This window comes from Nannobrachium achirus, assembly GCF_963921795.1.
Source record: "Nannobrachium achirus genome assembly, chromosome: 7".
In the NCBI taxonomy this organism is placed as follows: domain Eukaryota; kingdom Metazoa; phylum Chordata; class Actinopteri; order Myctophiformes; family Myctophidae; genus Nannobrachium; species Nannobrachium achirus.
In genome coordinates, this window is record NC_137816.1 from 8,558,040 (window position 1) to 8,630,128 (window position 72,089).

General features: G+C 42.4%; 1 protein-coding gene across 1 annotated transcript; it reads right to left on the reverse strand.

Annotated features, from left to right (window-relative positions):
• Positions 1–8,071: 8,071 nt before the first annotated feature.
• minar1 (membrane integral NOTCH2 associated receptor 1) lies at positions 8,072–50,184 on the reverse strand (the record flags this gene model as incomplete). The annotated part of the gene is made up of 4 exons (XM_080730004.1): positions 8,072–8,269; positions 31,930–32,199; positions 46,885–48,396; positions 49,327–50,184. The coding sequence occupies 4 exons, from the start codon at positions 50,182–50,184 to the stop codon at positions 8,072–8,074; spliced, it is 2,838 nt and encodes a 945-aa protein (XP_080586130.1).
• Positions 50,185–72,089: the final 21,905 nt, after the last annotated feature.

A 72,089-nucleotide genomic window follows, 5' to 3' on the forward strand; every position in this document is an offset into this window, starting at 1 on the left:
TAGGAACATTTGGCAGCCAGTGTGTGAGGTATATTTCAGGCAGCAAACCTAAAGTAGACATGACTTGCCCGGAAAGCAATGCATTTAGCCTATTTTCCAGTCTATTTTAAGGCAATCACACCACCTTTTAGACTAAAGAATCAACCTTGCACAGACAGTACAGCAGAAGATTTCATGACTTCCTTAATGAGTAACTTATAAGATCCCAATAATCCCATTCATGAAAACCGCGACAGAGACATTAATTAAATAATTAGCTGATAGTGTCTGTGGCTGTCAGGTGGAAACTTTGTATGTCCAAATTAAACCATAATACCCACACCCACTGACAAGACTAAACTGCTTTCAACCTGCTGTCCCTATTTTGGGGCATTATAGGTGAAAAATATGCAAAAATCTTAAATGCGGGCGCTCGGGTGGCGCAGTAAAAAGTCCCTGTCCCTGAGGTTGTGGGTTCGAAATTAGGCTCTATGCATATACGCCATTTTGTTCTACTTCCGGGTGTCTTTCGACTTCCTTCACAGGTGTTACTGATGATACTAATGAAGGCTCTGTTTGATTTATTGTACAGTGGTTCTTTAATTTCAAGGACCCCCATAACTCTAGACAAATGGAATCAACAAATGGAATCAAATGGACCCTTGCGGGTCCATTTGCTTCCATTTGTACACTCTCAGAGTTACACACCTGTATGGGGACATTTGGAACCCACTTAAGGACACTTTGAGACCCACTGGTGTAGCAGAGTGTTTCCAGTGAGCCAACATGCACAATATCAGCACCCTGACTCTGTTTGACCAGAATGGAACAGACCCTTAATTAGTATCATCAGAAACACCCGTGAAGGAAGTCGAAAGACACCCGGAAGTAGAACAAAATGGCGTATGTGCATATACCCTATTGGCCCATGTTCGGGAGAGGGAAGCCGGGCGGGGAGGGTGATACTGGTCATTGCACATACTCCTACGGGCTGGGCGGCACCTGTCAGCAAGGAGTGCTGGGCGGGGGGGGAGTAAGGACGAAGGCCCTATGTCATACATGGGCAACTGGCGGCCCGGGGGCCACATGCGGCCCCCACCTACACTTAATGCGGAATCCGGAATACTGATATATTATTGATTTCAGCTGTTACAATTCCAAACATGACCTGCTTTAATTCCGTCAGTCTATATTGGTAGCTTAGTGACTAGTATAGTAGTATTAAAATGTATTTTCTTTATGTCCAATGTATTTGTATTTAGGTTCATAAAGTTAACATGAGTATATAACTAAATGCGTTTGAAATTACATCAAAATGTTACATTTCAGGATTCCAATTAAGAAATAACAAAAAAGAATTCAAGATTCCAATTCAAAAGAAGCAAAAATAGCAGATCTACAAGCTCAAAACGCATCGCAGCGCGATGCGTTTTGAGCTTGTAGATCTGCTATCTTTGCTTCTATTGTATGCAATACTAGAATGATAAATGTGGCCCTCTTAGGTAAACATTTTCACTTCCGTGACCACGTGAGCAAAGGTCCGTTTCTCAATGGATTTGTCATCTAGGAGGGTTATTAAACAAATTTGGCCGGGGTGTATTTTTTAAAATGGCTGGGAAAATGTTTGACAGCTAGGGTAATTTTCCGTCTCATTCACTTACTATACGCTCTATAGTATAAAGGAAAAAAATACTCCCAAAAAATCTGCTTTAAGTGGGATGTGAGGGGTCAAACTAGGGTTTTTTAATTATTCTGAATCCATTGCAAGCATTTGTTTTGCATGGAAAACATTCCTTGGGCTAAAAAACGGCCAACAAAACTATGGTTTAGTGATGAGTCATCAATTTTCACAGTCTTGTCTGTTTTTAGCCCAAGGAATGTTTTTCATGCAAAACAAATGCTTGCAATGGATTCAGAACAATTAAAAACCCCTAGTTTGACCCCTCACATCCCACTTAAGGCAGTTTTTTTGGGAGTAATTTTTTCCTGTATAGTAAGTGAATGAGAATGAAAATTACCCTAGCTGTCAAACATTTTCCCGGCCATTTAAAAGAAAGACACCCCGGCCAAATTTGTTTAATAACCCTCCTAGATGACAAATCCATTGAGAAACGGACCTTTGCTTCCACGGTCACGGAACTGCCATTTTTGACTCTACTATCTGGAGGGAAGGTGGAAATATAGTGGCCCTCACCATCATCAAAGTTGCCCACCCCTGTCCTACGTCCTCATGGTGGAGGCCGGAGGCAGGTGAGTCAGTAGGATACAACCAGGGGCATCACAAGGGGTAGGAAAGTGGGACTGAGTTACTAGGGCCCAAGGTGGTGGAGGGGCCTTAATTATTTTACACTTTAGCTATTGAAAAATAGCAGATATACAAGCTCACAGCGCGGCACCGAGTGCCGCGCAGCGAGCTTGTAGATCTGCTATTTTTGAAAAGTCGTGAAAATGTGTGCAAATGTTTGAATATATGTATTTTTTAAGCGAACATTTGTAACTCAAATTTTGCTTCTGGGGGGGTCCCTGGACCTCAATATTTTGAGATGGTGTTCCGTGGCCAAATACATATCATTTTGGGGGGTCCTTCACATGAAAAGGTTTGAGCTCCACTGACATAGAAACATAGGTTTTTCGAAAAACCTCAGAAGGATTTGAAATATTCAAAGATTTTCATGATTTTTCAAAAATAGCAGATCTACAAGCTCGCAGCTGTGAGCTTGTATATCTGCTATTTTTCAATAGTTAACACCTTCTAAGCCACGGGGAGCCCCTTAATGTTAAAACCGTACTATATCGCACATCCCCCCAGGGACTCTCAGCCACGTCGTACATTCCCGGACTTTGTCTTTAAAACCTGAATAAAAGCTTTTGATCCGAAAATCGGCGATCGTCTAACCTTCCCTAGTCACCACTCGTGCACTGATAGCTCATGCAGACCGTGCATGAAGCAGAGGTGACGTCAGCGCCTCTCCTTCTCCAAGGCTACTCCCAGCCATCCGTTTGCTGTCTGCACACTCGAGCTCCTACAGCAGCCATGCTTGGGGCTATGCTAGCGAAACTTTTCAGTTCTGTTCTTCAGTCACCCATGGACTATTTGCGGGGACATTTACGTGAAAGGATCGCGCACGCGAAACGCACGGGGACATCGACGATCGGCCAAAACCCCCATTCTATCCCAACGGAAATCGAGAAAATCATGGTGAGTTACTGGCCTGGGGAAAAAAAAAAAGAAAAAACAGCGGCGCTGTTCAAGATGGAGGGGCTGCGGGGTCATGTTTATAAACATAATATTATGTCTCAGATCACAATACAATAATAGAAATTTCACGGCTAATCTACCAACCACCATTCTATTTCGGACTGCAAGGTGTTAACATTCATGGGGGGCCCGCAGTGAATCCTTGTACCCAGGGCCCAGAATTTGGTGTGACGCCCCTGGATACAACAACAGTGACAACACAGAAATGTGTGTGGGGAGGAATGAATTGGCATAACGACTAAATTGGGGAGAAAAAGGGGGTAAATGTATTATTATAAAACAGGGGTCTTCAACGTTTTCAGTCCAAGAAGGACCCCTTAGTTGAGAGAGAGATGAAGCAGCGACCCCCACAACCTTTTCATAGATTCCCATATAGTTTCATTGTTTGACAGCACAGTCAATCGGTTTCAATTTTGGATTTGTGTCAATTTGCGTTTTCAGATATTTAACCACTTGAACAGTCAATACTTAATAAACCTGACCTTTCACTCTGTACTTAGTCTGCTCTTTTCCCCCTCTACACCAAAGCTCTTTGCTAAAAATAGCCGACCTACAAGCTCACAACGCCTCGCAGCGCGAGGCGTTGTGAGCTTGTAGATCTGCTATTTTTGGCTAAAGTTCTCAGAATATGGACACTATAGGGTTCAAGTGGTTAATGTAAATCACTCAAAGATTTGGAGGACCCCCTAGGGGTCCCAGACCCCCTGTTGAAGACCCATGTTATAACATAAAAAAAAAGGAAGTGAATGTGAAAACAGGTGTGACCAGGATGTGATGAATGATTGATGTGCTGTGAGCTTAAGTGGTTAAAGGATAACCAATAGCATACATCCTTGAAAAAACATGAAATATGGAGAAGGTTTTTGCCCGACAAATTCAGCAATATAAAATACGTGAGATGAAAAATGCAACGCAATGCAAATGTTATGATTCTCCCATTCAAGGAACATCTGTGCTGGCAGAGAGGAACCCAGCAACCCATACCCATTAACATTCAAAACAATAAGCTTTTATTATAGTAATATTCCAGTTAACACCTGCTCAGTCACACGACGTGTCTTGAGCCTGAAATTATATTTACAGACTACTACAGTGTGCTGTGCAGCTCACAGTTCCCGTGTTGAAGGCATGTCCACTGGATGGGATAGAAACCATGACCTTTGACAACCTCTGTGAAGTTGGCACCCCATATGATGAAAAAATATATAAAAATGGTGTCATTCTTTTGTGCTGAATTGTGCCGTAGATTTTATAATTTGTGCTGGTATCACTTTTTAGTTATTCTACATAACACCACTGTTCTGCTCCTATGTTCTACCATTATCTCCATCACCCTCTGCTGGCCACACCCCTGTAATGCTGCTAAATCTGCTAATTCATAACCATATAAATATTTATATATATAAATATATATAAAAGCACAATTGATGATTTCAACGGCACAAATTAGAGCACATCCAGCACTAAAGAATGAGACCATTTTTTATATATGCTTTCATCATATGGGGTGCCAACTTCACGCAGGTCCTTTGACAGTGATACTAACACCAACTCACTGGCTACAACAGGTTATTTCGGCCACCAAGGACAGGAGATGGAACATGGTTTTGATTTACAGTATAATTCATACTTTACAGTATAATTCATACTTTACAGTATAATTCATACTTTGCCGTACAACCATGGCGTATGCCGTTATTTTCTGTGAGCGACACTGATGTACAGGGTTCCCACACATTTTTACCAATTAATTTCCAAAACATTTCCAAAACTTTTCCAGAATATTTAACCCAATTTCCAGGACTATATAACAATAATTCAGCTCAATAACAGGTCGCTTACTCCTATGCACAATGCCCAAAGACAGGCAGTGTATGCCAGTGGTTCTCAACCTTTTCAGGCCGTGACCCCCGAAATAATAATGTTTTAACTGGGGACCCGGCACCCTGACGAGCACTAAGAGTTGAGGAATTTTGTACAACACGGTTCTATTGTGAAAATAGCTGATCTACATGCTCACAACGCCTCGCAACGCGAGGCGTTGTGAGCATGTAGATCGGCTATTTTCACAATTTCTGCCTCTAATATTTGACAATTTGGCCCATGTTTAATTTGTCATTTCAGAGGTATTAACAAAATCAATAACCAAAGACAATGCATAGCTATTTCTTCCAGGACCTTCCAGGACCCTTGATAAATTCCAAAACCTTTCCAGTACTGGAAAAAATAATTTTCCAATTTCAAAATATTTCCAGGAATTTCATGACCGTGGGAACCCTGGATGTATGACATAGTATAAATTAGGCTTAAACCTAACCTGTTGGTTTGACAGAGTTGGGTACACATACTGTATGTATGCTGAGCAATGGCATAGAGTCAATCATTGTCATCGTTCAATGGAGAGGTGAACCCGACACGGGGAGCAGGTGTTGACGTCTGAAAGTTCTGTTGTGAGCTCATCCATGTCATTCCACATCGTTCCCACTGACTTCCTCCGCACACCCATTCTTCTAAGCATCACTCGTGCTTCTCGCATGAGCAGCAATGGTCTGATTGGGGTAAAGGTGAGAGCACTGTGTATTTCCATCCACTCTGCATTCACAGAGAAACCATCCAGGTCTCTTGCTGTAGCATTCAGAAGACAAGGACAGAGCTAAAAGGAAGCAGGCCTTCAGGCCTGGACTGTGTCCCAGTCAGAACCCTGGCATGGCTTAACTCACCATGGCTCTTTCTTTCTACTGCGGCTGGACATTTGTACTTTTATGAACAGGCTCTTGGCAGGATTGGCAGCATCACCTGCCTCTTGGCATCCTGTCTCTTGGAAGAGACATTCAAACCGGGGCTCATTGGAGTGACATTGGACAATAAATCTGGCCTACTGTAATTACGGAATGTATAAATAGTTAAATACTAGATCATTTTGTGTATACGAATCTGAGAGATCACGGTCAAATCCTAAATGTTTGTTTATTCAAGTGTATGGCGCAAATACAAATACAGTACACCAAATGGACCTGTATTTGGTTACATTTGTACACTCTCTGAATCAGGGACGTGCTGGCCATTGGGAAAAGCGGGACAACTCCCGAACGGCCGGTTCATTTCCGGCCGGTCCAGGCCGGCCATTAGGAAAGAAATTAAAATAAAATGTCGGCCTTCGTGCCATTTTGGGGGCTGGGCGGCTAACAAAGTAAATCGTCACTGAAACCTCGTATCTCCAAGTTTCAAATGTATAATTGTTTTCGCAAAGCAAAGCCCTGCTTCATCATACAAGGCTGTTGCACAAAAGTAGTGAAAACAGCAGATCTAGAAGCACACAACGCCTCGCGGTGCGAGGCGTTGTGTGCTGACAAGTAACAGCAGCGCAATAGAGGGAGATGTCTCTCTATAGCGCGCAATGAGGGCCTCTCCAACTCTTTTTCCCGGGCTGAATCAGGGGCCCAGCACGTCCCTGCTCTGAATGATATTTCACTGAGGACTTTGTTGTGTACCCTTTCGGATCGTGGAGCGTGCTTGGAAGGGAGATAAGGAAGCTATACGGCTGCCCATGGGAAAGCATTCTTTCTATATTGGCAGGCGGTTTGCATTCTGTGCATCTCTAAGGCCTCTGAACGTAGCAACGGCTGGACGGGTGGAAGCTTCAGACTGACCCAATCAATAGTGCTGAGTCCACGCAACAATCACTGCCTCCCCAGTGAACTCTCGGTATAATGGGAAACTTCAAGTATTTGCCAATCAAACACACAAGGCAAAAGATCACAGCCTCTATTCCAGGGGAAAGCAGCAGGTATGTGCTGTCGGCTGGTTCAGGAAAAATGGGAGGACAGTAACATTCAAGTCAGTGCTACACAAAAAAAATCATATGTCGTCATTGTCGGGTGAAAACCTTGTACGTCCAAAACCGTTCGTTTTGCATTTATCATTTGAAAATGATTCAAGCTAGTGAAAACAGCCGATCTACAAGCACACAACGCCTCGCACCGCGAGGCGTTGTGTGCTTGTAGATCTGCTGTTTTCACTGCTTTTGTGCGACGGCCTTGTATGATGAAGCAGGGCATTACTTTGCGAAAGAACGTACAAATTTGAAACTTGGAGATACGAGGTTTCCACCAGACAACAACGATATGTTTTCCTTTCTTGGGGAGTAGTAGGCTAACATCAGTACATTCAGGTTGGCTGTGTATTTTTTGTTCTACTGGTATTGAACCATTTCAACTAAAGTTCAATATATATCTATTTAGAAAAATGCACAAATCCCTTTACTTAAAACATTTGATAATGATAAAGATAAATCCCAGTTTTGACTGACATTCGACCAGATAATTCATAAAAAATAACTTTCATCAAAATACATTGTACAGTAATTATACTAAAAAATATAATAAACTGTCTACAAAAAACAAATCCAGTTGTCAACCATTTACTTTTACGTTATCATCTGCTGCAGTTAACAGTTAAGAAAATCAAATGATTGAACGTCTCGGTACATTTTATAACAATACAATAGACTAGAATTTTAAAACAATAGATATACATTATGTACCTTCTGAATCCATTTCTATTGTACACTCGCCACCCTAACCATGAAAACATCCAACAAAACCACCAGAAGTATATTATAGACCCCACCGAAAAAAAAAGAAGATGAAAATAAATTACTTCTGAATGGCACATTCAACTCCTCAATACCTAAAAGTTGTCAGAAACTCTCCGCCTTGGGGAAAGATGGAGCCACACCGACAACAATTGCACATGTATCCAAGCCAGATAATTGAGTAAAGCTGTGAGATCACTTATCCGTGTGGAATCTTGCTCCTCCACCCTAGTATGCACTCATGACTTCATGGTGCATATCGGCACGACAATGACCAGTATCACAGTGCAGGTCGCAGCCGCAATCAGCGCTCCGATCTTACACACTTTTGCCCTGCGGAACTCCGCCTCTTTCCTCTTAAGCAGCGAATCATAGCCTGGCGTGTAGATGTCTTCCATCCAATACTCCAGGTTGTTGGGGTTCAGAGACTCTGAGGTCTGAGGAGAGAAAATGGTTGAAAATAATTTACGATGATGAAAGAATGATGGTTTGTTTTGCGATAAGATACAAATGTCCTATATATTGTCTGTGACGTAAAAAAATAATAATTTCCATTTGCTTCTAGAGCAGTGGTTCTCAAAGTGGGGTCCAGGGACCCTCAGGTTTCCTTGAGGGGGTTCTTCTAAAAGGACCGTTACACAAGTCATCTGTCACCCTTGAGAGAAATGTACAAACTTACAAACATAGTAGTTAATTAAAACAACAGAGTGGCTATTCACAGCTTGCTATAATAGTTATTTCAGAACCTTACTCTCGGGCCTATGACATTTTTAATTAAGCCATGTGCTTTCTAACCTTGCTCCATATAGAAGGAGAAGACCAGTGGAAAAAGCTCTGCAATTTAAAAAGAAAATAAATCAGGATTCATTGATTACAGCGAGGAGCTGGCTGAAATATTGCAACAGCAAGATTGATTCTGTTTTCAGCGTGTTCTATAACCGCTTTGGTAGGTACAAGTCTGCACGGGAGTAATAGTGTATTGATATTTTAACTGATTCACACATTTCAAAGACACCGAAAAGGTGGAGAGAAACAGTCAGAGAGACCGATTCAAACGAAGAAAAAGCCCCAAATAAATAAATAAAAACACGAACATGAAGTAGCTTTTTCAGCTTGAAACCCTACAGCCCGGCCAGCTTGTATTGGGTTTGAGCCTTTTTGTTACTTGGTGGTTACAAATGGTACTCTATGCCAGAACTAATATCTGATGTGTTTTCCCCCTCAATATTTCCCCCCTTTATCTCCCAATTTAGTAGACAGAAATTAGAATATGGAAGCAGATCAGACAGCATTATTGGTGGCATGCACTCTCAATCAAGTCTCCAGTACATGCATGCAAATCATATTTGATCCCTATTTACAGGAAGTAGCTTTTTTAGATGGGCATTAAAACACTTTCAGGTTTATTTATAGATGGTCAGCTTGCTTCTGTCCAACAATAGGTTACAAAATGTCACATTTAGCTAATGTCACATTTCGCTGAAACAAATATGTTTGCAAATACGTGGACTTTGTCCATAAAAGTAAAACTCCAAATTCTGAAATCAACTCAATACTGGCAGCCTACTTGTTCCGTCATTCAAGGGCATGATATCTGATAGCTATGGGAACTGTTTACACCAGTGGTTCCCAAACCTTTTCACTCAAGACCACAGGTGTAACTAGAAGCAGTGCTCTTCCGAGCACAGGTCTCCACCAGGTCAGGTATTAATTATTGTGGCCTCCTGGTGGCGCTACATGTGAAAAGGGTGCCATGTCTTCTTTGGCCTTTAACGGTGACGATCACATGACTGTTGAGATACTGCCAATTTCATTACAATTGCACGCTGTGTTCATGATTTGAGGCATTTTGTTCGAAACGGATCAATCCTGCAAAGTTTGGAGGCCAATCTTAGCCAATCAGGATGGAATATTTAATATGGGACAGATCAGTCTTGATCATATGACTGTAGAGATACTGTGTACTACTGATTTTTGTTAATTTTGGGTAAATTCTGAAGGATCCAAAAATGTGTCTTACATAAGTCGACTTCCTCGTGGCGCTATAAAAGGCTGATGTGAAAAATGCAAGGAAAGGGTTTTTCCTTGGCCTCTAGGGAGTGTGCTTACAAAGTTTGAAACTGATCGGTGGAGTTATAGGTAAAACCACAAAGCCTGTTATAGCGCCACCAAGAGGCTGAATTCAAAAAATTGAAGTGGCATTTCTTCCTCGGCCTAGTGGGAACATGTGTGCGCGATTTCATGATAATTGCACTTTGCATTTGGGATTTGAGGCATTTTGTTCAAAACGGCTAATTCCTACAAACTTTGGAAGCCAATCTTAGCCAATCAGGATGGAATATGCAAAATCGGACAGATCCGTGTCGATCAAATGACTGTCAAGATACTGCCTACCGATTTGTAGGATTTTTGGACAAAATCTCTAAGAGTAGTGTACAGAAATGTGTTTTGAAAACATCTGCCTCGTAGTGGCGCTAGAACAGGCACATTTGAAAAATGTGGGGCTGAGGTTCTGAATTGGCATCCAGGGAGTGTGTGTGCTAATTTTGCCAGCGACCGGGCCAACGGCGACTGAGATTAGGTGGTAACAAACTGCGAGGACGCACGCACGCACGCATGCACGTACGCACGCACGCATGGACGGACAGAGGGGAAAACATACTCTCCCCCATGCCTTCGGCTGGTGGAGACAAATATGGTATGTGCAGCCAGTGCACTGCACCGGGGCCTCGGCACGCAAGGGGCCCATTAGTCATAAATCTCGCGCTGTGGCCTGGCGGGGGCACGTTACGCTACTGCTCAAGACCCAAAAGAGACATTTTACGTGAAAACAGCAGACCTACAAGTCAACAACGCGTCACTTCGCGCCACGTGACGTTATGAGCTTGTGGATCTGCTATTTTCACTACTTCTAGAACATTGTTTCATTCAAATGTATGGAATTTCTTATATTTTATTTACATTTATTCATGAAATTACTTACAAAACGTGAAAAGTTTGAAAATTAAATAATGATTAAGAACAAAAGTAGTACTGCTGTTGATCGTGTGTCAGGGTGTAGACACAAATGGCTACTCACCCTTCCAGTGGTGTAAAGTAACTTACTTAAGTACAGTACTTCTGTACAATTTTGAGGTATTTGTACTTTACTTGAGTATTTCCAATGTCCGATACTTGTACTTCTACTTCATTACATCTCAGATCCAAAGATTGTACTTTTATTACACTACATTTATTTGAACACATTAGTTACAAGTTACTTTGAATATTTTGATTATTATTACAGAACATACATTAACCACTTCAGCCCTATATACATTTCGGGCCATTTGAAAATAGACATTCTACAGTACAAGCTCACAATGTGTTAATCGACTACTGAGAGAAGGGACCAGTCCGATGATTCAGAGCCTGTCTGCAAATACAAGTCGCTACAACCTGAGGAATGGGAGGACACTCAACACAACCTGTGAGTCACACACAAAGGCACCAGATGTCGTTCCTCCCAAGAGTATACAAGCTTTACCAGAACTAATAGAAATGTTTTTTATTGTTGTATTTTCATATTTGATGATTTGTTTTAATTTTTTTAATAGAGCGGTCCTCTTGTTTTATTGATCTGAACTGTAAGAAACATCAAAATTCATACTGTTATGCTATGATGTTTTCTAATAAAACTTGAACTTGAGTTGGGATGCATTGTGAGCTTGTAGATCAGCTATTTTCAAAAGATTTTTATACATTTTGAAAACTTGAAATGGGACATTCTGCGTACTGAGTACTTTTGGTACTTTAAGTACATTTTGATACCAACACTTTGTACTCAAGTAAATGTAGAAGACTTTTACTTGTAAGGCTGAAGCCACACCAAAGTACCTATGAGGGTGGATTCTCCATTCCGCCAATGCATTTCGATGAGAATGGAGCGTTTTCATGCCAGTAGTTTTTCTGCTAAAAACAGTTCCATTCTCATTGAAATGCATTGGCGGAATGGGGATTCCACTCTCACTTTGGTGTGGCTGCAGCCTAACATAGTATTCCAATTGCAATATTGATACTTTTACTTAAAGGGGAGACCACCCATTTTCAATATTGAACTATGTCATTAATATACCTTAGAGGAGTTGTGTGGAAATAGAAAAAAAGTTCCCCCCACGTGTTGCCTAGAACTGGAAGATTGATTTTGGGGTTTGTATTGTAAAGTACAATGTGTGATGTCATCAAGTTGTACTTTACAATACAAACCCCAAAATCAATCCTCCAGTTCTAGGCAACACAGAAGGGGGGGAACTTTTTTTCTATTTCCACACAACTCATCTAAGGTATATTAACCCATTCAGGCCGGGAACACATTTTGCTGTTTGGGAGGGGCTTACAGTACATGTAGGGATGGGTATCGTTCACCTTTTAATCGATACGATACCTTTTTCGATACCTGGGAATCGATACGATACCTTTTTCGATACCATTTTCGATACTTTTTATTTATTATTATTATTATAATTATTATTTGCCTTTTTCTATGGGCTATTTTATAGACGTTGGATCATTATCATAATAATATACATTATAGGCTATTCTCGGCTATTTTCACAGTAACGAGTGTAGCCTACTAAAGCAGTCATTAAACTCTCAGTAGCCCAACTGTTACAGATGCGACCGGCAAGGGGTGCATTCAAAAGTATCGAAACAAGGTATCGTTCGTTTTTACGTGAACCGATACCGATAGTATCGTCATCATTGAATCGATACCTTTAAAAGTATCGCTGACGATACCCAACCCTAAGTACATGTACAGTATGTAGCAACATATTTGTTTTGTAGGCTAATTTCTGATTTAGCCCTATTCTATAGGTTAGGCCTATGACACAGTTCAATATTGAAAATGGATAGACTTCCCCTTTAAGTAAAGAATGTAAGTACTTTTTCCACCACTTCCCTTGTTCCGCTCTTCTTCTTCTTCCTTTTCTTTTTTCAGAAAGCGGGACACAGGGCGGTATACATTGTCCCGCCGTCGCTGCGGTTGAAGCCAATAGCCTTCATTGGAATCATTTCCAGTACCATTTCTACAATGATGGCTGACACCCACACAAGGATAAAATAGGCTTCATTTATGCACTGATAGAAACCAATGGGTGACGTCACCGTTCCCTTAGTCCAGGTTTTTCTACAATCTACGAATGGAACACGCTATCCAACATACCGGTAGTTGTTCTCCCTGCTCAACAGCCACCATGAGCAACAATAACAATACAATAACAGTAACCAGGGCAGGAATTTCAGGGAGGCCATGAAGGCCATGGCCGTCCTTGCCCCTCAGTTTGGCCTTGTGCCCCTTCAAAAAAAGGCATGACCTGAGGCCACAGTGGCCTTAATGCCCCAGCTGACTGTACCACTTTCTCCTCTTAACTCTTATACTGCCAGATGTTTTATTTATTCATTGGGTCTTTTGCCAGCAAAAAGCGGCTTACCTTTGCGACGTTATAGTAGATGCGCAACATGCACTTTGGCGGACCAGGCAGCAGAGGGCGGCGTCATGCAAGAATTAATGTGAATTTGGCCGTTCTGAGTTGCCATCCATTGAGACCAGTCACTTGCCACAGAGCCACAGGGCCAGAGAAATCAACACGGAAGAGAATTGGTCTCCATTGATGTTAACGCATAAGGGATTTTTAAGACCATCATTGCAGGCGATGTGTTTACAGTACACGGAGGCGCAACCCCTCATCAGCTTACGGACATCAACAAGGTAAACGAACGAACGGCCGTATTGGCGAGGAGCGACGTTCAGAATTGGGGCGAACGGTAACGTCCGTAGCAGTAAAACAGTTAATACCCGCTCAAGGACCCCTGAACTTTGAGAACAACTGGCCACTGGTGCCAGTACGCCCAGAAACGCCATTGCAGAGAACCATACCAAAACATGTCTTCCAAGGCAATCTGAACAGTTTAAGAGCTGCGTTTCTCAAATGCCATTTGACATTAACACTCTAATAAAGAACCCAGGTTTTTAAAGCAAATGAATAATGTGGTTGATGTCAATATGACAATTCTTCTCTAATTGCCTTTAGTGCTTTGAAAAGTTCAAAGCTATCACTTTGGAAAAATTAGAGGTAAGAAAGTAATAAAAGGTTCAGAGATGGCCATGGAAATAATAACAATAATACACATGACTTTTAAAGCATCTTTTCAAAATGGATTATAAATTTCTCTATCTATACCTTCCCTCTCAGCTTTCCTACTTTCCTACTAAATAAATAAATAAATAAATAAATAAAGTTCAAAGGGATGACTAACCACTCTCCCTCTTTAAAAACACAGCATGTGTTCTCCATCAACACAGCATGTGTTCTCCATCATGTCTACTGGACTAATATACATTTAGTATTTTATTCATGGTAATATTGTTGACCACTCCTTTTGTAAGTCCGTGGCAAAAATATATTTTTGGGTTGATGACCAATGCAGTAAGTTTGATTTGTGCAGGGCTGAGATTTCACTGCAGATAGTCTACATTTCAAAATCATCCTAACCCTTAAATTCAATTATTTCTTTCAATGGACTAAACCTTGTTTTATTTGATGACCTTCCTGCCCTAGCATTTGGCCTTTGTGCCCTCCCAAAATTGACAACAACGAAGGCCTTCCCCTAAAACGACGACATTCTAGGCATGACAGTAACAATACATTTCTGTCACCATGGGTATGCGCATGCATGAAGTGAATGGCAAATCGAGTGGCAAATCAAGTTGCAAATCGATTGTGTTCGTTGGAACCCCCACCCAAGCTGGTGGATCTTTTCCCTGTCCCTGCGAAGCCTTGAAACGGAAAAGCCTTGAAGGGAATTCAATTAAATTATGGCTGGCTCTTAAACAAGCAAAACAATATTTTTTCAACAGTCTCTCCCATGGGTAGAGACCAAACAACCAATTTTCCGAACTGTAATGTCATAAATGGTGCCTGCTGTACACTGCTCACTGACTGTCTATTGTCAGTCTGCTGTCCACAATCCATATTATTCAGGGTCATTCTACTGTTCACAGTCCATATTATTCAGGGTCATTCTACTGTTCAGTGCAGCAGCTCCAGGATTTATAATTTGATAACATCACAGTGCAAGGCACTCAAGCGTTTTGCTCCTTCCCTGCCTCTGCCAGAGATTGAAGAGTACATCACTGCCATGATGCCATCTCACAGTGGATGACTTCCCACCACCTCAAGCTTAAGACTGACTTCTTCCCCGGAAAGTTCTGCCCCCTGCAGGAATAATAATAATAATACATTTATACTAGTAAGACGCCTCAGGGCGACAATCTGGCCAGTGATGTATATCGGACCAGTTACCCATATATGGAGACCCCTGGTACCCATATATGGAGATTTGGAGATCCATGTACTTTATATGGAAATATGCTGTGAGAGCCCAAACATGCTTACCGGTACTCAGTTATTCGTTATGTGAAAGTCCTATGATATCTATGACATCTGACATCATACCCTTTTATGCATTTTATCCATACATAGAGATTCCTGTCTGTAGAACCAGCCACACAGATATGGGCTTTCTTGGCCATCTGTCTTGGCCATAAATGGATTCTGTTAGTGTGGTATGTGGCCGATGTGGCCTCCATATATGGGCATTCCCATATGAAGTCCTGTTAGATATGGGCTTAATATTGATGACATCAGGAACTCTATATGGGCATAAAAGGGATTATGTTAATGTGACATCACAGTGAAGCCAGAGCGTGATGTCAGAGCGTCAAACCCATTCGATTAGAGTGGTTTCCCCACCATTACAGCATGATGTCAGAGCGACGAACCTGTGATGTCACAGTGATGTGTCAGGGGAACCACAGTGTCAGGCGTGACAGAAATTAGGGATGGGACGATATGAAAATTTCATATCACGATTATTGCGACAAAATAAATCACGATTTACGATTTTATCGCGATAATCATCCTATTGCCCTGTTATCCTGGGGCGAAACATTTGCCAAAAAATAGCAGATCTACAAGCTCACAACGCGTAGATCGGCTATTCTTTGGCTAAGACATTTGATAGAGAGTGAAAAAAAAGTATACATCGAGTATTTATATTATAAGTACCCTTTACCAATTATAGAGGGTTTTAGAGGTACTGCATATGCAGCTCGGCAAATAAAAGGTGAGTCTGGTTGGCTGAAATGTCACCAACCCACCAATAGTCTAACCTGACTGCGCCAGATAGTTGCAGCAGTGCGTAACGCTCTGCCTTACATCTGGGACCTCTCGGGCAGACTCGATGTAAGGGGCAGGCCATTTTTTGAAATTCTTTAGCAGGTGATTGGATGTGGCCGTCTCTCTATCACAGTCTGGGAGTGCCAACTCCAACCACTCATATTGGCCTGTCTGCATCCACGTGGTCTGCAATCAGACTCTATTGGCTCAGAGCCACTCAGAGCCCGCCCGTAGCTGCCGCTGATTGGTCCGGCCTGGGGCTTTACGAGCGTTATCAACTCCCACCGAGAGATCTCAGATGGTAAAGTAGTAGCCTACGCACTACTGCCACCATCTGACGCAACTTCGCAAGTCAGGTTACCAATAGTCACGACATATGCCCGATTGGCTACAGGCATAGCGGGGGGGGGGGGGACAAAACTATGTTCGTAAACTCCTGTAGAGTGGAGATCAAAGAGAGAGAGCACCATTCATGGTGGTTACTTTATTAACGCCTAGTTATAATAGTCCATGGGCCATACGAGATGTCGGTATCGGAAAGGTGGCAAAGGTTATCGTGCATTTTTTAAAAGCTCTATATCTGTAGATTATAATTTGGTATGATAACCCTTTCTGAGACACAGCTAAATTGATGTTATCAGCCGCTAGAGTTGGTGTCCCATTAACTTTACATTACAGGGAAAAAAAGCAAAAAAATAATCTGCTTTAAGTAGCATATGAGGGGTCAATCTAGGGGTTTTTCATGATTCTGAATCAATTGCAAGCATCTGTTTTGCACAAAAAACATTCCTTGGGCTAAAAAACGGCCCCACAAGACTATGGTTTAGTGATGAAAAGTGATGAGTCATCACTTTTCACACTTTTGTGGGGCCGTTTTAGCACAATGAATGTTTTTTATGCAAAACAGATGTTTGCAATGGATTTAGAATCATGGAAAACCCCTAGATTGACCCCTCATATGTTACTTAAAGCAGATCATTTTTTTGCTTTTTTTCCCTGTAATGTTAAGTTAATGGGACACCAACTCGGCTGATAGCGGCTGATAACACCAATTTAGCTGTGTCTCAGAAAGGGTTATCATACCAAAATATAATCTACAGATATAGAGCTTTTCAAAAATGCATGATAACCTTTGCCACCTTTCCGATACCGACATCTCGTATGGCCCATGGACTATAAGTACCTAACAAACTTTCATTACACACATCTATTTACAATGCCTAATGCCACTTATGCAAATTACATATCCGTATGAGAACTCAACTCAACAAATAGCAAGATGAATCAATTAATAAATAAAGGAAAAAATATAAATTATTCTATTTTATTTTTTTATTAACCAATAGATCATAACTGGGCTGGCCCCTTATGTATTTAGGCACTTATAGGGACTGCCAATTTCATTATGTGAAATCTGTTATGATTTCTGTGTTGTATTTCAGTGGTTCTCAACCTGTGGGTCGGGAGCCCCAGGGGGGTCGCCAAATTATTTTGGGGGGTCCCCAGATGATTAACTTAATGTGCAACATTGTTTTCTCCCTCAACAGTAAACAAACCATCATAAAGTTTAACTGTATAGAGGGTATCTGCACATTTCTAAATGACAATTTAAGGATTTTTTAATACCTCTGAAATGACAAATTAAACATTGGCCAAATTGTCAAATATTAGAGGCAGAAATTGTGAAAATAGCCGAGCTACATGCTCACAACGCTTGTGAGTATGTAGATCAGCTATTTTCACAATAGAACTGTGTTATACAAAATGTAATTCCTCAACTCTTAGTGCTTGTCAGGGGGGGGGGGGGGGGTCCCCAGTTAAAATATGATTATTTTGGGGGTCTGAAAAGGTTGAGAACCACCAGACCATCTATCAGCTGTTCTCAGTCTGCAGTCTGAGATAAACACAGACGGTACGGGAAACAACACCAGACGGTGTGCCGAGTCCTGCCTACCCCTGTCTTTGTGGATGTTTTGCTTCCATATACTGTAGTCCCTGAGAGACAAGGAAGATACACAGTATAAGCTGGAGTGTTATTTCAAAAACGTAATTAGCTCTTTACAGTGTATGCTTTTTTAGCATACTGTTCCTGTGTGACTTCAGTGAGTCACTACATTGTCATAGAAAGAAGGGAGAAAGCTATTTACAATTGATCGTTTTCAAGCCTTTAGCAGACTCTCTTACGCAGAACAACGTTCAAGATCGGAAAGTAGCGTGAACCCTATTGTCGATAAATAATGGTTAAGTATGCAGTAGTAACTAGGATACCGGGTTTAAACTAATCTGTAATCTATCTAAATGCTATCGAAGCATTCTCAGCCTTTCTGAAGGGGTGAGTTTTAAGACTGCGGCGAGTGAGTCTGCAGTCCTGACTCAGGCGGGAGGTCATCCCACAGCTTCAAATGACCTCGCCCCGCCCCCCTCACTCAGGCAAGGACAAGCAAGCAAGCAAAGCAACCAAGGACACGACATGAGAATACGAGACAAAGAATGGGAAAGCTCCTACTGTATGTAGTACCCATCAAAATGTAATTATCTCCGGTCTTGTCAAGGTTGTTAATGGTCAGCAAGTTAATAGCCCCTTGAGCCAAATTCGAGTGTGTTGAGGGGCTGCACCGCAACACTGAGGGATGCTGTAGATGGATGTGCTGGGATTAACATCGCAGAAACAAACAGTGTTGTTATTGATTTTGTCCGCTGCACCCATTTATTTCCGTATTATTTGTGTATGACTGGTGATGCTGGTGCGCACAGTTGCAGGCAGAGTTTGAAAGAAACGCACGATTCCATAACCACTTAAAGCCCTATATACTTTGTTGTACAACAAATAGTGAAAATAGATGATCTACAGGCTCGCAGCGCATCATGATGTGCCGCGCCGTGAGCTCGGATATGCTATTTTTCACAACCTGCCAAACAAATGGAACCCTGCCTGCAGGCAGGCGTCCAGCTTATGCACCCGCTCACCCCGTGCGATCACAGACTAATCCTTTGTCTCTGAAGAAGGCCAGCAGCCAAGGTTAATCTTATTGTTCCTGTGCTGGTGGACTCTCAATATTGATCATCAGAAATGTTGAAATCAATGACTCTGAAGGTGACCCGCCAGGTTCTGTTTATTGATTCCTGAGACGCTGGACTTGTGTCTAGACTATCACTGGCTCAGCTGCAGTAAGAATGTGTGGGAAATGGTATACGTCTACTGTAGGTGGTGTTACCATCTTTTGCAATGGGCAGACCGCTGAACTTAAAGGGCAAGTTCACCTCTGGGACAACCAGATCTTATTTTATTGTTGTTTGGGACACGATCGAACACAATCCTGAGTTATTTTTTGTGTTCAATCTGTGTTTTGAGATATTTTAGTATTTCAGCATGAATGATGATGCATTTTGCATCATATGATGCAGCATGATGACTCATATGTTGCAAAATGCACTGCAAATAAGCTAATATCATACAATATTGGTTCAAAGTATTGTCATTATCATTGAAAATCAGTTACTGTAGGCTTGTAAGAATTAAGACTCAATCGATGGAAGCGTGTTGCGTATGGTATAAGCACGTGACACACATGTTGGAGTTTGGTCAGAATATCATTTATAGGGAAAAGCCATTTGTTTTTACTGTCTTGAACTTCTACCACATCTACACTTTTTTTTTCATTTTAAAACACATTTTAAAACAAAAACGTGACATTTGACAAGCCTTTGACAATAATTAACGTCCATGAAACTGTACTTGTAGTAACACTAACACAACACTTATTAATTGATATAATATCCCCCCTATCTGTTATTGTAGTCTGTGGATTTAAAGCTGTACTGTGGAAGCTGCTCAACTAGTGGTCAGTAGCGGTATTGCTTTTTTCGTCCGGAGTCGCCGCGGACCACCGGAACGGGCGGCCGCCGCGAGCACCTCCGCCTCGCCGATACGCATCCGTAGAGCCGTCTCCCGTCATTTTTAGACCAGGATTGAGGGAGTAGCAGGCAAGATTCCTTCACCAATGTAAACACAGTTGCTGAGGGAAGCTACTTCCTTTAGAGACAGCAAGACTCGCTGTGATTGGCCGGTGGTGTATGATCCGCGCTGTGATTGGCCGGTAGTGTATCATGTGGGAGACATCATTTTGCCGGGAAATTCTACCCCCCTCACAACTCATAGAAAACATATAAAGAGAAGGCTTCAGAAGCTGAAAATAACAGAGTGGGTGTTCTAAAACTTTAGCGATTTAACAGTTAGGACAATTTTAACACTTATGTTGCAATGATTTTTTCTCTTCAATGTCTCGCGTTGCCATGGTTACCATAGACTTCCATGTAATTGTGCAATTGTGTAAAAAGTGCACGCCCATGCCTAGATGATGCACCACGTGTGTAGATGCTGTTCACAGCTTTCAAACAAAAAAATCCGCTTGGAAATCCGTTCAGGCATTCATGATTTATGGGCCATTATGTTTTCTTCAGATGTAAACAAACATGGCTGCCATGTTTGAAAGAATGGGTTGGTATGGGGGTTAAACATACAATTTCGCGATCGCGATCATGCCTAATACATTTCTGGAGGTCCAAAAAATTTTTTTGAAAAAATTTTTTTTGAAAAAAAAAAAGAAATTCATAAACGGCCCAAACTCGGGAAACTCGGGGTTGGCACAGCGTTGGTATCAATACAAACTCGGGAAACTCGGGGTTGGCACCAGATGTGTTAAGATTTGTTTTATAAAAAAAGTTACATGGTATAACTTTAACTAGAGCAAGAAGGTCAAATTAATTTTAGGTCAGATTGGTCAAAACTGTGTGCATGCGCACGTCCGTCCAGTGCTGAATGTCACAAATGCTGTCGTGGTATTCCATCATTAAACATATCCAGCTATACTATATATTTTATTTGCATTTCATATTATTTTGTTGTGTGTACATGAGCTTTCTGCCTGTAGTGTCCAATGGTCTTTCAGTATGGTACATGACATGTAATGTATGGCACTAGTGTGCGCAAACTGCGCATGTCATGGTGCTAAATGATGCTTATGATAACACACCTGATTGTCTAAGATTTGTTTCGGGTTTTTTATGCCTTTATTGATAGGACAGTAGACTGACAGGAAATGGGGAGAGAGATGGGGAGTGACACGCAGGAAAGGTCGTCGGGATCGGGATTCGAACCCACAACATGCTGTCAGGCATCAGAGCCTATGTGGTATGCGCCTGGACCGCAAGGCCAGCAGGCGCCCCCAAGTGTAGCCTATATTTTAATCATACCAAAGAACAAATTCAGATAAAATAAATGATGAATGCCACTAACCCTATATACTTCAATGACTCAAAAGGGGTATACTATGCCAACTCCTTTTTCCCCACACCAATCTTTTCTCCGAACATAACCGCTCTAGTACAAGCTCACAACAACACATTGCAATGTTCATAGACTGTTTGCCACCAGAATAGGGATGCTAGGTTTCCTGCTTAAATAGCCTATATATCTTAAAAATGCAATCTAATTGCGACCGTCAGGTCGCAGTTACTATCAAAACCTCGACCAGCTGTCTGTCTGTCTGTCTGTCAGTCTGTCTGTCTGTCTGTCTGTCACACGTCACACTTTTGCCCTGCTCATATCTCCGCAACCGTTGCCCCGATCCATGCCAAATTTTGCACACACTCCTTGCCTGCCAAACCACAACCCATCAAGTCACACATGACACTCTTCTAGTGCCACCATGAGGCCGATTCTTGCTAAACACATTTTTGGACGCAGCTCCTAAAAATGTTGCCCTAAAATCACTCAAATCGCTACACAGTATGTCTACACTCATGTCATCAACATGGATCTGTCCCATTTAGCGCCACCTTCAGGCCGATTTCTTAAAACAAATTTTTGGACACTGCTCCTATAGATTTTGCCCTAAAATCATGCAAATCGGTACACAGTATGTCTACACTCATGTCATCAACATGGATCTGTCCCATATAGCGCCACCATCAGGCCAATTTTTTCAAACACATTTTTGGACACTACTCCTACACATTTTGCCCTAAAATCACGCTGCGACCTGACGGTCGCTTATCTCCCGATTAGGGAGTCTTACTGGTAATATATTTTGTGAATGAGTTTGAATGCATGTGCATAGCTGCTCCGTTCATTAACGATCACCTGTTCTGTAGAGACAGTGGTCTCATAAGTAGTGGATAACCATTGTGGTTAACTTTGAAACCCAGGTGGTCCAACTCAAAGCACCTATAGCAGGGTTCCCCAATTAGTTTTCCCCACGGGCCGAATTATGTCTAGGGTACCAAGCCGAGGGCCACAACATTGCAGGGGGCGACGGCGGCGTTCCCGCTACTCCAGCGACTGCGACAGTTCAGATATTGTCGTTGTCGGGTGAAAATCTTCCATTCGTTTTGCATTTAGCATTTTAAAAATTATTTAAACTAGTGAAAACAGCCGATCTACAAGCAGTAGATCTGCTGTTTTCACTACTTTTGTGCGACGGCCTTGTATGATTTGCGAAAGAATGTACACATTTGGAGATACGAGATTTCCACCCGACAACGATGAGATACTAGTGTTGTTTCCGCTCTTATACCACCATTATTACTGGGGTTGGTGTGGGCAAGACAGTAGCCCCCCGCGGGCCGCAAATGCCTATTGGGGAACCCTGGCCTATCTATTATTACATTGTTCTTATTGCCGCATCCCACTTCCACGCCCGTCCACGCCCCTTTACATCCACTCCAACTCATAGGTAGTCGCATAGGTAGTCGTCGCATAGGTAGTCGGTAGTCGTCAGGACGTAAGGAATACCGCCCATAACCCTATGCCGTCCGCTCATTCGCTAAGCACGAGAGAGAGGAGGCAACAGGGGAGGGGGGGCGGCCAAGCGAGAGAGAGAGAGAGAGAGACCGCGGCACATTTCTGAGAAATCTCCGCACAGTTGTATCGGACTGACTGTGTGTGATGTGCGTTTGTGTGTGTGTGCGCTCATTTGCTCAAACACATACACAGGCTCACAAGACACACCCCTCCGCCAATTTGCAAGCCCACAAAGCGTCGCGGATGCAACGTGCTGTGGCCTTGCAGATCAAAGGTTCTCCTCCCCTCCGACGCAGTCTGCTCTCCATGCTGCTGCTCCCCCCTCCCCTCCCCTCTCCACACACTCATGCCTCCATGCCGCTGAGCCGCTCGCTGCCCGAAAAAAGTTGCTAAAACCTCTTGGAAACCATTGCTCCCACTGGATTAATAACTAGATATCTTCTACCTTTGGCTGTTCAATTGGAGAGGACAACAGCAACACATTAAAATCCACGATGTAAGGCTCCAACTGCTTGCATAGACGAGAAATGGTGGCGATGCGTGATCATGCGTCTTTAACAATGTGATCGACACATTAAAATCCACGATGTAAGGCTCCAACTGCTTGCATAGACGAGAAATGGTGGCGATGCGTGATCATGCGTCTTTAACAATGTGATCGTCGCATATTATCGCCAGCTATCCTAGGCTGTGTTAGGTTAATAACTATGACTCGTTGACCCTCATTTGACCGGTCATTTGACAGGCAATCCAGCACAGTCTGGCTTGTGCAGTACGTGTGTCAACTGAATGTCAAGTAATCCTCTCCCCCTCACGCTAAGTTCCACTTTATTTTCCATTCTGAACGACAAGCCTAATATTGCATTTAGGCTCTTTAGTTTCCAATAATTAAACTATAAGCCAGTGTTTTATTGCTACACAATAAATGGTAAATAATGTAGCCTACTCTACATGCATAAATAATTAGCCATCCATCCATCCATTCATCTTCAACCGCTTATCCAGCATCGGGTAGCAGGGGTAACAGTTCCAACTGAGATTTCCAAAGTTCCTTAATAATAATAATAATAATCAAAATAAACAATTCTAATGATTATAATAAACATACATACATACAGTACATACTGTATAAATGTATCCGCCTTATTTCGCCTTTTTTTCGGACCCGGACCCCTTTCAAAAAAATATTTCTGGACCTTCAAGATTTGTATTTGAGGACCCCTGCCCTATGGGCATAACAGTCACTTCTCTCCAGTGCGTCCGCCGGTCAAATATGTCCGACCGGAAACGTGCGCTGCGGCACAATAGTTCCGCCACAATAGTTCCCCCCCAAAACATTTTTTTTTTTTTTTTTCACTTTTTTTAAAAAACTTTTTTTTTTAGAAAAAAAAATTTTTTTTAGTAAAGAAGCGGGCGTGGACTCTAGATGTGAGCGGCCGAAGGCCGCGAACCTCTAGTAGAGTACATTACAAACACAGTCTGTTTCAGATGCGACCACAGGGCCAGTGCAGGCAGTAGATTGCTAAATAGCTACTTACCCTGGACTGTATTTCATTCAGACTGACCACCAGCAGCGATAAAGCATATCCCCACTACTGGCAATAAAACTGAATGACCTGTGGGGGGTGGGTATCAAAAGCTAAAATATGGATTCCCCCCATCCCCTACAGCCAGAGGGGATTCTGGCTTCTGTTGGCCATTTTTGTCAAAATTCTATTTTTACCATCATACAAATGTATGACAATGTATAGTGTAAGAAATACACTATAGCCTATATTTACAGGGGTAGGCAAATAGATTTGGCCAAGGGCCACTTTTTCTCTAAGGCATTATATGGCGGGCCGGAACATATAATGAAAGACTAATTTAATTCATTCATATTTAAACAATGTAACGGGAACTCCAGGACAGACTGCCTTATAAGATATAGGCATTGTGATACAGAGAATTTAAAAAGAAATCTAAACTAAGAGATGGCAAGGTGAACTGAAAACAAGCTGTTTTCCCCCTTTCCATTTGCAAATACACATTTATGGACTGACCATTTAGTGGAGCCTATAATTTGAATGATTACATACTTTTATTCTCATAATTATTACTCCCTTCTCTGTTGCCAGATGTAGGCTACAATGTCATATACAGAAGCGTGATTCATAATAAATCCCTTTGCACATCTTGAGCTCACAACGCGGTGCGGCACGACGCCTTGTTGTGAGTTTGTAGATCGAATATACAGTGCGCAACACCGCTGTACGTTGGAGAATCAATTGTGTGTATTGTATTGATCGCAGCTGCCAGCCTAGTGCACTGCAGAAAGACAGACTGCTTGAGAACGCAAAATTATTCAAAAGAATAAGGAGGGGGAAAAACAAATCTTAAAAAAAAAAAAAACATAATTCTCAAAATAATCTGAGGGGCCAGAAATAATTTCAGGGGGGCCAATTTTGGCCCGCGGGTCGCCTATTTCCGACCCCTGGCCTATAAAACCTTAAAATACTATAATAATATTTTCTTCTTGCTTGAGCTGCAAATGGAAGCCTGCATAAACAAGAGTTTCACCTCACCGTTACCTGTAATTGTGTTGTGACAATAAAGTTGATTGATTGATTGACTGATGACCCCTGCCCACAGTAAATCGAACCCTGAGTAGAGTTCACCAGGTGAGGCATAGTAAACCAGTGCATTTCCTGTGTGTTGCTATTTACTAGAGACGGCAATTTTATTCTTGACGATGGTCATTTATTTTTCTCCTCCCATTCATTCTTTCTCTATCTTTAACATATCTGCTCTCCCTGTTTCGCACTTTTCCCTAATTAACAGATGTTTTTATTATTATTATTACTTGAAGCTCGGCCGCCCTTGAGCGTCTAGTCGGCGACCTGGCCAACTCGGGAACGATGTAAATAGGGAATGAATGCCCCACCCTTTAATGCAAACCCCATTATACCTGTTGTCATAGGACCCGTTTTGACCATCTGTTTGCCTGTGTCCATTTATGCCCATATATGGAGATATCATGCCCATATATGGAGATATCTGTCTGTATGCGTCCATTTTATGCCCATATGGAGATCTTTGCATCTGTCTGTCTGTGTCCCTTTTATGCTCATATATGGAGATCTCTGCCCTTCGGGCGGCCAATCGTCTAGTCGGGGACCGGCCTACTCTGGAAGGATGTAAATAGGGAATGAATGCCCCACCCTTTAACGCAAACCCGATTTATCTGTTTGCCTGTGTCCATTTATGCCCATATATGGAGATATATTTCTGTCTGCGTCAATTTTATGCCCATATATAGAGATCTCTGTATCTGTCTGTGTCATAAGACCCGTTTTGACCATATGTTTGCCTTTGTCCATTTATGACCATATAATGGAGATATCATATATGGAGATCACTGTATCTGTCTGTCTGTTTCCCTTTTATGCCCATATATGGAGATCTCTGTCGCTTTTTGTTTGTTTCTTCTTTAAGCAGAATACGCAGATGTCAGCAGCTAGATCTGTGACATCAGAACACGTCAAACTGATGACATTCAATACGTAACCATGGCATTTTTTGTTGACTCATGTGGCGTACGTGATGTCAGAGTCTTTTATGAAGTGATGTCACAATGAGTCATCGCTTGCGCCGGTTTCCTCCGAAACAGCCTGATGTCAACAATCAGCTCCAAATACGGTGATTCCGAACGTTTCACGCCGGTTCGGGAAAACCGCGCATCGTGTCGGGTCGAGGCCGGGCATGGCACTCTGCGCTGCGGCGGGGAACGCGCGTGCCGAATCTGAAGCCGGTGGGACAAACGGTTCTCGAGATACGCGGATTACATCTACGCATACACGCGCGCTCACAGAGATTTCTCGCATGTATGTAGTTTATTTAAGATTATTGCGACCGTTAGGGAGCAGTTTACTACCAAAACCTCCACCGGCCGTCCGTCCGTCCGTCACACGTCACACGTCACACCTTTGTTTGTGTACGGTGTGATGTCATATATCTTCAGTATGACATCACACCACATGTGTACACAAACCTTTGTGTACGTTGCTGTGGCAACAGTCTGTTGTTGCTGGTCTGTTAGTGTACGTTAGCAACCACCTTAGCAACCATGGTTTTACCCTAGCAACCAACTGTTTACCCTAGCAACCAACTGTTTACCATAGCAACCATGTTTTTTTACCCTAGCAACCAACTGGGCATAAAAGGGATTCTGTTAGGGATCTCCATATATGGGCATAAAAGGGATTCTGTTAGGGATCTCCATATATGGGCATAAAAGGGATTCTGTTAGGGATCTCCATATATGGGCATAAAAGGGATTCTGTTAGCTGTTAGTGATCTCCATATATGGGCATAAAAGGGATGCTGTTAGGGATCTCCATATATGGGCATAAAAGGGATTCTGTTAGGGATCTCCATATATGGGCATGAAAGGGATTATGTTAGGGATCTCCATATATGGGCATAAAAGGGATTGTATCCCAGATGATGCCCTGTTAGGAGATCCACACTAACAGAATCCATATATGGTCCTACCGACAGCTGCTATAAGCCAACCCTGGCGATAAGGTCTGAGTCGAAGAAATGCTTCTTTCCTGGCAAGAATTGCCCCTTTATACTGTAGGGCTCGTTTGTGTATTGTATGACATCACGCCACATCATCGGCTGAGGACTGTGTGATGTCATCATATCTCCATATATGGAGACATAAGTTGCTCATGCCCAAATATGGGCTGGTGAGGTCAGACTTAGTGTGATGCGTAGGTTATCTCCATATATGGAGATTCAACTTCAATGAGTAACCATGGCAAACTGTCAACTGCCCGTATGTCTTGATAATTGGTAAAACAAACTTTTGGCCTATTTGTGGAGATAAGCGACCAACGGTCGCTTATCTCCCGATTAGGGAGTCTTACTGGTTATTATCATTAGGGTAACCTGGTAAATAAACGTTCTTTTTGTGTAATATAGCAGATTTACGTCAGTAATCATGTGCTACCCTATCCTCTCACTCTTCCCTCCAATATGACTCACGAATAAAACTCTACAGAATAAATTCTAAAGAAAATCCCTAAATGCAGACCATTTCACCTAGCAATAAATTCTTGATTTGAGCTATTTAATTTGCATTAACTGGTTGCAGAAAGTATGTCGAGCTTTCAAGACTACATTCAGCTTGTCAAGACCAAAGACCAAAGGTAATGGAAAGCCTCAGTGTCAGCCCATTAGCCAGTAAGTAATCGCTGTCTTTCAGACATTGATTGCACCTATAAAGTTACGTGCAGTGTGAAGTAATTCGCTTTCTTTGACTCAAATCACTCAATGGCAGCCGACACAGTCAGACATATATTGGAAAGAGGCTGGTGAGATAGCAAGTGATATGATCTGTCTCTCTGGCAGCTCTGAAGGCCATATACTGTAGTATACTACACACATCAATAATATAGTGCTCTGGCTGCATCAAAGCTTAACAGACCAGACCAGTGCACCCATAGACATCAAAGGGGGCTTTAGCCCCTGCCCTTTTATATGTCTGTAAAAAGTGCCCTCTCCAGACCATGAATGCAGTTTTTATATGCTGAAAGAAATGCAAATGCCTCCTTTCCATAACATACCTGAAGACAGCATTCAAGAGAATAGCCTTGTCCAAACTCTCCTGAACTTCAATGCAGCATCTTGTGTTGAAATAATTGCCCTCTCTGTGTATAAACGCCACATCACCAGATTTGACTACCACACTGATTAAGTTCAGTGTGGTATCAAGCAATGAAAATAGCCGACCTCCAAGCTCACAGCTGCTTGGAGGTCTGCTATTTTCAATATTTTCACAGAAAGGCCTTTTTAGAAATGTCAGCCCCTGCCTCTCTAACATTCTCTGCACGTCCTTGGACAAGACCCTATTTTCTCCCATGTCTATTGTAGCATCATACACACACCAAGCCACACACGTGGAGCACACGTGTGACCAACCTGAACAGACTTCAGAATGTATTATCTGCCGTGATACTTTTTCTATACAAGGTTTCTTGAAATATCTTTTCATGATTACCTCAGTATTCACTATCCAACGCACCTGCACCCATCCAGTGGATGTGCGAATATTTCCCTTACATATACAAGGTTTCTAAAAGCTTCTATGTTCAAGATGTAGAGAACAGAGATCAAGGCTAGACGAATAGCTGTGTTGAATAGATGCCGGCCTCCAGGTTTTAGTTAATGTTACTGCATGGGGATAGAAATGTTGCAAGGCCGCACAAGCTCTTGGAAAAACAGCATCTACTCTGATCTGCAACAGCGTTTAAAGTTAAATTAGCTGTTCGGCCGGCATGCAGGTGGATATTTATTGTTCTTTTAATACCAAATACAACTTTTTGCATCCCCAAATGCCTGGTCTAGAGAAGCAATACAGCAGCGGGTAATGATTTCCATATACAGTAGACACACCTTTATCAATACCGTTTCATTGAGAAAATAGGCTGATTTCCTTCTTCTTGTCATTGCTGCGGGTGGTGCGCATTGATAACAGAATAGTCCAGGCGTTTTGGGCAGGAATAGGGTGGAATCGTGACATTTGGCACACAGTTAGAACATGCCATATGGAACATTTTTGGCTATAGGGCCATCGCAGATTTGTCTTGGGAAACTTGTGGGAGCCAATCAAAGTTGGGCTCTCATAGACGTTACTATACAGTACAATAATACAAAAAATAAATATGCTTTAAGTAGCATGTGAGGGGTCAAACTAGGAGTTTTTCGGGATTCTGAATCCAATGCAAGCATTTATTTAGCAGGAAAAACATTCCTTGGGCTAAAAACGGACCCCATAAAACTATGGTATAGTGATGAGTCATCACTTTTCACAGTTTTGTGGCGGCCGTTTCTCGGAAAGGAATGTTTTTTCGTGCAAAACCAATGCTTGCATTGGATTCAGAATCCCGAAAAACAACTGTTTACCATAGCAACCATGTTTTTTTACCCTAGCAACCAACTGTTTACCATAGCAACCAGATACGCAGAGCAGGGATCTCCATATATGGGCATAAACAGGTGACATCACACTGATGTCAGATACTCAGAGCAGGGATTTCTCCATAATATATGGGCATAAAATGGATTCTGTTAGGGATCTCCATATATGGGCATAAAAGGGATTCTGTTAGGGATCTCCATATATGGGCATACAAGGGATTCTGTTAGGGATCTCCATATATGGGCATAAAAGGGATTCTGTTAGGGATCTCCATATATGGGCATAAAAGGGATTCTGTTAGGGATCTCCATATATGGGCATAAAAGGGATTCTGTTAGGGATCTCCATGTATGGGCATAAAAGGGATTCTGTTAGGGATCTCCATATATGGGCATAAAAGGGATTCTGTTAGCTGTTAGTGATCTCCATATATGGGCATAAAAGGGATGCTGTTAGGGATCTCCATATATGGGCATAAAAGGGATTCTGTTAGGGATCTCCATATATGGGCATGAAAGGGATTCTGTTAGGGATCTCCATATATGGGCATAAAAGGGATTGTATCCCAGATTATGCCCTGTTAGGAGATCCACACTAACAGAATCCATATATGGTCCTACCGACAGCTGCTATAAGCCAACCCTGGCGATAAGGTCTGAGTCGAAGAAATGCTTCTTTCCTGGCAAGAATTGCCCCTTTATACTGTAGGGCTCGTTTGTGTATTGTATGACATCACGCCACATCATCGGCTGAGGACTGTGTGATGTCATCATATCTCCATATATGGAGACATAAGTTGCTCATGCCCAAATATGGGCTGGTGAGGTCAGACTTAGTGTGATGCGTAGGTTATCTCCATATGGAGATTCAACTTCAATGAGTAACCATGGCAAACTGTCAACTGCCCGTATGTCTTGATAATTGGTAAAACAAACTTTTGGCCTATTTGTGGAGATAAGCGACCAACGGTCGCTTATCTCCCGATTAGGGAGTCTTACTGGTATTATTGTACTGTATAGTAAAGTCCAACTTTGATTAGCTCCCACAAGTTTCCCAAGCCAAAAATGTTCCAATGGCATGTTCTAACTGTGTGCCAAATGTCATGCTTCTATCATAAAGTGCACGATTTTTGCCTGAAACGCTCTGACTAACTTGAGGATCACGCCAGATTCTACCAAAGTCTGTCAAGGCAGGTAAACGTGTGACGCTAAATCTCGTCGGTCAGACTGGATCAAAATCAAATATCATGGTGGACAAAGGAAGCGAGAAAAGGCATGTGTCAACACAATGGGCCTCGCTGGTGCGGCCCCGTTGGTAGTGAAAAGCCCCTGAGTAAGCAGCAAAGCAAAGCAAATTATCCACAGTCTGACAAGGGAACAAGCCAGAGGATGCACACACATGCACAAAAGAAAAATGCATTTCATGCAAGTAAGCAATGCTGGCTTGTAATACTTGAAGGTAGACAGACAACCAGGCTCTCCCACCCAGGGACGTGCTGGCCATTGGGAAAAGCGGGACAACTCCCGAACGGCCGGTTCATTATTCCCGGCCTGTCCCGGCCGGCCATTAGGAAAAAATTTAAAATGAAATGTCGGCCTTCGTTCCATTTTGGGGTCTGGGCGGCCAACAAAGTAAATCGTCACTGTCGGGCAGAAACCTTGTATCTCCAAGTTTCAAATTTGTACATTTTCTTCGCAAAGCAAAGCCCTGCTTCATCATACAAGGATGTCACACAAAAGTAGTGAAAACAGCAGATCTACAAGCACACAACGCCTCGCACCGCTTTCACTAGTTTAAAATCATTTTTAAAATGATAAATACAAAACAAACGGTTTTGGACATACAAGGTTTCCACCCGACAACAACGAAATATAACTCACGTAATTGGCCCACTGGCTTGTCACTTGTCATGATCTGAAATGGCAGATTTCTTTGAGCAGCAGCAGCGCTATAGAGAGAGATCTCTCTCTCTATAGCGCGCAATGAGGGCCTCTCCAACTCTTTGTCCCGGGCTGAATCAGGGGCCCAGCACGTCCCTGCTCCCACCCATCCCCCCCATTCTGCTATTGTTCGGTGTTTGTGATGTCAGCGGTCTACACGCTCCAGTACCTGCAGGTCCAGAGCGTTGAGCTGTTTGCCCTTCTCCCCCGAGTTGCGTTTGTACTCCTCGACGGTCCAGGAGGGCTGGCCGCGCTTGCCGTCCGACACGCCGGTGAGCCGCAGGTCGGTGTACAGGGGGCTGCCCTTCACGTGGGCCTTGACGGCCGGGGCGTAGGGGTGCGGGGAGAAGACCTGCTCTATCAGGTAGGAGGAGGAGTCCTTGGGGGGCTTGGGCGGCCGGTGGCCTTGAGGGAGCTCGTACTGACGCTCCCGCTCCGCCTGAAGAGCAAAAAGAGGAGTGGTGGAAATATTATTCAAATGTTTTAGTAGAAATACTCTGTTACAGAATCCAGAATTAAAAATGTACTTTAGGCTGCAGCCATACCAAAGTACCTATGAGAGTGGAATCACACTCTCAAAAAGGTTTTTCAAGCCAAGGAGAGAGAGAGAGAGAGAGAGAGAGAGAGAGAGAGAGAGAGAGAGAGAGAGAGAGAGAGAGAGCAAGGAACCCAGTGGCAACAGTTGCAAAAATCGGAAAAAAATCTACCCTGGTCCGATATTCGTCCAAGAAAAAAAAACACAGAAGTGCGCAAAGGCCTTAAAAGTACAATATTTGCCTCTGAGATGTAGTGGAGTAGAAGTAAAAGTACAGAAAATTGGATATACTCCAGTAAATTTAAGTAAATGTACTTAATTACTTTACACCACTGGTTTTAGTGGTTTGAGGAGATGGCGTAAAGTCGCTGGGAGACAGAGATACAGAGGCCGAGAGGGGCGCGGTAACCCTATTCTTCACAAGAGATGAAAGCGTGTGCTGCATGTCACCGTGGCCCCGCCAGCACGCCGAAAACACTCAGGGCGCGCACGTATGCCAAATAGCCAGAATGTTTTGCCAAACACATCGCATATTCTGGGAAGTGATATTGGAACAATCGCTTGCATAAGAGCAACGGCCCAACCACACCATATAGGGAACACAGATGTTAAAGGCCAGACGATAAGGGCTGACTATGTCTTGGAAAAGACATGCTCTGAGACACGTAGGTGTCTGCAGAGAATTTGGCCTTGTCTTGAACATTTCAAGACAACAACAAGCGTTTCCCAGAATATGAGTCACACAGGAACAAAAGGACAAGAGGAGTACTGCGTATATTAGTACACTCATTTAATGTAGTAGTACATCAGCTAAATACCACAACAATACCACACTAATAGAATCCATTACGGCCAAGACAGATGGCCAAGACAGCCCATATCTGTGTGGCTGGTTCTACAGACAGGGATCCCCATGTAAGGGCATAAAAGGGTATGATGTCAGATATCACAGACATCATAGGACTTTCACATAACGAATAACTGAGTAAGCATGTTTGGGCTCTCACAGCATATCTCCATATACAGTACATGGATGGGTACCAGGGGTCTCCATATACGTGTATACTGGTCCGATATACATCACTGGCCAGATGGCCAAGATATGGCGTGACCTCAGCCTTGGTCGCTTGTCACCCTGAGGTGTCTTACTGGTATGCTGATATTTCAACTAACATTGTACAAACAATAACAACAATCCTGTTAAACAAAAAAGTCCATATGACGTCCTGGTAATGACGTCGAGATCATCCCCATATGGGCTGTGATCTGGCCTAGTTCTGAACGTCAACCGGAGTCACCGGAGGATGTTATCATAACATCATTTGGCTTGCAGGGAAGGGTGGGAATAAACTAAAATTTCAAAGTTTAATTTGTCACTTAGAACGGGTACACATTATTGTGTATCATTATTTTATTCTTTAACTATTGAAAAATAGCAGATATACAAGCTCACAGCGCGGCACTGAGTGCCGCGCTGCGAGCTTGTAGATCTGCTATTTTTTTTTAATCTTGAAAATTTGAATTTTGACACGATTCTATAAGTGTCTTTTGAATCCTTCTAAGATTTTTTTGAAAACCTGTGTTTCTATGTCAGTAATCTGGCCAGCCATCGTCAAAGAAAAGGTCCTTTTCACTTAACTGGAGCTCAGTTAGTCTGTTCTTGAGAGACTACTATGTCAGTGGTTCTCAAACATTTTCATGTGAAGGACTCCCATCTCAAAATATTTCGTTCCAGGGACCCCCCAGAAGCAAAATTTGAGTTACAAACGTTCGCTTCGAAAATACATATATTCAAAGATTTGCACACATTTTCACGACTTTTTGAAAAATAGCAGATCTACAAGCTCGCAGAGCGGCACTCTGCGCTGTGAGCTTGTATATCTGCTATTTTTCACTGGTTAAAGCATTCAATAATTCTAGGCCTAAATGGGTTAAAAAGCTTTAAATGAGAAACATACTCAAATGCTGTTTATGCGTATAACAGTTAATTTGAACGCAATATCTGAAGACCTGGATCATAATAGGGCCCTCTGAGTGAGTCAAAAGGCCCAGTCGACTGCATCTTTAACCAAAAGTTTTGGTTAAAGATGCAGTGCCATGATTTTCTTTAGGGTTTAGCAAAACCCTATGACAGACAGACAGACAGACAGACAGACAGACAGACAGACAGACAGACAGACAGACAGACAGACAGACAGACAGACAGACAGACAGACAGACAGACAGACAGACAGATTGATACTTAATGAATCCCAGAAGGGAAATTCTGATATCCCACAGCTCATACAGGCAAACTGCAAGGTTAGTTAAAAGCACATCACAAAAATAGGGGGGCACAGGTTAAAACTGAGAGAAAGACAAATAACAATATTGCACATAGACCCATAAATAGGCTGGTCATGGCGTATTACTGGGACAAAACACAAAAGTGTTCTTAAAACGTTGGTTCTTGCAAGGCATCGAATGGAACAGATCCTTGCGACAGCTGAATATAATATATATCCATTTATTAAAGATTTGTTTTGGGGCTTTTGTGCCTTTATTGATAGGACAGTAGACTGACAGGAAAATGGGGACAGAGATGGGGAGTGACACACAGCAATACAGCAACAGCAATAATTAATTTGTTTTCATATGTAGTAATTATTCCAACGCACTCCGTGTGAACCCTCATAGCAGTGTCTATTGCCAAGATAAGTCAACTATTAGTCATTATTACGCTAGAGGGCACACCAAGGAAGCCACATTTTCTACATTCTTTTGAATTGATTCCTGAAGAGCAGATGGTTCTGTATACTTGCACATTCTGCACATTTGTCATAAGTTGTTATTTCTCCCATTAAGCAAGATAAACAATACGGTGGGTAAACCGTCCCAAAACCGAATGCATTGACTGTATTGATTTGGTAGCAGTTTACCGCCAGCTGCAGCTGTCAACCACGAGTAACTGCCATCATCAGGGTCGGACAAGGTGACAAATCTATTCCTGGCTTTGTCTTATTGGCTGTCTATGTAACACCCTGTGTGCGTAGTTTACATGAGCGAGAGAGAGAGACATTAGAGAGACAGAGAGATAGACAGAGAGAGAGAGAGAGAGAGAGAGAGAGAGAGAGAGAGAGAGAGAGAGAGAGAGAGAGAGAGAGAGGGTTATACTTCTCAGTCTGTTTCTCGTCCTTGCTCACACACCCCCAAATCCCCATTGACAGCAAAAGTTAAGTGGCTTTCATGAGAAGAACTGCACTGAGTGTTAATTGTATGATTATGTATGAAAGGAGCTTGGAAGCTCGGCACAGAAGAACATATCTGGATTCATAGGCGTTCATTCATTAAAGCTCGTATTTTTCCTCCTGCTCCATCTGCTCCTTTGTCCCTGATCAGAAGAGCAGTTTGACAGTAAAGCCTATAGAGCATCGCAGTTGAAGCCCCACCCCGTCCTCACTCCGGTGTCGGAAGCGTTTTCCTCATTCATTTCTTCCATAGACATTTATTTAAACGTTTTTAAGCCTCTGACAAAGCCACCTCGGCGGGCGAGGAATCATAACAATTATTATTATTTTTTTGTTAATGCAACGATTAATTAGAAAGCTGAAAAAAGGGCAGGGTACAAGATTATTTTAGAAATTGCGGAAACTACACTCCCAGAATGCATTGCGAATGACACTTATATATATCTATATATATATATATATATATATATATATATATATATACATATATCCCTTAATCACGCTCAGTAAAAGAAAGACACTCGCTCACGGATTTCTGCTGAAGTGCAATAATCCGCCGGGAAGACAGGGGGCAGTAAGCTACTTCCGCAGTAACCGCAAGATACAAGAAAGAAGAAGAAGCTAGACCAATCACAGACGTCGATTTCACCGGATGTACATTTTTAGCAGTATGGGTAATGCAGTTCTTTTCCGTGCGATCTTGATTAAAACGTGTTTTTACTAAAACTAGAGTGATTGCATATAGCCGGGGAGCCACAGGCCCAAAAGCTCATAGAATAGGGTTTTACCTGTGACGTCATGACATACTTTTTATTTTTGTTTTTTCTATTCATTTGGTCATTAAGGTACACAGAATGAGAGGCCTGCTCTGCCGGAAACTCTGCGAAAAAAAGTTATGGCCATTTGTATATTCACTCCATCGACTTCAATATACAGGAAAGAAACACACCAAAAAAAATATGCTTTAAGTAGCATGTGAGAGGTCAAACTAGGGGTTCTTGATGATTCTGAATCCATTGCAAGCATTTGTTTTGCATGAAATACATTCCTTGGGCTAGAAAACGGACCAAAATAACGGTGAAAAGTGATGACTCATCACTATTCACAGGTTTGCGAAACTGAAATCTAGCCCAAGGAATGTTTTTCATGCAAAACAAATGCTTGCAATGGATTCAGAATCATGAAGAACCCTTAGTTTGACCCCTCACATGCTACTTTTTTTGGTGTGTTTTTTCCCAGTATAGTGAAGTCAATGGGAAACTTATTTTCGCAGTGTTTCCGGCAGAGCAGGCCTCTCATTCTGTGTACCTTATTGACCAAATTAATAGGAAAAACTAAAATTTGGATTATGTCATGCCATCACAGGCCTTCTCTTATTTTGGCACAGTGGCTCCCCGGCTAATACACTATACTCGGGGGTTCTACAGGGGCATATAGAACCATTTTACAACCACCAGCCTAGTGGTAAGTGTTCATTGAATTGCTATGACTTTGCGGCTGATAATGAAAATTAATGGGCTGTTTACTTCCGACAACTCACTGCGATGCTCTATACAGTCAGTGTGATCATGATCTGCATGTCATCATACAGTATGTTTCCAAATAATAAAGAAAGAGAAAAATCAAATCAAGTGATCTTTAATCATGTGAGTTTTGGGATCCACATGGGAACAACAGATCTTGGACTTCATGTGGCCAGCAGTGTTCATTTTTATCTGATTGTAGAAGCTACAAGCAGATCAATACCCAGGTTTCAAAACAGTCCTGAAGTGACGTCATCGTATGGCACTTGAAAAATGAGACAGAGACATTTTGGGCAGGCGGAGCTAGGCTCACAGCACGTTCGTTTCAATTGAACGGTGCCGGCGGCGTTCAAAGGAGGTGAATTTGAGCGCTTATGGTGGGCTTTTGGGCTCTAGTTGCTTTTTAGGCAGCCCCTCCGCCTAATCAACTAGATTAGCTATTTGACTATTGGCTATTTGGGGGACACGTGGTTTGACTGGGCAAGTAGGCTACATGCCCTCTGAGTAGCTGAGGGTTTTACACTGAGATGGATGCAAAACGTGTGACAATTTTCTTTGTTCCTGGGACTTTATCATTTTTTCTTGTTGTAATGTTTATGTTATTATCATTAACTGCTGTTTTTTTGTGTGTTACAAAAACATGGATGCGAAACGCGTGACAATTGGCTTTGTCAAGGTCTTTCTCTGTAGCCTATTCTTCCGCCTGCTGCGGTCCATCCATGTCCTCTTTGAGATCATAGGCTGCACGCAACTGTTACTTCATCACATCTTTTTGAAAGGTTTAGTTACTAGTTACCCTGTATTTGTATTTAGGATACAAACCATACATTAGGCACTTAAGCCTACATTTCAGCGACAAGTTAATGGTTTAAACCCAGCTCACTTTGTGACTTGCCTATTCGTCGGTAAGCGAGACAGTTGCATTAGGCCTATACTGGCCAATGACTGGATCATCATAATGACATGCAAGAATACTGATAAAAAATAAATACCAGCGGTGGCAAGTAACAACACAACTCCATTCAACTACAATGCTGTTACCTCTTCACAGCACTTGCACTTATCACACTTGCCATTTGGGTAGTCTACTTTCCTTTTCTTTCTCATACTAAACAAATCAACAACTAGGCTACAATCAGATTAATAATGACTGCGTCATTTCTAGTTAGAAACATTTTTATTTAGTTTAGTCATAGTTTTTTTTTAATAAAAGAATATTTTGTTTTATTAACACTTATGTTGCAATGATTTTTTCTCTTCAATGTCTCGCGTTGCCATGGTTACCATAGACTTCCATGTAATTGTGCAATTGTGTAAAAAGTGCACGCCCATGCCTAGATGATGCACCACGTGTGTAGATGCTGTTCACAGCTTTCAAACAAAAAAATCTGCTTGGAAATCCGTTCAGGCATTCATGATTTATGGGCCATTATGTTTTCTTCAGATGTAAACAAACATGGCTGCCATGTTTGAAAGAATGGGTTGGTATGGGGGTTAAACATGCAATTTCGCGATCGCGATCATGCCTAATACATTTCTGGAGGTCCAAAAAAATTTTTTTTTTTTTTTTTTTTTTTTTTCAAAAACGGGAAACTCGGGGTTGGCACCAGATGTGAACACATCTAGTGCCAACCCCGAGTTTCCCGAGTTTGTATTGATACCAACGCTGTGCCAACCCCGAGTTTCCCGAGTTTGGGCCGTTTTTGAAAAAAAAAATATATTTTTTTTTTCAAAATTGTTTTTTTCAAAAAATGTTTTTGGACCTCCAGAAATGTATTAGGCATGATCGCGATCGCGAAATTGCATGTTTAACCCCCATACCAACCCATTCTTTCAAACATGGCAGCCATGTTTGTTTACATCTGAAGAAAACATAATGGCCCATAAATCATGAATGCTTGAACGGATTTCCAAGCGGATTTTTTTGTTTGAAAGCTGTGAACAGCATCTACACACGTGGTGCATCATCTAGGCATGGGCGTGCACTTTTTACACAATTGCACAATTACATGGAAGTCTATGGTAACCATGGCAACGCGAGACATTGAAGAGAAAAAATCATTGCAACATAAGTGTTAAAAGGTTTGTCATCTGAAAAGTTTTAGTTTTAGTCTAGTTTTCGTCGACTAAATATCTTACGTTTTTAGGCGACGATTTTGTCAACATTTTTGGCAGGTCATGATAGTAGGTCATTCCTGATTTATACTTGGTTGCATGCTGAAAATAGCCACTCTACAAGCTCACAACGCGTGAGCGTAGTCTTAGTTTTAGTCATCATAGCTTAGGTTTTAGCTTAGGTCGTTTTTGTCAGTTAAAAAAGGTAGTCGATGAACAATTTTTGTCGACGAAATGAACACTGGTGACAGTTGTTGTCTATTACATATCTACAGTATGACGTATGATACCAAATTTGGGAACGATTTCTGAGGTGATTATGAACAAATGAAATTACATTTTTGCCACAGACATAGAAAATGCTAAATGAGTGGACAATACTACCTGAATGACCATAACAGGTCTGTAACTCAGTGTTCAAATAGTGGTCCGTTTGGTTCCATTTGTACACTCTCACAGTAAATTGGGTCCTTGCAAATAAAACATTAGAGGGGTTCCCAAACTTTTCACTCCCAGCACCTTATATTTATAGCATATCGTCGTTGTCAGGTGGAAACCTTGTATGTCCAAAATCGTTCGTTTTGTATTTATCATCTATAAAATGTACTAAACTAGTGAAAACAGCAGATCTACAAGCACACAACGGCACAACGCCTCGCGATGCAAGGCGTTGTGTGCTTGTAGATCGGCTGTTTTCACTAGTTTTGTGCGACGGTCTTGTATGATGAAGCAGGGCAAAAGACATGAGGAGGTTTCTGCCCGACTGACGATATTTTAGTGATTATGTTGCAAGGAAAACGTTGAGATAATAGCCATTTTGGTTAGAACTGACTGAAAGTAACTTTGTACTTCAAGTTTAAAATCATACTAAATAATATTTTTTCAAGTGTCCAAATAAATTCCAAATATTATCAAATGATCTCGCTGCACCCCTGGACTGCCATCACGGCACCCCAGGGTGCCCCGTCACCCACTTTGAAAACCCCTGCATTAGAGAACCATAGACTCCTAATGTGCCATAGTGTCATACATATTCTAAAGAAAACCTGGAGACTTGACATTCAGTAATCGATCAAAACAAGAACATTATAATGGTGTGTAAAAAATCTAATCAATACGGACAAGACCAAGTCTTTGCCACAGACACATTTTGTCCATGTACAAACATATTGATGACCCCATGGGCCGGGGAACTTGCATCAGAAGCTAGCGCAAGGTAGTGTAGATGTGGGTCCTGTAAGTAACAGAAAGAACCAACTGGGAAGCTTTCAGTTATATGTTCATTACCCTGACCTATGATATCCCTACACACTACTCTGAAAGGGTTTTAGTTTGTGTTGCAATTTAGAATCCCTTGTGGTGATTCTAAAAGCTCTCTCTGTTAAAGCTGGTGACTTCATCCACTTTGAATTGCCCTTCTGTAAGCACGCGGCAAGCTCAGGGAACAAGATAACAACGAGGTAGTGTCACACGGCATTCTGATGTTTATTAAGCACATACAGAGAATATATTAATTTGCACAAGCCACTTTATGTGGCCAGAAGATATGTTAGTCATGGCAGCATAACAGTAGGCCTACAATTCAGTTTTCAGTGACCTCAAAACTATAACACCATCATTTAATTTAATTTATTGTTGTTTTTTTTCTCAGGTATACCAAGTTAAAAGACAAATTGCACCAGCGTTAGCCCATATGATTACATAGATGCATGTATGTACGTATGTATGCATGGTTATCAATTAAACACTCCTTGGTGTTCCTAACTGTTTTAATTAGCAGTAAAAGTGCTACCAAGGAAAGAAGTACATGTTCAAGCCCTTCAAGGACCTTGCTCAGTGACACTTTGACACATAGACTGGGCTGACACGCGGCCAAACAGGTGACCTTCTAATTACCAGACAGCCTCTCTAGCTACAGCCACCTACTGTTGCATACTGACAGCTCCTTTCATTTTCAAGGCTCATTTTTAAAATGATAAATACAAAACAAACGGTTTTGGACATACAAGGTTTCCACCCGACAACGACGATATATACCGGTAAAAAGAAAACCTATTCTGCACACATAAATGCTACACCATTGCAGCGCAAACCGACCCATGTAACATTTTCTATATTTATCTTTTAAGTTTCAGTTAAAAGTAGGGATGTTAATCGACGCATTATTTGCGAATCGACGCGTCGCGGCCGAAAATCAACGCGTCGATCGACTTTTTTTCACTTTTTTTTCTGCTAAGCAGCAGCTGAGACTAGGAGAGCACAACGGCGCATTACTTTAAGCAACACAACTTATGCAGCTGCACCCATCAGAACTTGCATCAAAGCCCTAATAATAATTGCTCTTCCTTGCGTTAGCAGCACAGAGTCTGTTCTCTAGAGACTAGAAGCGGAGTGACAAAATCCATGGAACGTAGTATAGTGGGAACGCTCTGGCTGCCGTGGCTGGCACCCCTCTCCTTCCCCGACCGCGTCCACGGGTGTTTCGCATTAACGACGAGTAATGTATTTTGTGTTGTTTTATTGTCAATCTTGACAAAATCACTGCACACGAGGCGACGCTGCCAAGCGAGCTTTCGTGTCAAGCATGCATGCACACAGGCACGTAAACAAAACAAGTCAGCGCGCACTGCTATGACGCGCGCATCAGACCAGTCCAGCAGTGTTTCTCAACCAGTAGTCCGCGGACCTGACTAGCGCCGCATGCATGCGAATCTGCGATGCATGCATGCACAACACAGACATGCACTCGTCTACGACACCGAGACCCACACACCGGTCCTCTCACATTTGGAAAACATTAACGCTTATAACGTTTTTGAAGCGATTAAAACATTTTTGGGGGAAACACTTTAGAAAAATTTAATAAATAATAATAAAAAAATATATTCGATTTTTCGACTCGTACTTTTTGAGTCGCTGTGAGCATGAGTCGATTTTCGAGTCGATTTTCGATTTTTTTTTTCACATCCCTAGTTAAAAGTGGATGCATAACTAATGCTTATGAGCTCGTCAATGTCACAGCACAAAAGAATGATAATGTCGATCACATCCTTTGTAACATAAATCATAAAACGCAATCCCTGACTTTGAGCAAAGGTTTTATGGGAAAGGCTTAGCCAAGAGCACACACTGTTAAAATCCTCAGGGTTATTTGTTACTCAGGGTGTACAAATGGCACTGCACCAAATACAAGTCTATTTTGTACCACATCTATACCGTACATTAGGGTTGTTCGATTAATCGATTTTTAATCGTAACCCGGTTTTTTTCCTTTGGAAGATTTAAAAAAATGGAAATCGTAAAATCGATTTTCACTTTAATTAGGGAAATTCTTACTCATTGGAGCCTTGCACGCGCAAAAAGTACACAGCCCCGTCCTCCTAAAGCAGGACGACAAGGTCTGACACCAAATTAATACTACTTTCTATCTGATGTGTAATTTCTTTGATGCGCGTTTAGCGCACGTCAGACTGAGCAGAGTTCACCAGCGCACTGCGCTCACTCGCGATGGTTCAAGCAGCAAACAGAACAAAACGCTGCTGAGCTGGTAAACTTACTTACTTGTTGTAGTTTGAAAGAAGCTTATTAATTCTGTGTTACCCACCTACTGACTGTAGTCTACTCCTAGTCCTACTGTCCCTGTCACTGTGTTAATTTTGCGTCGGGAAGCGAAGCGCTTCGCCTCCGTTTACAATCAGTCAACATCTCCGTGCATGAGTGGTGCAGGGCAGGGGCGTAGCCAGGAATTACATTTTGGTAGGCGAAATGCCTACCAAAATGCCTCACCAGCCTCCAAGAGCTGGCTTGTTTTGGCTGTTTTGTCACTCACTATTGATAATGAAACACTAAGGACGCTAAGTTGTATGTGATTGTTGCACAACTAAAGTTATTATTATTAATACCCTTATTGTTTTATTGCATTTTGCTATTTGGCTATATAAAAAAAATCAAAAAATGAAACAATAATGAAAAAAAAAAACATTTCCTTGCATTTTTTAAATGAAAACAAAATAGTTGAAACAATGTATTATTCTTTTAACAAAAAATCGAAATCGAAATCGAAAATCGGGATTTCAGAGAAAATAATCGAGATTTTATTTTTTGGCCATATCGAACAACCCTACCGTACATTAATTAAATTAACACCGAGTTGAGGATCTTACTGCACATGTAATAAAAAGCAATTACTGGCAAGGGATGGAGGGGGGGGAAATGATAAACTGCATGGCTCTGTTTATAGGGCACAGGTGCTAAGGATCCTTTCACAGAGAGAGGGGGAGAAAGATTGAGAGAGAGAGAGGAAGTAAAGGAAGAGGGGAGACTGCCCTCCATCTTGGCAATGCTCCAACATTGGGGACAGAGATTAAAATACAACACGAGACTCTACACATTAAATCCTGGCTGTTCATTTAAACCTGCCAGGGGTGAAAAATTGGACCCCTATGGGTCCATTTGTTACACTCTCAGAGTTAAATCAACATTCAGTGAGACTGTGTTAACAGGTGATAGAGGAGAGCGGTGCTGCGTGTCTGAGAGCTTTACTTTATCCTGCCACTAAAACACAATGGCCAGGATTAAATGTGAGGACGAGATGAGTCAAGGATTGGGGTTCTGTATGCCCTTCACTGCATTACTTAATCTTTAACTTTTGTCTTGGCACAAGGAAATAATGGCAGAGTACTGGCTTATTCTGTTTTATGAGGTGCAAGAACAAAGTCCTATTCATGGGTTGCATTTGTAGTCCTAAACCGGCCATATTGAGGACCAACACAGGTGTTCAATTTGTCTGATTGGCATAGAACCAATGTTCTATGTTAATCAAAACACCTGTGTTGGTCCTCAAAACGGCTGGTGTAGGACTACAAATGCAACCCATAAATAAGTATAATTCTTTGTGGACTTCTTACAATCACTAACATGGATCGGTAGAACTGGTCCGTTGATGAGTTTGCATGAACTAATAATCAAGATATCCTGGCACTCAATAGCCACCTGACCGTCTCGACTTGACTTGATGATAGGGGAGCGTGTCGATATTGCGACGTAGCATCTGTTCAACGGTTCATTCTTTCGACACAGGTGAATGTTAACCTGGTGAAAAGCTAACCTGCTGACGTGGGTGAATGTTAACCGCTATGCCTAAACCTAACCCAAACCCTAACCTCAGTAACCGTGACGCGGGTGAGTAGCTAACCTGCCGACGCTCATAGTCGAAAGAATGATTCGTCGAAAGAGCGAGATTTAGCCACGAAATGGAAAAAACTGTCCTGGTTGTGCGTTTCACCTTAAGAGACATGGTAGGCGAGTGAAAATAAATATATTATTCGGAATGCTGTACTTGAGACATGGCTCGAAGTTGTGAAGACTGTCGTGGCGGAGGTGGGGGGGTTGGGGAAATCTCGCTCTTTCGAACGACCGACGTTTCGACAAAGGAGCGTCGGGAGAGTTAGCGACTCACCCCACGGAGGTTAGGTTTAGGGTAAGGTTAGAGTTGGGTGTCGAAAAGATGACACGTAGTAACAGCGAAACGTTCCCGGGAAGGTTACGTTACAGATGGAGACAAATGGAGAGAGAGATGATCACATGCTATCTCTGCATTGTGGAATAACCGTGGGCCAGTGGAGAGCTTGGATATGTGCTCACACTGCACAGGGCAGTCAAAAGACATCTCAGGGTCATGGACCTTTTCAATTAACACCCACTCCATTTGGCTTCCTAGCAAAAGGTCACCGGGAATGACTTGCTTGCTAAACACCTGCCTAGAGTGACTGATGTCCTAACATGCCGTTAAATAGTGCGTGGAGGGTAGGGGTGGGTGATCTGTGTAAAGACAGAAAGAATGCAATGCTGGACTGTAGCCTACCCCAGGGGTCTTCAACGTTTTCAGGCCATGGACCCCTTAGTCGAGAGAGAGATGAAGCAGGGACCCCCACGACCCATAGATTCCATATACTGTAGTTTCATCGTTTACAGCACAATCATCAGTGTATTTTGGGTTCATGTAAATTTGTGTTTCCAGATATTTAACCACTTAATAAACTTGACCTTTCTCTCTGTACTTGGTCTGCTCTTTTCCCCCTTTACATGAAACCTCTTTGCCTAGATCTGCTATTTTTGGCTAACGTTCTCAAAATATAGACGCTAGGGTTCAAGTGGTTAATATAAAAAGGAGAAAAAAAGCTTCTATCACACAAAGATTTGGAGGACCCCCTGTAGTAACTCTGAGGACCCCCTAGGGGTCCCGGACCCCCTGTTGAAGACCACTGGCCTACCACATAACTGTCACTCACATGCCTCAAAATAGAAACGTAGAGTCACAAAAATGACAGGAGCGAGATTTGTATCGTGGGCCAAACTTATTGCGCTGCAAGATATAGTACCTTTTCACTTTCTAAACCATGTTGCCCAAACAATCATTAAGAGCGTATCTTTGGAGCTGTCTGGGCATCAGCACAGTGATCCAGGCTGCCATTTTCTTCTTCTTCTCCATTGTACAGTTTGCCACAGCACAGCATTCAGGATTCCCTGAGCTATATTCAGATGCAAGCTGTTTTCCTCTCTACCTGAAACAGCTCCTCCAGTTCTTACCACTTGACAGGTGACAAATGGCACCGAATCCTAACTTGAGTAGCTCAGAATGCCTGCAGGGAACAGATCTCTCTCAGATCTTTCCCCCCGTCTTGTGTTTCTAATTTGACAGTATTTAACGTTCCTTCTCATTCCATCACCGTAAACACGTCTCATGTTTCTGTGGGGTGAATTGTGGTACTGTACCGATGTCTCTGGTTGACATTGGCACATATCACTCAGGTTTTTTCATCTCACTCATGTCACTTTGGCTGCTGACCTCACTCAGCAACAAAATAAAAATAAAATAAACAACAATTAAAATAAAACAATTCACAGGAGGCAAGCAGTGATCACCCCATGATGTGCACTGCAATGTAGTTTCAAATGCACTACATTGCAGATGCTTTTTTGTGAGTAAAAAACTAAAGAAGAAGGAGAAGACATGCATGACATGCATGATCTGGGCAGATTGCCCCAGGAAATGTGCCAATGTGAACCAGAGACATCGGGTATATGAATTTGAAAACATTTATAATTCCATGGCACAACAAACTGTCAGTCAGTGCAGTGGAAGTCCACATGTCACATGTCATGTCATGTCATAATCCATGACAAGTGACTATATTCAAACTAAAGCTGCCTGATTTTTTTAAACGTCTAAAAAAGGTGATGAATAAAAAAGGATTTCACTGCTGACCAGTGCATACAAATTGTCGTCCAGCTGAAAACAGCATTAAAGGGGAAGACCACCCATTTTCAATATTGAACTATGTCATTAATATAACTTAGAGGAGTTGTGTGGAAATAGAAAAGAGTTCCCCCCCCTTCTGTGTTGCCTAGAACTGGAAGATTGATTTGGGGGTTTGTATTGTAAAGTACAACGGTGTGATGTCATCAAGTTGTACTTTACAATACAAACCCCAAAATCAATCTTCCAGTTCTAGGCAACACAGAAGGGGGGAACTTTTTTTCTATTTCCACACAACTCCTCTAAGTTATATTAATGACATAGTTCAATATTGAAAATGGGTGGTCTTCCCCTTTAATATCGACAAAGAAACTGCTGATGAATGCAAGGCAAAATGCAAACAAGAAAAGCAACTTTTATCACCAACCATAAAAGGTTCTCTATAAATAAAACAAAATTCCCTTACCTCTTTGGCTTTCCTGTGTCTGTCCTTGCCGTCTCTGTCCCTGTCTTTGTCCTTCCCCTCGTCCACCCCCGGATGGGAAGAATAGGACACTGTCCTCCAGTCCCGGGGGGAATTGGAGATGCTGGCGACCTTTGACTCTGTGGCACTGTTTTCCTCGTTGAGCGAGCGAGATGACCTCCTGGTGAACATGCTCTTTTTCAGAGCTTTTACCCTCAAGCTCTCGCTGTTACTCCCGTCTGAGCAGCACCACTCCCCTGAGCTGCCGTTGTCCACTTTGACATTGTGGCCTGTGGTGTGGCACTGGAACATATTATGGGGAGAATGGGTGGGATCGTTGTGTGAGTGGTTGTGGTTATGGTTGTGGGGGTGGGGGTGTTCAGGAGTGGCGCTGGCACATGTGGCTGATGCCGTTTCCCCGTGCCTCCCGTTGGGCTCCGGTTCCACGATCTTTTCATCTAGCCGGTTGAGCTTGGAAAGCACCTGAGAGATCTCCCCTCGCACCCCGGAGAGAGACTCCAACTTCTTCTCGATCTCTCCGATCCTCATCACCAGCTTAAAGACGCTGGACTTGAGCTCGTCGTCGGTGCTCTCCAGGGACAGAAAGAGGCGGTCGAGCTTGGATTTGGCCAGTTTCACTGTGTTGCGCTCGGGGGAGCTGTCACCGTCTGACTTCAGCGTAACCTGAGAGAGCGACCCGTTGCTGTTGTAGCACGACGACTGGATTACACCCAGGGAGTCGCACACGCTCATGTCATCAAGGAAACGGAATATGTCACTTATGTCATCGCTGACAATTTCGGAGTCCTCGTCAGAGTGTTTGAAAGCGTGCCTCTCTCTCTCACCGAACTTTGTTGGATATTCGTTAGCTTTCTTCTGCTCTGCCCTCTCCGTTTGAGTTCCGACACTGGATGAACTGTCCAAGGCCCCTCCCTGGAAGGACGAACTGTTCATAGTCTTGTCCCTAAATCTTTTCCCTGCCTCTCTCTTGTCCATGCCCCCAGGGCCACATGCCATCGATGCAACGTCCTTGGTTTTTATTCCGTTTGGTTTCTTCACAAACCCAGAGGGAGAGGCCATCACTTTCTCCTTGGCGGTCTGAAAGTTCGGCTCATTGTCATTGCAGTGAATGCTGATGTTGTGACGGTGGTTTTCTTTGGGAGGCTTGCTGTTCAGAAACGACCGCTCAAAATCTGCGGGTCCCTCCTCTGTGTTGAGACTGAGGCTCTTCACAGGCCAAGACGGCTGCTTCCCCGGTCTGTTAGTGTTCCTCCTGGCGCTCACGCACTCGGAAACCGTGGTCGGACCGAAGTACGTGGACGCCTGCAAGTCGTCCAGACTCTCGTGCTTGGCCCGTCGTCTTTCCTGAAGAGGTGAGTTCAGAGTTGTCTCAAAGTAGGGGTTGTTGTAGGGCAGTTCAAAGCTGTGATTGAAGAAGGTAGCCGGCTTCTGGAGCTCCCTCCTGTGGTAAACTCCATCAACTTTACTGCCCTGTTTGCCTTCTGACGTGACGACCTGGAACGACAACAACAGATACAGCATTGAACATACCGACACACCCATTTCACCAGTGACATAGGACATTAGGCACTGGTGACATTGGTATGTGAATATGAATCAATTACAAATTGGACTTTTACCACATCTGTATGTAATTTAAATAAAAAGTCAACCTTATTCTACGTTGTACATCAATTACTAGGAAAGTATACAGCAACTTAATAGTAATTACTTGATTAGTCTTTTGTGAGCTAACTACATTTTGAAACTAGTCTCGCAAGGCCAGACTGTTGCCTCCGCGATTTGGGCAAATGCTCCCGGCATACAGTCTGGCAAACGGAAATAGAAACGATGAGTGCGAGATAAAGCGGATATGACGCAACCGCTCCCGTGGTGCAGTAACAATAACATGTCCTACTGGAAGCGTTATGTCTCCTTTCAACATTTCTGGGGGCGTTATTTCGTCTTTCTCTGGTGTTATTGGTGTTACCTCCATGATGTTTTCAAACGTTTTCTTAAACTGTACACCCATAACAAGAATAGGCCACTTGAATGACTTTGTCTGAGCTATTGTGTTTCTGGTATGTTTCCAATGGGACTACAGTTCAGTGCACCGATACTCGCCGTTCGGGAGCTGCCGTTCCAGACTCTATATAGCATTTGGAGATTGTGGAATAGTTGTCTGGCTACGCGAGACTATTTTGAAACCAAATACTGAGGCATACAGCACCAGTGTCCCTACAATATACAAAATGTCCCTTGTACAAGAAGGAGCAGAATAATGTAAATATATGATTCCATAGCATTAGCTCCCTGACAAATCAGTTAAAACGTTCATGACTCACGCTGCACCATTATCGATTCAGAATCCTCACATTGTTTTCAAATCAAAACATTTTGACTACAACCAACATAATCCAAACCATCGTCTAAAAAAAACCAGACCTGCAGATTGTGAAAATCCTCCTTAAAGATGTTCCTCTTCTGGACACAGGAGTGGATGGAGAAGGGCTCCGGGTGGCCAATGTGCTGCATGGAGTCCTGGTCTGTGGTGGACTCGCTATCAATGTCCATGGGAAAGTAGGTGCTCTGCATCTCACAGGGCGGCGAGGGCGGACTACCACCGGAGTACTGGGGCAGGTGATGTAGCTTGTCCAGAGACGACGCCCTACACTTCAAGTCCTTGCTGACACCCAGAAGAAAGTTGGGGTCCGAGGAGGGGATGAACTGCTGGCAGCTATCGCAGTCCGATTTTGTACCACCTGATGGGGGAGCGTTCTGTGGCATGGGTCGATGGCGGGAGTGGTGGAGGTGATGGTGATGGTGGTGCTGGTGGTGGGGCTGGTGGTGTCGGGGGCCTGCTCTGTGACGGTCCATGTGCTCGTTGTAGCCCCCCCTCTCACAGTCCTGGAACTTGTAGGCGTCCGTGTCCGACCGACACGACTCGAAAGACAGGTTCTTGTGGAACTTGGCTCGTGGGACCATGGGGAGCTTCTCTTTGGCGGTGCCTCCGTTCATCTGGATCAGGTTGAACATGGTCACGATGTCGGCCGCCACCATCAGCTTCTTGGACTGCTGGTCTTCCACGGCGCAGCGCATCTTGTCCCTGAAGAGGGTGGCGGGGAACGCCGGGTCCAAGCAGGCCGTGTAGAAGAGCAGGCTGCGGAGCTTGGCCAGGTGGACCAGGTCGAAGCGAGCGCACAGGGACTTGCACAGGTCCTGGTAGGACATGGTGGTGTGCTTGGTGTCCAGCTCCTCTAATATCCTGACCAGGAACAGGGAGTATTCTGGGAGGGGATCCATCGCTGCGAGGCTACACAGATGGTCCTATCTGAGAAGCTCTCCTTGAAGCTTTGCAGCTGGAAATAAAGAGCACTGTTACTGATCTTTTTTTTTTTTTTTTACAAAGCAATTAATAGCAAGTTAGCCTAATTCAAATATATTCACTTACACAAATCCCAATAGGCTATGTGACATATATTAGACATCACGTTGTATTGGTAGAATAAAACAAATTAAAAGCATTGTTGGTTTAATGGATTTTGTTAACCAATCTCCTATACAGGGACATAAATGAGGATTCTAGTCCTAAACCGAATCTCTGTCTTTGTTTAGACGTCCCGTCCCGTTCACATAACGTAATAAACACTGTAGCAGCACAGATGGAAACACATTCCAACATTCCAACATCGTCCATGTAAATCCTACGACAGCGCAGGATAAACACGCTGTGCTTTTCCCAACCGCATATTCTTACAACAATCACACTCACCCCACAGTTCTTGGGGAAACTGGTCGAAATTCACTTGATCATCTCATTGCATTACAGACGTCCTCTCGTCCCAGGCAGCAGCAGGAGAAATAAACTCACACCGTGCAATTCATTATCCGAGAAATGCTCCGAACTACTCGCCCCCATCAGAGTGACCAAAAAAATCATCGAGGCTGCAAGCAAGCAAGGCAAAGTTTATCCATACATTCATCTGTGCATTTTAAAAGACACAAAAGGCATGTGCATTCCCGCGTGAATGTGCACATCAGCAAAACGATCATCAAATAACATTCGTCTATATTCCGCATCAACGTTCAGAGCAGTAGCGACCCATCTTCTCAAAGCTTCCTCTAAATGCTTTATATTCCGCTGGTTTTTCCTCTTGGAATGAACGGTGTCCGCGACCAGAGGAGCTGTCCGGGAACTGAAGCGCGCGTGTGGTGCTGAAAAGAAGCCTGGCTTTGGCTTTGTTTGCACCTAGAATGACGTAACTAGGCTACACTTTATCTTATAGCGACCACTGCAAGAATGCATGACGCTGGTGGACTATTGTGAGAAACATTCATTTTCATCACATGTTCTCCCATATGGATTTTGTGCTTTAGCCTACTATTAGTAGGCTACAGTAGGTCTAGTAAGCGTTTAGCTCACCGCGTTTTGTGGGATGAGGCAATTTAAACGCTTCTAACATTGGAATTAAATACAAATATGCTTAGGCTACGCTTTGCATTGGCTAATCTTCTAATGCACATTATAATGTAATAAAGAGAGAGATAGAGAGAGAGAGAGAGAGAGAGAGAGAGAGAGAGAGAGAGAGAGAGAGAGAGAGACAGACAGACAGACAGACAGACAGACAGACAGACAGACAGAATAGCATAATAGGCCTATTACATATGCCCATCTTTCTTGAAAGGGTTTTTGTGAGATAGATTGATTGATTGATTGATTGATTGATTGAAGACTATTAGAAGTTTGCATATAAGGTACAGTTTCATGACAGTTCACTGGTACAAGGTCAACTAAAAGGAGATCCTAGTAAGGTTTACGGCTTATTCACACAAGAAACCTTTATGTATCTCAGACAATATTGATTGATTGATTGATTGATTGATTGATTGATTGATTGATTGAATATACCTTCTTAGAAGTTTGCATAGGAAAAGGTTCATAAAATATGTTGCTAAATATCCCCCCAAAAATGACATACTGCCCATATATAGCCTACAATTCCACAAACATAAGATGGTCTAGACTAGAGTTTTAATAAGGTAAGAAATCAGATATAGGCTATGCTGAATATAGGCTACAGTTGCTCATTTCCCGGCTGACTAAGCTGCCTTTAATTGGGCTGAGCACATCTGAGGCAGGGGGCAAAATGAGAGGTGGGAACCATGTCTAAGGCCCATTAGCAGAAGTGGGACCAAATAAACTTAGTGAAGCTCAGCATCTCTTGGGGAGAAGAACATTTAGGTGCATCCCGACTTGGAAAAGAGGTTCATAGAGATAAGGAAAGCCACTTACTGCACATCTTTGCGAGGGTCACATACTGTATGTGGCCAGGGGCGTCACACCAAATTCTGGGCCCTGGGTACAAGGATTCACTGCGGGCCCCCCATGAATGTTAACTATTGAAAAATAGCAGATATACAAGCTCACAGCGCGGCACCGAGTGCCGCGCTGCGAGCTTGTAGATCTGCTATTTTTGAAAAATTGTGAAAATGTGTGCAAGAAACCCATGTTTCCATGTCAGTGATGCTCAAACTTTTTCATGTGAAGGACCCCCAAAATGATATGAATTTAGCCACGGACCCCCATCTCAAAATATTTAGTTCCAGGGACCCCCCCCCCCCCCCCGGAAGCCAAATTTGAGTTACAAATGTTCGCTTAAAAAATACATATTCAAAGATTTGCACATATTTTCACGACTCAAAAAAATAGCAGATCTACAAGCTCGCAGCGCGGCACTTGGTGCCGCGCTGTGAGCTTGTATATCTGCTATTTTTCAATAGCTAAAGTTACTATAGGGCCCCTCCACCTTGGGCCCTGGTAACTCAGTCCCACTTTCCTACCCCTTGTATGTGGCTGCACATGTTAATGCACCTGTTGGATCACTATATATTAATCATCCTCCTGAGAATTATGTCTTTAAATTAATTGTAAATGAAGCATTCTTTTTCAGGAGTTGGGGCATTTTTACATACACACGAAAGGAAGGGTTTAACTTGTCTCAATGACCTCTTTCAACCCTAATAGCCTACAAAACTCCCATTATGATTTCCCCATGGAAAGACAATGTGGTAATTGTACTATTGACCAAGCTCTTTGGTATGTTTTTAGTTTTTACATGACCAATTATAGCTAGCTGAATGGCAGTCAGTAGGGTGGGATCCACGCGATACTGACATTGCATTTGAAATCGTGCATGAATAAGCATGTTGATTATAACTGTGAAATGCACTGTCAAAAGTCTCCGAGCATCAGCAGAAAACATTTGACCTGGTACCATGACGTCACTATACTGCAGGGGTTCCCAAACTTTTTTGTCTCAGGGCACCCCATGAATATTTGTTTTAATCCAAAGGTACCCTTACATTATAATTTTCACTCACAGCACCTTATATTTATAGCATTATCATCGTTGTTGGGTGGAAACCGTGTATGTCCAAAACTGTTCGTTTTATATTTATCATCTATAAAATGTACTAGAGAAAACAGCATAGCACACAACGCCTCGCATCGCGAGGCGTTAGATCGGCTGTTTATACTAGTTTTGTGCGACAAAGCTACAAAAATATCGTCCGACAGTGACGAAATTGTAGTGATTGTGTTGCGAGGAAAACGTTGAGATAATAGCCATTTTGGTTCGAACTGACTGAAAATAACTTTGTACTTCAAGTTTAAAATGATACTAAATATTTGTGTCCAAATAAATTCCAAATATTATCAAATGATCTCGCGGCACCCCAGGGTGCCCCGTCACCCACTTTGAAAACCCCTGCTACACTGTACCTGAGAGTGAGAATGTTGAGCTGAATGTATCAGGACTTCTAGAGACAAATCTTATAAGCTCATGTCATGAAGAGTTAATACGTTGTACTCGTCCATGTCCCTAGCGCCCAGTTGTCCACCTCTCAAGGTGCCCATTCGTCCAGGTGCCCAGTTATCTCCACCTTTCGTGTATCATCGTCCCTGATGATTGGTTGGCGACATTTTATTTCACAAGATTTCTTGTTGTTGGGGGAGGCCATGAGGTGGCTGTCGTCATCTCCTCCTTGCTGATGTCGGCCTATAGGCAGGGTTTGAACCACTCCACCAACGTCGTGCCCCCTCTCCACCCATAAGTGCCCACTCGTCCAGGTGCCCACATGTTCCTTTGGGTGTGTGAGTGAGTGAGTGAGTGAGTGAGTGAGTGAGTGAGTGAGTGAGTGAGTGAGTGTGCTTGCATGTGTGTGTGTGTGTGTGTGTGTGTGTGTGTGTGTGTGTGTGTGTGTGTGTGTGTGTGTGTGTGTGTGTGTGTGTGTGTGTGTGTGTGTGTGTGTGCGCGTGCGTGCGTGTGTGTGTAAATACATAGTATCACTTCACTTCAAGGCTGCTCAACAACACCACTTGAAAGTAGTCACTCAGCGGTATTGCAGCTGTTGAGTGTGTACCCTAAGACATACAGTACGTACACACGCTATGTAAAACATAAGAGCGGTTTGGCAAACCGCTCTTTTGCATCTGCAGTCATAACTAGAGTGCACTCTGTCGAGGTGCCACGTTGCGTCTTGTGCACGTGTGGCCCTATATGGCCTCTTGTGCGCCAGAAGAGCGTGCAAGTATACTTCGATCGCTGCTGGGTATGTGGGTATGTGATAAAGGGGCGTCGCACCAAATTCTGGGCCCTGGGTAGGGTACAAGGATTCACTGCCGGGCCCCCCATGAATGTTAACTATTGAAAAATAGCAGATATACAAGCTCACAGCGCGGCACCGAGTGCCGCGCTGCGAGCTTGTAGATCTGCTATTTTTGAAAAATCATGAAAATCTTTGAATATGTCAAATCCTTCTGAGGTTTTTTTGAAGAACCTATGTTTCTATGTCAGTGGAGCTCAAACCTTTTCATGTGAAGGACCACCAAAATGATATGTATTTGGCCACGGAACCCCATCTCAAAATATTGAGGTCCAGGGACCCCCCAGAAGCAAAATTTGAGTTACAAATGTTCGCTTAAAAAAAGACATATATTCAAACATTTGCACACATTTTCACGACTTTTCAAAAATAGCAGATCTACAAGCTCGCTGCGCGGCACCGCGCTGTGAGCTTGTATATCTGCTATTTTTTTATAGTTAAAGTATAAAATAATTAAGGCCCCTCCACCACCTTGGGCCCTAGTAACTCACTTTCCTACCCCTTGTGACGCCCCTGATGTGATGAAATGGTTGGTGGTGACCATAGAGTTGGAGGTGACGTCTCGTGACCTCACATCTAGAATGCAGGGTTATTAGTGTGGTTGCCCAACAGGGCAACACATTATAGTCCTGGGGAAACTTTATTTCTAGGGTAACCTTTCTGCCGCCACTGGAAATCTGACATCTGTCTGACAGGGATAGGGAATCAATAGGGAATCAATGGGAGTGGGAATCAGTAGGGAATCAATGGGAGGGAATCAATAGGGAACCAATTGGTCGAGCTTCACATGACAGTTAGCTTACTGCAGAATATAGTCACGTCAGCAACCGTCAGCAACCACACTTGCAACTTCCAATTGCATCTTTTCTAGTTTAGATCTAGATCACACTTGTTGGTGGTGACGTCACCGAGAATGCTGCTTCCATCCTTGGCCCTGCCTTTGTACTGTCGGCTGGAAACAGACAGCCGGAAACAGACGGCACCGAATGCAGTACCAAGTAATTAACCTCGCGTCACCAGCCTTTCCACCGCGGTGGAAGCCTGGTATTTGTTCTAAACTGGCTTGTGTGATCCGGTTTAGAAAAAAAAAAGAAAAAAAAGAATTGTGCTCCGGCGGTGGGTTCCATTTTCTGGCATCTAATTTGTTCTTGCTTCCAAGACAACTTAAGCCAAAAGTGGCTGATTGCGACCGTAGGTCGCATTTACTATCAAAACCTCCACCGGCTGTCCGTCCGTCCGTCTGTCACACGTCACACGTCACACGTCACACTTTTGCCCTGCTCATATCTCCACAACCGTTGCCCCCATCCATGCCAAATTTTGCACACACACTCCTTACCTGCCAAACTACAACCCCCGGAGCTCCAGGGACCCCAAGGTCCCTGGGGGACCTCCAGGTGTAAAAAATGACCAAATGTGCAAAAATGACCAAATGACCACCCCAACGGGGCTGCTCACGGGGAATTCCTGGGGACCACCCACTCCTGGTGCTCCAGAACGGATGCAAAAGTGGTGGCGCCCCCAGTGGAGGACCCCCTCCACTGCAGCTCACATAAAATGCCGTAACTCGGGCTAGGAGCGTCCGGGAGAGCCGGGGCCGGTACCTATTCGTCCGCCAAGGCAACGCGGAGACCCCACCCCTCATTTCTCACATGGCCCTCTTCTAGCGCCACCTTCAGGCCGATTTTTAAAACACATTTTTGGACACTGCTCCTACAGTTTTTGCCCTAAAATCACGCAAATCGCTACACAGTATGTCTACACTCATCCCATCAACATGAATCTGTCCCATATAGCGCCACCTTCAGGCCGATTTTTAAAAACACATTTTTGGACACTGCTCCTACAGATTTTGCCCTAAAATCACGAAAATCACTAAGTGCCCGCATGAAGCTGTCTTGCCCATCTACGAGTGTGCCATCCAAATTGGCAAGCTGGTGGAATAGTTTTGTCAAAATCAGCGGTGGATGAAGTAATCAACCCCAGTACTTGAGTAAGAGTACAGATACTCCTGGTCAAAACTTCTCCTACAAGTAAAATTAGCTAATTCAAAATGTTACTTAAAGGAGTAGTTCACCACTTTTCAACCTGTCTTCATATTATAGGTCCTCACTAATGTTCATGATAAAATATCACAATTTTTTTCTACTCAGTCCAAGTCTCCTAGGAGAGCTGTGGGAAGTTCAGAATCCATCGTCTTGTGACATCATCATTTTCCAAAAATAAAATGTAATCAATATTTTTGAAGAAAAAAAAATATCGCGAGAACAATGGCTTCCACTTTAAAATTGCAACTTTTCAGGAATAGAAAGCCTGCAGTTTCTATAAGCTGGATTGGCAATCGATGATGTCACAAGACGATGGGTTTCTGACCTGCCCACAGCCCTCCTCTGAGAAAAAAAAAAGCTATTTTTTGGAGTGAGGACCAATTATATGAACATAGGTTGAAAAGTGGTGGAGTACCCCTTTAAGTAAGAGTAAAAAAGTACATGCTTTTAAATATACTTAAGTATTCAAAAGGTACATGCTTTTAAAAATACTTAAATACAAGTAAAAGTAAAATTTTAAAAAGTGAATTTATTGTTGTTTAAGTAACCACCGACGATGTTGGTATAAATAAGTGATTTGAGGGAGGATATATACATTGCTGAAATGAACAGTTTCAGAAACGCTGTTGTAATGCGCTTTCCTCCTCGTTCAGGACAGGCTGTCTCTCTACTTCTTCTCCCCGCACATAGAGCGCTGGTCCCCGGGGAGACGCGACAATAACAACTCGCTGATTTAGCATTTTTTTTCCCAACACATACGCATAAACAAACATATTCACATGAACAATGTTGATATAACAACCACATTTGTCTGGAAATATAATTTGTATATACACAGATTTAGATATAAAATACATTTTCGTGTAGAGTTACTTCCTTGTTTTTAGTGACTGCTGCAGGTGAGGGGGAGAGTCTGCCCCTCAACCTGAGCAACAGCTGACCAGTACAGTATGTACAGTAAATTAATTTGATTGGTTTATTGCGCATTCCCACAATGACATCATAAAAATATTAACTTGTTTTAATATCATTTCTTAAGGTGACAGTAACCCTTAAGCTGGCATAACCCCTTTAAGTAACTCTGAAACCACCTGCATGGACTGCTGTTCTTTGCTTGTTGAACCACCATGTTATACAAAGCCTGCAGAAACACCTATAAAAACAGAAATGACTGAGGAACCAGAACTAAATACTTATACTCCTATACGCCGATACAAGATATAACAATACAGAAACCTTGAACTAGTACAGGGTTCCCCAATAGGCGGCCCGCGGGCCACTTGCGGCTCACGGGGGGCTACTGTCTGGCCCCCACCAACCCCAGTAATAATGATGGTATAAGAGCAGCAACAACACTATCGCCGTTGTCGTGTGGAAACCTTGTATCTCCAAATTTGTACGTTCTTTCGCAAAGTAAAGCCCTGCTTCATCATACAAGGCTGTCGCACAAAAGTAGTGAAAACAGCAGATCTACAAGCACACAACGCCTCACGATGCGAAGCGTTGTGTGCTTGTAGATCGGCTGTTTTCACTTGTTTAAATCATATTTAAAATGATAAATGCAAAACAAACGGTTTTGGACATACAAGATTTTCACCCGACAACGACGATATCTGAACTGTCGCTGGAGTAGCAGGAACGCCACCGTCGCCCCCTGCAATGTTGTGGCCCTCGGCTTGGTACCCTAGACATAATTCGGCCCTTGAGCAAAACTAATTGGGGAACCCTGAACTATATGATTACTAGATTAACATCATGTTCAAGGGTCATCAGCTCCTGGGCTAGTTATGGACATTTTCCTCAAACTATATTTTTGCCACGGACATACAAAATGACACGATGGAGAACACATGCTGTGTTTTTTAAAAAGGCAGAGTGGTTAGTCCTCATCCCTTTAAACCTTATTTTATTTTATTCAGATAGTAAGTAGGAAAGCTGCAAGGTAAGGTGTAAATGGAGCAATTTGTAACCCATTAAAAAAAGTTTTATTGTTAGTTCCATGGCCATCTCTGTACTTTTGTCTACTTTCTACTTCACCGTCTTCACTTTCTAAATTGAAGTGATAGCTTTGAACTTTTCAAAGCATTAAAGACAAGAGAGACGGTGAGAAGAATTGTCAAGTTGACAAGACACCGATCATTACTCATAGGGTGCGTTCGGAAACCCGCACCGGGTGTGTGCTCGGTGTAGTGAGTGCAGTGGGCGTGTTCAGTGTGGCTTATTTACGAACGACCAGTTTTAAGAGGCAGCTGTGTGCTTTTTCAGTAGCCTAAACTTTCTGAAAAGCAGCAGTTGCTAAGTATGCTAACGTAACGTTGCTATTGAAAGGAGATGTAATTCATAACAGTGGCACACCTGCTGTTAGTTTACACGTTAATGTGTGTGTGAAACTATCAAGGCCAAACGACCAATTAAGCTGCAAATGCTGCATTTTGAGGTAATTTCCTCCATTGTTCACAGCTGAGAAGCGTTCGAGACATGGCTATGAAAACCAACCAATCAGAACACCGAACCACCGCACCACACCGCCTAACCCCATCTTCTGAGTAGGGTTGGTGAGTGCGTGCACTCAACACACCAGTGCGCCGCGCACTGGATTTCCGAACGACAACGCACCAAGTGCACCGAATAAACGAACGACAACATGGCACACCAGTGCGTTGAGTGCGCATTTCCGAACGCGCCCATAATCAGCTTAAAAAACCTCAAAAGGCATTTGGGAAATGCAGCTCTTATCTTGTTAAAGTCAGGTCATTCGTTGGCTGGGAAGAAACTGTTTTGGTTCTCTGCAGTGGTGTTTCTGGGTGTACTGTCTGCAGCTAGCCTGACTGCAAGCGTCAGACTCTATCACACACTTCGTTTACACAACACCACCACTACCAACAGGGGGTGGTGTTGTGCAGTCTGGTTTATTAACCAGGCTAGTCTGCAGCACCCTAGGCCAGTGGTTCTCAAAGTGGAGTCTGGGGACCCCCAGGGGTCCTTGAGGGTTGTATTAAGCAAAATTGCTCAAGTACATTTACTCGGTCACTGTCCACCACTGGTCGAAATTGCACATGGCAATTGGCTATGCTTTGCACATTAGGCTATAGCTACCATTAGGGGGCTAGCCATAGCTACATAATGTAAACAGACAGCATGCAACACAAGGAGGGATAGTGTGTGTTAGCACTGGGGGGAACATAGGGACATGGGGAACATAGGTATACTCCCCCCTTGGCTGTCATCTATCTATCCTACTGAGCATGTCACATTGATGCATTGGCTGGGAAGATGGCAGCAAAGCAGGCCCTGACGTGGAACAGCAGAGCCTTGCTACAGCGTGAGACCAAAGACGTGCTGGCCATTGGAAAAAGCGGGACAACTCCCGAACGGCCGGTTAATTCCCGGCCGGTCCAGGCCGGCCATTAGGAAAAAAATAAAAAATAAAATGTCGGCCTTCGTTCCATTTTGGGGGCTGGGCAGTCAACAAAGTAAATCGTCACTGTCGGGCAGAAACCTTGTATCTCCAAGTTTCAAATTTGTAAATTTTTTCGCAAAGCAAAGCCCTGCTTCATCATACAAGGCTGTCACACAAAAGTAGTGAAAACAGCCGATCTGCAAGCACACAACGCCTCGTGGTGCGAGGCGTTGTGTGCTTGTAGATCGGCTGTTTTCACTAGTTTAAATCATTTTTAAAATGATAAATAAAAAACAAACGGTTTTGGACAAACAAGGTTTCCACCCGACAACGACGAAATATAACTCATGTAGGCTAATTGGCCCACTGGCTTGTCACTTGTCATGATCTGAAATGGCAAATCTTTGAGTAGCAGCAGCAGCGCTATGGAGAGAGATCTCTCTCTATAGCGCGCAATGAGGGCCTCTCCAACTCTTTTTCCCGGGCTGAATCAGGGGCCCAGCACGTCCCTGGCGTGAGACCCAGCGGTCTGGCTATCAGCCCGGCTACCTACGCCAGGCAGCAGTGCGAGGATCAGAAAAGCGTCCCTCGGGGAATGGTAGCAAAGCACCCAAATGAGAATGCAACCATTGAACAAACATAACAAACCTGTCATGACAGGGGCTCTGTCTCTTGCTGGATGGTATGGGGGGATGGCTGATTCATCCTGTGTGCATCTCCTCGATGCACAGGTGTGTGCATACTCGCACCTAGCTCTGAATCCAATTAGTTTGATTCAGGCCATGGAGTGACTGCTTAAATCAGACAGAATCCAACCCTACAGGATCACTGCTTCTTTGCCGATAATATAATTGGGAAAGAGAAACTTTCAAGAATAATCAAGCATGAGACAGAGGAGAGACAGCAGGAGAAAGAGACAGATGGACACAGAGAGAGAGAGAGAGAGAGAGAGAGAGAGAGAGAGAGAGAGAGAGAGAGAGAGAGTGTGCGTGCATGCGTGCGTGCGTGCGTGCGCGTCTTGTATCCGTGATTTCCGCTTCTCTGTCGCCGGCTTATTTTAATCAGATCCTAGGCAAATTAAACCGTTACGGTGAAAAATGTGCAATTATAGCGTTTCATATCACAGGATCTCATCTACAGAAGACAGGAATAGAATCAGCCCACACTAAATACCTGAGCTCTATACCTTCATGTGAGGGGCGGCCTCATTGTGAGATCTGTTATTCTTCATAATGGATATGATTGTTATCAGGAAAGGAACAAAACTCACTTGCCATTCTTGGAAATGCTCTATCGAGCAAGGCTATAAGAGAGAAATGACTTTTAATCGTTTCTTATGCAACATAAACCGATTAACCGCAAGCACTTGAACCCTACCATCCTTATTCCGAGAGGAGAATTAGGTGAAAATAGTGAATCTACAAGCTCACAATGCTGTGAGTTTTGGTGTATAGGAACTTAGGAAGACAAACAAAAATCACACCGGGGTGAAGTGAGATTGGTGGTGGTGGTGGTGGTGCTGCTGCTGTTGCTGCTGCTGCTGCTGCTGCTGCTGTTGATGATGATGATGATGATGATGATGATGATGATGATGAAGATAGACCCACATGACATCACCTGTATTTGGTATTTGATACCATGGAAAAACGCTTGGATATGTGACGACATCAGGATTTGATACAAGGAAAAAACACTTGGACATACACACCAAGACACATATTGGAGCGGCTCAACAAAAGAGCGGCCCAAGTACAGAGCCAACCCTGAGTACCCTGAAGTCATCAGTATGATGGTACTGATATCATAGCCTGGACTCCATATTTGGGCCTGAAACATATATCAGATATAACAGACATCTCCATACAGTATAAACGGGAGTGGGACACAGACAAGACAGATATACAGACAATGACATACAGACTGTCAGGGGTAGTTCAACCTAAAACCTCAAGTTCACCATTTAAATCAATCGTTTTATTTTTTAACATCAGCCTTTGGTGTAAATATAAAGCCTACTCGTCCTCTTTATCTGGGAACAACTCCAGTAAAATGATATCAATTCACTCTCTCTCTCTCTTTCTCAACCCTTATTGTAAATGCACAAACTTTCAAATTCACCCATACGCGCACGCAAGCATGAGTGGACGCACGTACATGTACTTTATCCCATTTAGGCCTAGAATTATTGAATGCCTTAACCAGTGAAAAATAGCAGATATACAAGCTCACAGAGTGCCGCGCTGCGAGCTTGTAGATCTGCTATTTTTGAAAAAGTTGTGAAAATGTGTGCAAATCTTTGAATATATGTATTTTCAAAGCGAACGTTCTGGGTGGTCCTTGGAACTAAATATTTTGAAATGGGGGTCCGTGGCCAAATAAATATCATTTTGGGGGTACTTCACATGAAAAGGTTTGAGAACCACTGACATAGTAGTCTCTCAAGAACAGACTAACTGAGCTCCAGTTAAGTGAAAAGGACCTTTTCTTTGACGATGGCTGGCCAGATTGCTGACATAGAAACATAGGTTTTTTCCAAAAATCTTAGAAGGATTCAAAATACACTTATAGAATCGGGTCAAAATTCTGATTTTCACGATTTTTCAAAAATAGCAGATCTACAAGCTCGCAGCGCGGCACTCGGTGCCGCGCTGTGAGCTTGTATATCTGCTATTTTTTTATATTTAAAGCATAAAATATTGCATCATAATGTGTTCAGGCCTTATGTGTTCAGGTTATATACACACTAGGGCAGTGGTTCCCAAACCTTTTAGCCTGTGACCCAAAAGAGAAATTAGAGGTTTGCCCCGGGACCCAAAATAGTGAAAATAGCAGACCTACAAGCTCACAACATGACGCGTTGTGAGCTTGTAGATTGGCTATTTTCACTACTTCTTTTTTTTTGTCAAATAAGTTTTATTGCCAACAGATTATCAACAACAGAATGTATCAGTTATCAGATTAACAATTTTCTGTTTTAGCATATATAAGAAAGAAAAGAAAGAGGAAAGAGCTGAAAACAAACAAGAAATAAAATACAATATGGCATCAAAACAACCCCTTCATACCCTCCCACCCCTACTGCTCAGTGACGAAACGCATAATAGAGAATCAGAATGAATTGTTCAATGGACATGCATTAGAATAAACAGTCTGTTTACAATAACATCATCCTTCTACTCAGGTAACGGACATGGGGCAACCAGATCTTATCAAATTGTGCCTGTCTGTCTTTAAGTGAATATCGTATTCTCTCAAGGTGAAGTGTACTAGTCATTTCATTAAGCCAGTGTTTAAATGACAGCAGGCTCTGGGAGGAGGAGAACGCCAGAAAACGAAAAGGAGCTGATGAGAAGTGTGAAGACATTAGTGGACTCTATGAATCGACATGGGAAAAGCAAGGATTCTCTGGATGGAGTTAAAGGTATGGATTTATACAGCAGACAATGCCCATGGGGGGGGGGGGAGACCGCCTCCCTGACGGGTGGTTCATAGACAATTATGGCTGAGTCGCTTGGGAATCAAATCCTAACGGGGTCTGATATGGAAGACAACATGTATGATTTAAATGACGTAGACCCAGAGAGTCATGTATTTAATTATGTTGGCGACAAGTGTAAATATTATACTGAGGACCAAGTCAAGAACAATGTTGATCTGGAAAAATCTTTTTCACTAATTCATTTTAATTCTAGAAGCATGTATAAAAACTTTTCAGAGATTAGGAATTATTTGGATACATTTGGGAGGAAATTCAAGGTGATTGCTTTATCTGAAACATGGTTGAAAGAAAAGAGAGGTTTAGATTTTGAATTGAAGGGTTACGACTTACATTATACCAATAGGGCTAACAGGAGGGCTGGGGGTGTGGCCCTGTTTGTTGATAACAACCTGAGGTGTAAAGTGGTCGAAAATATGACAACCACAATTGATGATTTAATGGAATGTTTAACGGTGGAAATAGAATTAGAAGGGAGGAGGAATATCGTCATCATGTGTGTATACAGAACTCCTGGGACTAATATAGAAATGTTCAAAGAAAGTCTGGAAGGATTAATGAATGGGTTAAATGAAAATAAGACTTGTCTGATTTGTGGTGATACTAATATTGATCTCATTAATGTACTGAAACATAAAGCTACATCAGATTTTTTGGACACATTATATAGAAGAGGGTTCTACCCATTAATCACTAAACCCAGTCGAATTACTGAGAAAAGTGCAACATTAATTGACAACATTTTTATCAACAAATTAGAAAACAATGTTAAGAGTGGATTAATAATAAAGGACATAAGCGATCATTTACCTGTATTTGTAACGTATAATTGTCAAATAAAGAGTATTAGAGGAACATTGTTATAGATATGTGAGAGTAAGAACAGAGGAATCAATAAATAATTTAAAAAAAGACCTTCTAAATGAAAAGTGGAATGGAGTTTATTCAGATGGAGTAAATGTTGCATATGAGTGTTTTTTGAAAAGTTTTTTATCACACTATGATAAACATTGCCCAATAGTACAAATCAAAAATAGGAATAGTTACAATAAAAAACCTTGGATAACAAAAGGATTACAGAATGCATGTAAAAAGAAAAATACACTTTACAAAGACTTCATGAAATTTAGGACAAATACTGCTGAAAGCAAATATAAGGTTTACAAAAATAAATTGACAATAATAATGAGACGGGCAAAGAAAGAATACTACAACAAGAGATTAGAGGAAAATAAAAATAACCTTAAAGGTACTTGGAAAATCTTAAATCAGGTAATGGGGAATAAAAAGGCATCCACTGATTTTCCTACTTATTTTACAAAAGATAATAATACAATTATAGAAAATATGACTGAAGTGGTAAATGAATTTAATTCTTTTTTTGTAAATGTTGGGCCTAGTTTGGCTAGTGCTATTCCACAACAAGATGAGCATAATGATGGGGAATTGGAAGGAGGAAGTAAGATTATGCAGTCCATGTATCTAGGAGAAGTGAGTGAAAGTGAAATTAAATCCATTGTAGCAAAATCAAAGAATAAAACATCAACTGATAGTGATGGGATAGACATGATTATTGTGAAGAAGACAATTGACTGTATAATTAAGCCTCTGACCTATATCTGTAATCTTTCTTTTAGTACAGGAGTTTTTCCAGAAAAGATGAAAACGGCTAAGGTAATTCCACTTTTTAAAACCGGAGACAAACATGATTTTACCAATTATAGACCAGTGTCGTTGCTATCACAGTTTTCAAAGGTGCTTGAAAAGTTGTATGTACAGAGATTGGATTCGTTTATTGAAAAGAATAATTTGTTGAGTGAGAGCCAATATGGCTTTCGGAGCAATCGATCCACAGCTTTGGCACTTATGAAAATAACAGATGAAATAACAACAGCTATAGACAATTATGAACACACAATAGGGTTATTTATCGATTTAAGGAAGGCGTTTGACACAATTGATCATCAAATATTAATTTCAAAACTGAACAGATATGGTGTGAGAGGTATAGTTTCAGACTGGTTAGTTAGTTATCTTCATAACAGGCAACAATATGTACAAATGGAGGGTTATGGTTCGGAATGCATGAAGCTTGAATGCGGGGTCCCACAAGGTTCGGTTTTAGGACCAAATCTCTTTATTTTATATATCAATGACATTTGTGAAGTATCAAAGATTATGCAGTTTGTTTTATTCGCAGACGACACAAATTTCTTTTGTTCAGGGGTCAATTTAATAAGTGTAGCCGAAGTTATTACTAATGAAATGGTCAAACTCAAAGATTGGTTTAATAAAAATAAGTTATCATTAAATTTGAAAAAAAACAAGTTTATGATTTTTTCTAACTTGAAAAAGGATGAAATTGTACTTTCTATAGATGGTGTGAATATTGAGCGAGTTTATGAATTTAGGTTTTTGGGTGTTATTTTAGATGACAAATTGACATGGAAAAATCATATAGCATATGTAAAAAGCAAGGTGGCTAAAATTCTTTTTATTTTGAATAAGGTAAAATATGAGTTAGACATGACTATATTGAGGATGTTGTATTGCACACTGGTCTTACCATATTTTGTTTATTGTCTTGAAGTATGGGGCAATACATACAGGAGTAATATCGTTCCCTTGACAATGTTACAAAAAAGAGCTTTAAGAATTATTCACAAAGAAGACTTCAGGGCACATACTAATAGACTATTTATGTTATCAGGGTTGTTGAAAATTATGGATTTGATTGAACTTAGAACATTATTAGTTGCGTATAAAGCAAAAAACAGAGAATTACCAAAACAGCTGCAACAGTTATTTGAGTTTAGTTCAGAAAATGAGGACCATAGAAGAAGATATGATTTCAAACACTTGTTTGCACGGACAACATTAAAACAAATGTGTATCTCTGTTACAGGTATAAAGTTATGGAATGCTCAAAACAAGGAGTTGAAGAGTTGTACATCAATGTTTCATTTTAAGAAAGTGTTTAAAAGGGGGAAAATTTGAAATTATGAGTTAGAGGGTTAATATGATTATCTTTCTTCTTGCCGTGTGGGTGTACGCATGTATGTTTTTTTTTTGGGGGGGGGGGGGGTTGTGTGCGTTTTTTTGTTTTGTTTGTTAGTCCTTGATTGTGTTTGGTTTTCTTATTCCTTGAAGTTAATGTACTGTATATACAGAGGCCATAACAAGGGTGTTAAAATGTTTTTAATTTGATGACCGGGGCAGGCTTAAATAAGATTAATCTTCTGCCTGCTCCCTTTCAGTTCATTTATGAATGATGTATAAATAAAATAAAGTAAATTGTATGTAATGTAAAAAAAGAAAAAAAACATGAATGAAATGAAATAAACAAAATGAAATGAAATGAAAATGAAATGAAATGCAGGTGCTTCCTCTTTTTTCCAATGAGTTAAAATCAGCTTCTTTGCTGTAATCACAATCAGACCATATGAAAGGAGATGTCGTTGTGAACTTGTCAAGTTGGAAATGGGGTCTGATGTGCCTAAGATAATTAGTATTGGGTCAGGGTCAATTTGGGTGTCCAGAATATCAGAGAACGCCTCAAAAATCTTAATCCAATATCTCTGTATTTGAGGACATAGTGCGAAGCTGTGTATTTTCACTACTTCTTAAACATGTTTTCTAATTTATGGAAATTCTTTGATTTTTCTTTTATATTATTCATGAAATGACTTGCATCATTGCATTCTTTTTTTCTTATCATGAAAATTGGTAATGTTTTTGAAGCGGTGAAAGCCGCTTCCAAGGAGTGTGTGTCCTGTACATACCGGTATATGGTCATTCCAGTCCAGAATGAACAGGCTTTTTCTGTCCCGTACATGTCCCGTGCATGCAGAATTGAGGATTGGTCAAGCTTCACATGACAATTTGGCCCTCCAGATAAAATCATTCATTCATTCATGATTCAGAATTCATAAAAATATAGAACTAAAGCACATAAAAAGTATAGATCTAGAACACAGAATGTATAGATCTAGAACACAGATTTCATAGCTCTAGAACACATAGAATAAGATTTCACCGCTTCACTTCGTACCGAGGTTTGACTTTTTTGAAAATGTTTTGAAATAATTAAAAACGTAAATGTAGGATAAAAAAAATAAAAAAAATAAGGGACCCACAAAAATGTGTCTGCGACCCACAAATGGGTCCCCGGCCCAGTGTTTGGGAACCAGTGCTCTAGGACATAGAAAACGCATTGCCTGCTGGCTGATGATGCTGCTCATTAACTCATTTTGTGCTCCAGAAATGAACGGATTAAAATGTCCAGCGTGCCTCTCGCTGGCTCCATAAGCGGCCAGTCTCTTATTTTGAAGCCCAGAAGTCGATTGCGTAAACACTTCCGGTTTGACGTCATCACGTCATTCACCGGAATCGCTCGCCGTCAACATGCCGTTGTGTAATGGCGGATCGTTGCTTTTCAACATGTGTTTTATTAGCGAGAATCTACTGCCATCCTCCCCTTTGAAAGTGTTCTTTGGAGATAATGGACATTAAAGATGAGATTCCCCGTCTGCCTCCATGTTATGGGATTACTATTTTGTGCACGTGGATCCGTGATGATGATGAATCGGCGAGGGCGATTGTGCCAGGACCTTCCGCGCAGCTACAGGGTAGGAGAACCGCCGTTACAGTAATAGAGTACTTTTCACGAGTATACTCGGGATCGGCACCATATGATACTCGAGTATTTTTCACGAGTATTCTCGGGATTGGCTACAAATGAGTTAAGCACATGCAGTTGAGAACTTTTCAGAGGTTATATTGGTGGGATCAATTATACAACAAACCCAACAGCAGTGCCTCCACTCCTGTCCCTGCTTCACATCTGTACCAAGAATCCTGCTGTGCTCTCGGAGCTTCTCCTTCTAATGGTACCGCGTGAGAGCCGTGTCATTAGCTCCTCTCTCTGGGGCAGCCATTTGGAGGGAGAACAGCGTCCAGGGAGTCAGGGACGTGCTGGGGCCCCTGATTCAGCCCGGGAAAAAGAGTTGGAGAGGCCCTCATTGCGCGCTAGAGAGAGAGAGATCTCTCTCTATAGCGCTGCTGCTACTCAAAGATTTGCCATCTCAGATCATGACAAGTGACCAATTTACTGTACATGAGTTATATTTCGTCGTTGTCGGGTGGAAACCTTGTATGTCCAAAACCGTATGTTTTGTATTTATCATTTTAAAAATGATTTAAACTAGTGAAAACAGCCGATCTACAAGCACACAACGCCTCGCGTTGCGAGGCGTTGTGAGCTTGTAGATCTGCTGTTTTCACTACTTTTGTGCAACGTACGGCCTTGTATGATGAAGCAGGGCTTTGCTTTGCGAAAAAAAAATTACATTTGAAACTTGGAGATACGAGGTTTCTGCCTGACAGTGACAATTTACTTTGTTGGCCGCCCAGCCCCCAAAATGGAACGAAGGCCGACATTTTATTTAATTTTTTTTTCCTGGACCGGCCGGGAATGAACCGGGAATGAACCGTCCGCTTTTCCCAATGACCAGCACGTCCCTGACAGCATCACTTGATACGCCACTTGATATGCCACTTGATATGCCACGCTGTATATAGAGCATGCTATGCTCTTTATGATTTAATAAGTAAGTCGTTATTTCACACTATCATCTGGTACGGAGAGCCACAGAGCTGATAAGAGACGGCAGAATCCAGTTGTGGATGATCTCATTTAATTGATGGTCTCCTTATGTAAATGTTGCCCCCTTAGCATCGTAAGCAGAGATGGGCGAAAATACATTGAAAAGTATTTTGATACAACAAAATACAAATACTGGGTCCAAAAATGTATCAAAATATAAATACAGGCCAGAGAAATATATTTGAGATTCAAATACGTATTTTGTATTTTGAAAATACATGAAAATACATTTTATAAAAATGTATGCAATGATTAGTAATTTCGTAGATTGATTGCCAAGTATTAATGTAATTGCCTGTCAGAATTTCTAAGAATACATTGACCATACAGTGTGAGCAGTGAAGTTTGATGTCATTTACCCATCCTACCTGGTTCACGTTTCCCCTCCCCCCCATTCTGAATTCCCATAGACCTTTTTCATATCTGTGTTCCAAACGCAAACAAATGATCTCTGATCAACTGATGGTGAGAAAATGCTAATGTTACATTTTCGCTAGAAAAAGGCTTCATCAAATATGAGTGAATGACTATCATAAACCATACAGAGCCACCTCCCCGACAATATCGCGCAGTCCGTTTGTTTATTTTTGGACCACAATGCACGATTCTAAGATGACCCAATGTTATTCTCCATAGAGAAATTACTTCCGTGAACCGGGGGATGAGCGAGTCACGTCATGACTTCACTGCTCTATTGTGTGTCAATGTGTAAGAGCACAGACCAGAGTTACCGTTATCTTCGAAAGCTAGACAGGAACTATGGCATGAGACTGAATGCAGAGCTACCTCTACGCCAGTACTTCATAGACTGCAAAACCGCTCTACCAGCCATAATAAAAACTAAAACTGCACTCTGTCGAGGTGCCAACGTGCGCTCAAGTAGGCCATGTATGGCCTACTTGTGTGTGGCAGCAGAGCGCACCACTGGCATCACCACTGGCGATAACAGTGACATCACCACTCTCTTCATCAGGAAGGCTGGTCCCTCATTGGCTGTTAATGATGATGTTGCCAGAAATGCTGGTCCCTGATTGGGCTACGGCAGTGATATTCAACTTCTAACACTGATAGAAGTATCAAAATGTATTAAAGATATTTAAATGGGGGCGCCCGCTGGCCTACTGGTCCAGGCGCATACCACTTAGGCATTGCCACATGGATGCATGGCGGCGGCGTCGGTTTGATTCCCGATCCGGACGACCTTCGCTGCGTGTCGTTCCCCATCTCTCCCCCCATTTCCTGTCAGTCTATTGTCCTATCCAATAAAGGCAATAAAAAAGTATTTCAAATACGTATTTCAAATACATGTATTTCAAATACTGCCCATCTCTGATCGTAAGTGGTAGTGCTTGGGGCCATGGTGACAACTCTCCACACGGCTCTCCTAAATCTTTGTTTATTGCCTTCTCTGGTCCTGTACATTTTCCCTCTCTCTCATCCATCTCTTTGTTCCTCTCAAGGTGTGAGGAGTGGGCCTATTGATCTTGTTATAATGTCCAAGAGCTTGGTCTCTGTGGGCCTTTGACCAGAACATATTGTACAACAGTATACTGGTCAATGACATTGTGGTGAACATGGGTGATGTCACTGCAGGGTAAGGAGATGGGCTCAGCTGCATTATATTAATATTTAACTCTTAAGAGATATTCTTCATGCAGATGGGGGATTTTAACCTGGTTATTGCAGTAAAAGACAAGGTAGTCAAAAGGTCACCGGTTCACCTCCTCGCCATCCATCCGTCTACAGCAGGGTTCCCCAATTAGTTTTCCCCAAGGGCCGAATTATTTCTAGGGTACCAAGACGAGGGCCACAACATTGCAGGGGGCGGCGGCGGCGTTCCCGCTACTCCAGCGACAGTTCAGATATCGTCGTTGTCGGGTGAAATGAGATGTCCAAAACCGTTCGTTTTGCATTTATCATTTTTAAAATGATTTAAACTAGTGAAAACAGACGATCTACAAGCACACAACGCCTCGCACCGCGAGGCGTTGTGTGCTTGTAGATCGGCTGTTTTCACTACTTTTGTGTGACGGCCTTGTATGATTTGCGAAAGAACGTACAAATTTGGAGTTATGAGATTTCCACCCGACAACGACGATATATATGTTGTTGCTGCTCTTATACCACCTTTATTACTGGGCTTGGTGTGGGCCAGACAGTAGCCCCCCGCGGGCCGCAAATGGCCCGCGGGCCGCCTATTGGGGAACCCTGGTCTACAGTATGTGTTAACACTGTTTCCCAAAAAGGGTCTTTGGGTCACAGACACATTTTTATGGGTCGTGAGTAAATATCCCCTTCTTTTCATTTCCATTTCAATGTGTTCTGTGTTCTCTGAAGACTAGTGGGGGGCAGGATGACATGGTTCTGAAGAGATTCTATGAAGTTTGTATGAATGAAAGGTCTTTGGTTTATCTTTGAGTACCTGGCTGATAAGGGCACAGGATCATGATGTGTTTCATGAACCATTAGTTGGGAATTAGTGCATTCTGAACATTGAGTCATCGTGTGAAACACATTATGGTATAAAATCTAATGGATGAGATGGAAAATTATTTCTTTTGTGTGATGGATCAAAACCACTCAAAACTCAGAAGTAATTAGCTACAAATGGAAGGAGATGGCATGTAATGGACGAACTGCATTCAATGCTCTATGTACGGTATAACTTGTAAGGTAGAATTGGCTGTGAATGTGTGGGAGTCTAGAAGTAATGTTGGAGAACACAGACGTATCAGTGATGATAACAATCTCCAAATTTGGGCATTGTTTCAGCATGCGGATGTTACCATGCCGGGGACGCATGCGCGGTACAGGCGGCGGTATCAGACAGTGATGTCAGAAATGTGGGCACTGTTTCACCCGTTTATGTACATTATGGGTGCGTTCGGAAACCCGCACCGGGTGTGTGCTGAGTGTAGTGAGTGCAGTGGGCGT